The sequence below is a fragment of the Nelumbo lutea genome, chromosome 1 (assembly GCF_056320005.1).
Source record: "Nelumbo lutea isolate HS-2025 chromosome 1, American lotus-T2T, whole genome shotgun sequence".
Taxonomy (NCBI): domain Eukaryota; kingdom Viridiplantae; phylum Streptophyta; class Magnoliopsida; order Proteales; family Nelumbonaceae; genus Nelumbo; species Nelumbo lutea.
Genome location: NC_142684.1, coordinates 181,489,975 through 181,552,471, shown reverse-complemented (window position 1 = coordinate 181,552,471; position 62,497 = coordinate 181,489,975). Strand labels below are relative to the sequence as shown.

The 62,497-nt window shown below is 39.1% G+C and overlaps 2 protein-coding genes across 4 annotated transcripts in view; both read left to right on the top strand.

The window, feature by feature from the left end:
* Window positions 1-22,721: 22,721 nt before the first annotated feature.
* ATG6 (AUTOPHAGY 6) lies at window positions 22,722-51,623 on the top strand. 2 transcript variants are annotated; one of them, XM_088961217.1, is made up of 10 exons: window positions 22,722-23,110; window positions 24,004-24,365; window positions 24,558-24,728; window positions 25,238-25,362; window positions 25,498-25,546; window positions 35,706-35,864; window positions 36,401-36,486; window positions 37,486-37,557; window positions 46,888-47,037; window positions 51,231-51,623. In XM_088961217.1, exons 1-10 carry the CDS (start codon window positions 22,960-22,962, stop codon window positions 51,478-51,480), a joined length of 1,575 nt encoding a protein of 524 aa, XP_088817343.1. In that variant the 5' UTR covers window positions 22,722-22,959; the 3' UTR covers window positions 51,481-51,623. The 2 variants fall into 2 exon arrangements, with proteins under 2 accessions (XP_088817343.1, XP_088817344.1); XM_088961218.1 differs by having other exon boundaries at window positions 22,733-23,110; window positions 37,486-37,548.
* Window positions 51,624-59,934: 8,311 nt separating this feature from the next.
* Window positions 59,935-62,497, top strand: part of LOC148879628 (Ubiquitin-like superfamily protein) — a 4,836-nt gene continuing 2,273 nt past the window's right edge. The window contains exons 1-2 of one of the 2 annotated variants that reach the window (XM_088961216.1): window positions 59,935-60,772; window positions 60,891-61,455. In XM_088961216.1, the coding sequence (XP_088817342.1) occupies window positions 60,150-60,772; window positions 60,891-61,455 (1,188 nt within the window). In that variant the 5' untranslated portion in view covers window positions 59,935-60,149. Of the gene's footprint in view, window positions 60,773-60,869; window positions 61,456-62,497 lie in introns of both variants that reach the window. The other variant, XM_088961215.1, reaches the window with a different exon arrangement.

Below are 62,497 nucleotides of genomic sequence, written 5' to 3'. Positions count from 1 at the left end.
GTAGGAGTAATATCTGAGAATGTATGGGAGCTTAAGAGTATTAGTGTGCATACCTTTCTTGGTGGATTTAGACATCTTATATAGGATCTTGGACTTAGATAACTGTCTTGAGCTCTTTGTTGAGTTGTTTCCTTATTTATAGGCGCATTAAGGTGTTAGTTGCTAGATTTGTGCGATAGTTATTGGTCGTTTGTGAGTCCTGTGGCATACAGTTGGCGAGCTGTTCCTGTAGTCGTAGTAACGGTGTTCGAGTGGGCATGGCACGCAGGACAGTTTCGGGTGAGCTCGCTCTAGCTCGGTCGCGTACCTGATGTTGACTGTCACGTATCACTTTGGCGAGCTGCTCTTCTCTACTGGACGCTACGCTATCACTAGCGTCCACGTGTCGATAATTGTGTGGGGTGACCAAAATGCCCCTCACTCTTGAGTCACTACTTAGTAGACTAAGAGAGTAGAAGCTCTTTGTGTCGACTTGCTTGTACCATTGATTCAGCTTGGCCTGCTCTCGTAGCCAGTTCGGCTTGTCCCCCTGGTTAAAATGCTCTGAGCTAATTTCATTAAGCTAGTTCACTAACTTGGCATTGAGGTGCCATCCGAAAGTCATATGTCATTGTATGATTTGGAGGACCAAATTGCCCCTCATCAATTGTCCCCCACTTTCAAGTCAGAGTTAGCACGATGAATAGAATAACTCTGAGAAAGGGTAATTGGTCAAGCTGGTTTGCTTTATTAGTTCGGCACAGGCATTATAGATATGGTTTTAGAACTACTCGCCTACTATCACGCAGTGAGCTACTTGTTGTTCTAGGAGCCGAGTTGCGCTTCATTCTCTTGGCGATACGCTTTGTCAAAAGCTGGACCTATCCAGCTCAGCTCTGTGAAATATCTTTTGTAGAGTTGCTTGCTTACTATCACGTAGCGAGTTTTTGTAGTAATATCTTCTGTAGAGTTCCTCGCCTACTATCACATAGCGAGCTATTTATCATAATATATTGTATACAGCTGCTCGTCTACTATCACGTAGTGAGCTGTTTGTAGTAATATCTTCTGTACAACTGCTCACCTACTATCACGTAGCGAGTTGTTTGTCGTAATATCTTATGTAGAGCTGCTTGCCTACTATCACGTAGCGAATTGTTTATCATAATATCTTCTGTAGAGCAGCTCACCTTCTATCACGAAGCAAGTTGTTGGAATTGGAACTGGAGCGCACACTACAGATTTGTAACGCAAGGTCCATATAGCGTCAACCCAGCTCCGCTTCCGCCCTGGTGGGACGAGCTGTCTACGTGAAGTATCCAAGTTGCGCTGGATGAGGCTTATGCTTATGGCTCTATCTATCTGGGCGATGACGAGCTGAAGGTATACTCGTCAAGGAAATCTGCCAGGACTTGCGCTTTTATAGTTGCGTGCGATTCGAATCGAATATCATATTCACTGAGCTTGATTGCTCATTTGGTGAGTCTTCCCGAGGTGGTGACCTGCTTTTTCTTTACAGCGAACTATTGTGCTTGCTCCAAGGTGACCTTCTTCTCTTTGTGACAAGTTGTTGCGTCTGCTCCGAGGCGATCTACTTTTTCTTCATGATGAGTTGTTGTGCCTACTCTAAGGCGACCTGCTTCTCTTTGTGACGAGCTGTTGTGCCTGCTTCGAAGTGACTTGCTTTTTCTTTGTGATAAGTCGTTGTGCCTGTTATGAGGTGACCTACTTCTCTTTGTGATGAGTTGTTGTGCCTGCTCTGAGGCGATCTGCTTTTTCTTCATGACGAACTATTGTGCTTGCTCCGAGGCGACCTGCTTCTCTTTATGACGAGTTGTTGCGCTTGCTCCGAGGTGACCTGCTTTTTTCTTTGTGATGAGTTGTTGTGCCTGCTCCGAGGCGACCAGCTTCTCTTTGTAACGAGTTATTGTTGTGCCTGCTCCGAGCCGACCTGCTTCTCTTTGTGACGAGCTATTCCGCCTGCTTTGAGGTGACATGCTTTTCCTTTGATATTTACTTCTCTTCTTTACCTCTTAATGCTTCCCAAGTCGAAGCGGGTTGGCTTCTTCTCTCTTTTTTTTAGCACATTGAGTATGCCTTCTACTCCTTTTTCTTGGTTTCCGCAGACGAGCTGGCGAACTCAGTTCTGATAGGAGCTGTAGCTCGGCTCTCCACCGGTAGTTGGTTGTTATCGAGGGCCATGGTGTCAATGGGAGGCTGGTTGTTCAGGTTGTTTTGCTACTGATTGTTCTATTGCTAATTGTTCTCCCATATCTACATCTAATTGCCACAAAGGGGGGGGGTACTCAAGGTTCATCACGGATGTTCTTGCTCCCTAGTGATTGATTATTCATTCTTGATGTTAATGTTGCTAAAAAATGTCATTAAGCTAATAAAAATGTGAAAACTCAGCTTTCTAAAAGGTGAGAACTTAGCATATGATTCCTTTTAGTACATTAGTGTAGATAACTGGATTGGAATCGACATGAGCTTCTGCTTGGCTTTCTGTGGGTACTTGCTCGTTCTGGATTGCTGCATCTTCCCTGTCCATGATCTAAATCTGGTTGCGCTCTTGTGGGTGAGGTGGGTCATTGCGACTCAAGTTATTATTGTATAAAAGGAATTGTTGGTTGTTAGGAGGTTTCCAATGATTGTTGCAACGTTGGTTGTCTCGCGGTACTTGCTGACTGTCTCGTGGAGTTGGTTGATCTACTACCACGGGGCGTTGTTGATGGTACTACTGCTGCTGCTAACACTATTATTGTTGTTGTGGGAGTTGTTGTTGCTGAACTTGTTTGCTACTGCTGTGGAATTGTTGTTGTTGCTGCTGCTGTTGCTGTTGCTGATACTACTATTGTTGTTGACGTTGTTGTTGTTGGAATGGTTGTTGTTGATAAAGATAAATATGTTTTTCCATGACCGCATCTGCTCGGTCATGTTGTGCACACATCGTCATTTAATCCACAATTGGAGGTGGGGGTGGCATGTTCACATTTTCTTACACATTGGCTAGCGATAGATTTGGCCTATTGTGATTGCCAGCACTTGGGTAAAATGAGTGTTGACATTGTTGGCAGAAGGGTTGTCGGAAGATGCCATTGAAAGGTTTCCTTGAGTAAAATGAGAGAGATAAAGAGATGAATGAAAGGAAACACTAGCTTTTTGCTGCATTTTCCATAGACGGTGCCAATTGATGAAGCACAAAATATGCCCACCAATAGATGATGCACAATCTAGACGCTCCCTTGTGTGTTATGACTCGGACTTCGACTAGCAGCAATCTGGCTGGACTGAGCTGGGTATCCGAGCTAAAGCGAGCTTTAAAAAGAGAAGAAGGTGAGAGTGCCTGGGGAGGGCACTCCGATGCTTAAGTTAGCGATTGTGTAGGGGTAATCTTTGAGAATGTAAGGAGCTTAAGAGTATTAATGTGCATACCTTTCTGGGTGGATCTAGATGTCTTATATAGGCTCTTGGACTCAGATGACTGTCTTCAGCTATTTCTGGCGAGCTGTTCTTGTAGTCGCGGTAACGGTGTTCGAGTGGGCGCGGCATATGTCACATTGGCGAGCTGCTTTGCTATGCTGGACTCTACGTTATAACCAACGTCCACATGTCGACAATTGTGTAGGGCGACCAAAATGCCCCACTTCACTTATCAATATACATTTTTTATATATTCTTTTGGTTACATGTACTTTTTAAAAAAATTATTCTTTAATTATCATATCATTTACTAATCCTTTTGACCCAAACCACTAACCCACAACCCAAAAAGAAAAAGTAGTTTTTTTTTTAGGTTGACATTAACTTTTCTATTACATTTTCATCATTGACAAAATTATTTCTTATGTATAACACTTATTTTTATTCAATATAATGAATGCATAGTATTAAAGATGTACATACAATTTTTTTAATAAAAGTATAACATTATATATGTGTCCAAATTGTTGTCTATTTTTATTTTTGCGATTCTTTGTATTTTTATTTTTAAAAAATTATTATTTGACTACGACATCATTTAATTAAAAGGTTGATTTTAAATTTGGTATTCCATTTTCATCATTAATAAGAAATATTTCTTACATTTTGTACTTGCTTTTGTCTAGTATAATATTATTGTTTAGTATGTCGAATATTTGATGTTAAAATTGTTCTTGTTTTTAATTTTTGGATATTATTATTTAATTGTGGCAACATGGATTAGTCCATTTGACCCAAAATGGTTTAACTACTTACCACTACCTAGATGAAAACACTATTTTTCCATGTAGATTTTTATGTTGTTGGAATTATTAATTTATTATGTATGGATTTAATTAATATAATTTTATAATGACAAGAAACAAAAATGCTTTAAATATATGATTCAATGAAGGTGAATGCAAGTTAATATCTTAAATGTTGGATTTAATTAGAAGGAATTGAATGCATTGAATATTTTAAAACTATTTTTTTCTACTCATTTAATATCAATAATCAATTATCCTATTTGCCCTCATTTTTTATCAATAAATTAAATATGAAGTGATAAATTTTGTCCTCACAAAATTTCATAAATATTCTTGAGGCTATTCGTGCTTTTTAAAAGGTATAGAATTTTCCCTTTAAGTAATAGTATATATCAATTATATATAAATGGAGTGCGATTTGGAAGCTCCTAGCTAGAAGATTATCTAGAGGCTGGTTGTGTAGTGAGCTGGTTCAAACTACAAGAAAACATATGAGAGAACTCGGAGTGGCTAACTTGGCAAAGTCGCTTCGATGCTTAAGTTAGTATTGTAGTCTTGGTTGCGAGTTCAAAGCTTGAGTATAAGAGAGTTAGTGAGCAAGTTATCGCACGTACCTTGTGCTTTGGGAGTTAATGTCCTTATATAGTCGAACTGTCGTGAGCCCCAAGGAGCCTCTCTGGGATCTTCGGATCGAGTGGTAGGAGTCTGTTCCGTTTCAGAAGGTGGCCAAAGACTTATCGCGTCCATCCGATTCGGGCAGGATGGGGATAAGTCCTATAGTTATGCGGTATGATCCCAAAAGGCCAGGACGACTGACGATCTTCTAGAATCCACTGTGTCACCTCGGTGCATGTGGTTGCCGAGGTCCCCTGGCTCTGTTTCTATCCGAAGTGGTTGAAGTACCCAAGGTGGCCCAATCTGCTGAGGTGGCGAGGAGTGTTGAGTCATTGCCTAGCTGGAAGGTCGTGTCCACGTGTCCTCTATTCATTAGGTTGGGCCAAATCACCCCTCATCAATTGCCCCCCACTACCCGTGCCAGGGGTTTTGACCCGATGTGGGAGTTCATGATGAGGCTAGGTGGAATTGGCCTGAGTTCTATTGGTTGGAAGAGCAGTTCTTTGGTCAGACCACATCGACTCACTCGGCTCAACCGAGATAACCTAAATCGCGTACTAGGGACGCATAGACATCACACGATTTATGAGCTCTGTAGAAGCCAAAGCGCGAGTTCAATCGGTTTCGATTGGCTGGGCTGTGTTTCCCACTTCACCCCTTTATCATCGAGCTTGTCAAATTTGTTGACATCGCCATAGATCAGCTCCATCCCAACTCGATCTACAACATTGTAGGTACCATCTCCCTCTTCTATGACTATAATAGGCCCTTAACCGTCAAAATATTTACTTCAATCTGTTCCATCAAAAATAATTTTGCTTGTGTCCTCCCAGAGCACAGGCGTAGCTACTATATGTCTCCCCAACTTGGTTACAAAATCTTACACGACTTCCCCAATAAAGTTCTAGCCTGGGAGAAGCGCTACTTCGTGGTCCATAATACTATGGGGTGGCCATTTTTAACTCACTAGAGGCTTGCCTTTCAGGACCTTGGCAACAAGTTAGACAAGGAGACAAAGGAGGAAGTCCACTCTTGGGCGAAGCTCAGATTGAAGCTAGAAGATTTCTTGTCCGATGAAAAGGTCATGAAAGATAGGTTGAGTCCTCCTGGTAGGTCGCCACCTTGGTGCACACGCATGATTTTAATTCGAATTCGCTCTTAATTCCCTTGGCTAATCCCACAGTTATTTCCTGCAAAAGCTATGGAGGAAATTCCCGCTAGCCAGCTCTTTGGGAGCATGAAGAAGGGAAAGAAGAGGAGGGCATCCAGGAAGGCCCGCTCCCAAGAGACTGCTGCCCGACCCACCGAGGATGCTGCTGTCACCGAAGACCCTTTGATGATCGACCTAGTCAAAGAAGATTGTGTTAAGAATTCCTCGCCTCGCCAATTCGAGGATATCTCGATGTCCAAGCTCCAAGTTGCTCATGGAGTCAGCTCACCGGGAGGGGGCTCCGAAGTGCCACCAAGAATCATGGACCTGAAATGCAACCTCTATTAGAGCAGGGAAGCGATCCATGCGGTAGAGGTCGCTAAGCTTTTTTAACTCTCGATCGATGAGCTTGGGCATAAGGCCACTAGTCACTACATGGTGGTACATGTCTGAACCTCGAACAATGCTTTTCATTTTCAATACTTGGTCCTTATTTCCTCTTTTTACCAGGTGAACTCCATGATCCACGCTTTAGTTCGGAAGTCTAACGTGCATTTGAAGAGAGCCCAGCAAGCCGAAGATTCCTCTAAGAGCACTCAACACAAGCTGAATAAGGCCATTAGTCAAATCCACAAGCTGGAAAATAACGTGCGAGCTCAGAAGGATCTGATCGAGCTGCTGGAGGGGGAGAAAAAGGATATGGAAAAAAGAGGAGGATCTTCAAGCTCTTCTGCAGGAACGCAATCAATGCAATCAAGGAGGTAGTGAGCAAAGCCATCAAAGCCTATAAGAGTTCGCAGGAATTCCGCAAGCTATCGATAAAGGCCGCCACAACGGCTTACCAAAAGGGATTCAAGCTTTGTAGATGGTTGATGCGGCATGAATTTCCTTGAGGTCGACCTCAAGACTATAACCACTATCGGGGTTACTAAGGAAATGGCCGACGAGGCGACAAAGGATCCGAACTCCGAAGAGGGGAGCGATGATGACTACTTGACAGCAGAAGATACCATTGATGCCATGGAGACCGATCTTTCCGGGAATGTTACTAGTGAGGGCGAGGAGCCCCAAAAGGATTGACTTCACATGCCTCTTTTCTTGGACCCCTCGTAAATATTTGATGCCCCGAGCCTTTGAGCTCGGTTAACTAGTTGAAACTTTGTTTTCCTTCCCTTTTTTTTATGAAATGAACTGAACCTCCTTTTGTAGAGAAGTAATGGAACATATTTTGCTTCCCGTCCTGTGTACAACCTTGCAAAATTTTTCTAAGTAAAGATTACCTTGAAGTATCGAGCTGGTGAGCTAGGCATAGGTAGGAATAATCCGATGTCGATGTAAGCCGAAGTGAGCAGGCACAGTAGGGTACGTGCTCGACCTGCCTGCACACGGGCTACTTCTCACCTACTATTGCCAAAGAGGAGAATGGGTCTTATATTGCCCATGCCGAAGCAATTGGGTCTTATGTGGTGCCGAGATCTTCTGTCAGCTCGCCACTTCAACCCTTAGGCCCTGGGAGTGACTTATGATCCACTCTCCCTATCCTTGACTTTGCCCAAGCTGAAGAAGCGACTGGGTCTTATATGGTCTTTCTGTACTTAGTCAATTTTGTGCACTTCTGATGTGCGAACTCATATATAATATCTCTTGAAGTTGTCGATATTCCAAGCTCAGGGTACTTGCTTCCCTTCCATTGTCTCGAGCTCATACTCACCTTCTCTGAACACTCGTGCCACCCTATACGAACCCTCCCAGTTTGGTTTGAGTTTACCCACGCCGAACTCAGGCATCATCACCTTATGAAGCACTAGGCTGCTGACTTGAAACTATCGTCTCTTGACACGAGCATTATAATACCGGGCCACCTGCTATTGGTATGCCACAGTTTGAATATAAGCCAGGTCTCGTACTTCTTCAAAAGGGTCCAAGTCAGTCCGGAGCTCGCCAGCATTGGCCTCCTCATCATACACATCAAGCCGCAAGGTCGGTACTTCAATCTCGGCGAGGATCACGACCTACGTTCCATACGTCAAGTTGAATGGTGTTTCACCTGTTGTGGTCTTGATAGTCGTCCTATAGGCCCAAGGATGTTGGGCAACTCGTTCACCCACAACCCCTTACCTCGCGCTAAGTGAGCTTTTAGTCCACGGATGATAACACTATTCGTTACTTCGGCCTATCCATTCGCTTGAGGGTGCGTAACCGAAGTAAAACTCTGTTGGATCCCCATTTTAGCGCACTAGTTTTGGAACATAATGTCTTTGAACTTCTTCCCATTATCCGAAATCAACACCTTGGGTAGTCCGAAGTGACACACTATGTTTTTCCAATGGAAATTCTATACATACCAAGTTGTAATAATTACCAGCGGCTCAGCCTCCATCCATCCACTTCATAAAGTAGTCTACCACCACTACCAAGAATCTTATTTTCCCAGTTGTAGGCGGGAACGGTTCGAGGATGTATATCCCCACTGCGCAAAGGGCCACGGGCTGGTCAGGTACTTCAGATCGGCAATAGGTTGATGGCGGATGTTGGTGTGCCTCTAACAGTTGTCACATCTTTTGATGAGCTCAAGTGTGTCTCCCTACATAGTGCGCCAGTAGTATCATGGCCTTAGCACCTTTTGGGCTAGCGCCCTGCCACCCTAGTGTCCTCCACAAAGTTCGTGGATGTCGTGGAGTACACGGTCTGCTTCTGAAGGTCGCAAGCAACGTAGGTAGGGGAGCATGAAGGACCTCCTGTACAACCGCCCTTGGATAAGAACGTACCGGGCTAACTGACGCTCTACCCTCTGAGCTACATTGCGTTCTGCTGGTAGGGTCCCGTGGAGCAGATAATCAACGAGCGGGTCAATCCAGCTCAATTCCGCTGGCAACATGGGAGCGACCTCTTCTGCCCCCCCCTCGAGAATGCTGAGCTGAGGTAGGTCTTCTATGTATACCGTCCGCATTATGTTGTCACTGGTACTGACCAATCGTGATAGAGCATCAGCCTCAGCATTCTCGAACCTCGGCATTTGCTGGATGAACCAAGAGCAGAAGGTCGACAAGAGTTCTCTCACTTTGCCTAGATAGGCCACCATAGTCGAGTTACGAGCTTCATAGTCATTGTTGACCTGATTCACCACTAGCTGGGAGTCACTGCACACTATGAGGTGCTTCACATAAATTTCCTTTGCCAGACTTAGCCCGACAATCAATGCCTCATACTCCACCTCGAATCTAATCTAGAGAGCATACTCTAGCTTCACCTCACTCGGCCCATATAATATTAGTCCAACGCCGCTTCTTCACTGATTAGACGAGCCGTCGATGTGGAGGATCCAGGGTTCCACGTTCCAAGTCAGTCCTGCTCCGACCAGCACCAGTGCCGCACTGGTTGACATCTCTTACGTGTTAGCGGGTTCAGTCAGTTCAGGGATCAACACGCTGAACATACATTCTACCATGAAATCCGCCAAGACTTGGACTTTGATCGTTGGGCATGGCTCGAACCGGATGTCATCCTCACTCAGCTCGATGGCCCACTTCGACAACCTACTAGATACCTCGGGCTTAAGTAGAACATGCTTCAAAGGCTTGGTGGTTAGAACAATGATCATGTGGGCTTGGAAGTATGGGCGTAATTTTTGAGATGCAACTACTAACGCGTAGGCCAATTTTTCAATGTTGGGGTATCTGGTTTCCACAACCTGCAAGACTTTGCTTACATAGTAGATAGGTCGTTGGACCCGGTCTACTTCTTTGATTAGTATCGAGCTGACCACCTCGTTACTCATCGAGAAATACAACTTCAACTCATCGCCTTCCTCAGGTCGAGTTAAAACCAGTGTGGTACTTATGTATTTTTTCAGCTCGTCAAACGCGAGATAGCATTCTTTGGTCCATACAAAGTCTTCGTTCCTTTTAATTACTCTTAAAAGGGTAGGCACCGACCTGTCGATTTAGACATAAGCCGGTTTAGGGTAGCTACCCAGCCAGTTAGCCATTGGACTTCTTTTATCTTTTGGGGCGGTCTCATATCTAATGTGGCCTTGATTTTGTCAAGGTTGGCCTCGATGCCATGTTAGTTCACTATATAGACGAGGAACTTGCCTGATGTGACCCCAAAGACATACTTTTTCGGGTTGAGCTTCATTTGTATTTTCTTAGAATTTGAAAAATGCAATTTAAATGGTCAATTAAAGATCTAAAAAATTGGGTCTTCACGACCATGTCATCAACATAACACTCTACTTTATTTCCAATAAGTGGTTTGAAAACCCTGTTTACAAGTCGCTAGAAAGTTGCTCCTACATTTTTCAATCCAAAGGGTGCAGAATGGGTGGGCGAATTTCAATAAATTCTTATCTTTCTTCCAACTGGGAATCATATTCCCTGAATTCAGAATACAGTATTCAAGGATCTGACTTGAATCAAAACCGAACCAGATTTGAACCAAAAGAGAAGGGAAGGGGATATACCTGATCCGGAGAAACATTATCTCCCAATGTCGGTGTTCATGTCCAAAGAAACTCTCAAGAACCGCTCCCACTAAATATGATACAGTGATAATGAAACAGAACCAACAGTGTTCGTCCCACGAACCAGGTCCTTCTAAAGAACTCGATGGAAGCAATGAGCACCACACATGATCAGCCTTTCAGCAAAGATTGATATCAAGAACATTTCTTGATCTTTTCCTCACAGAGAAAACGAACTGATAGTAGATGGCGGCGGCTGCTGGAGAAGAGGGCTAGAGCAGAAGGTGGCAATTTGCTTTCTTCTCTCTAGGGTTTTCTCTGAGATCCTATCTCAAAATGCAGTGTGTTCTACGAATACCCTTAAGGTTTGAATTCTTGTAATCTGAAATTAGGGTTTTCTCCTCTTTTCTTAGTGATTAAGAATTAGGAGTTATCATAATCCAAATCTGTATTTGGATAAGGAGTTTTCTTAATCATATCTGTAGATTAGATTAGCCCATTCCTGATCTTATCAGAAGGTTACCAAATTCAAATCCTAATTTGAATTTGGTCTTCATGAGTGGATAGGGTTAAGACTCAATCGTTTTTGGCTTGACCTTACCTCAGATCCACCCCTTTAGGTGACTGATCAAACCAACCTAGTTCGAAATAGGCTTTAGGCCCAATATGCATCAAGTGCTCAATAGTTTTCCAAACTGTTGCCCAGTTGGGCTTCTTTGTATAGCGTGAGACCCAAACATTAATCTACACAACAACCACATGGGTTTGGCCCAGCCTCTATTACAAGGCCTATCTGAATTCACTAGAAAGCCCAGTGATACCCTTGAACCCATCACATGGACTCTATGGGCCCAACACTTACACTAAGTGGCCCTTGGGCCAATCCATCTTATAAAAACCTAGGACTGTAGGCAGATGCAAGATTAGCCCATCAGGTATAACCCTAAATGGCCTTACACTTAACCTCTCAACCCAGAATGATCCAAAACACTACCCGACAAGAGAAGACCTCTCCCTCGACTGCAAGGCACAGTGCTGCACTCTCCTCTGGGATGGACCCCAGGGATTAAAACCTTTTTGCAAACGAGTTGAAACCGTACACATATATTATATCGTTATAAATATATTTTGCAAAACAAAATTCCAATGGTTGAAATCAACTACCGGTAGTTTTTGGTTTCATTAGTGAGAGTGCATCCCCGATCATTATCTTTGTCCGAAAAAGGGCTGATCCTATCACTATGATCACCCACTCAGATGGGTTCATGAACCATCCCAACATACCCAGGTTTTGACCCCCTCTAAAGATCTCACTGATTGGCATATCAAAAACAATTCAATCCACTACCTAGTGCAGTATCATAATCGAGTCTAGGGGTCAGGTGTAACTTTTCAGTTTTGCCCACTCATCACCAAGGTCCAGGGTAATACTGGAAATCTGGTCTAATTCAAGGCTTCAAATTGAAATCTCACTACATGTACCTCGGGTATCACCCTGGTGGCTGAGACAAGCCTCCCCAACCAACTTGGCGGCACATCAGTGTCAGCCTTATCGGGATAGCTCTCCCCAGATCGACCCACTGGTTGTGTGAACATTTTAAACTAACACAAGTCTCATTAAGTGTCCAGTTTAAGGGTCTTACACAAAAACATACCACACAACATGAATCAAACATGCACTTTATTCATTTACACTAAATGTCTAAAGTTCATTAAAACTGATTGGAGCTAAGGGCATACAAATTCTCTAACATGTCGAACAAAGGTAATGATCGGGGATGCACTCTCTCTGATGGAAACCAAGACTACCGGCAACCGATTTCAACCGTTAAAATTTGTTTTGCAAAATATATTTATATACGGATATATATATATATATATATATATATATATATATATATATATATATGGTTTCAAAATGTTTGCAAAATGTTTTAATTTCCAGGATCCATGTGAGTAGAGAGTGCAACACTGTTCCTTGCAGTCGAGGGAAGGGTCTTTTCTTGTCGGGCAATGTTTGATCATTATGGGCTGAGAAGTTAAGTGTAAGACCATTGACACAGTCCCTAGGTTTTTATAAGGTGACTTAGCCCAGGGACCACTTAGTGTATGTGTTGGGCTCATTAGGATCCCATGTGATGGGTTTCAGGGGGTTCATTGTCTTTTCAGTGAATTCAGCCAGGCCTTGTAACAGAGGCTGGGCTGAACCCATGTGGCTGAGTGTAAGGGTTTGGTTCTTCGGAATACACTGCTGATTCTGCTCCATCCGGCACTGTGTCATCTTCGGTGGGAGCAGTCTTTGGATCCTTCTTTGGGCGTAAACACCTCCATTGGAAGATATTATTTCTTCGTATCTGGTACATCCCTCTCCTACTATTTTGGTTCAGATTTGGTTCAGTTCTTGGTTCAAGATTGATCATTGAAAAATGCTGTTTTTGTAAAACAGGGAATGTGATTCCCAGATGGGATAGAGAGAAATTTTTGAAAATTTGCCTTACCTTCCTGCAGGGTTCAGCCATCCATGGATCTCTCATCCCTTCATCTACCAGGCACTCAATTCTAGGGAGCAGAAAGTAGTCCTTCGGGCAGGCTCTATTGAGGTCAGTGTAGTTGACGCACATGCGCCACTTTCCATTGGCCTTCTTCACCAGCACAGGGTTGGCCACCCAGCTCAGGTATTGGACCTCCTTAACATAGTCTGTTGCGAGGAGCTTCCTGACCTCCTCGTCAACTATCCTCCACCGCTCTTGGGGAAGTTCCAATTTCTTTGTCTAACTGGCTTGACTAAGGAGTCCACATTAAGTCTATGAGTAATTATGCTAGGGTCAATATCGGGCATTCCTGTCGTAGACCAAGCAGAAACATATAAATTTTCAAGTAGAAAACTTACTAGCTAGATCAGAGAGGTTCGCTTAGTAGTACGCCGATATGGAGGGTCTTCGTCAGCTCGTCTTTAGAGACTTGGACATGGATGATTTCCTCCATCGAGGTAGCTCTTTCGTCTGTATGCTCAGGTGGAGGCTCTAGTTCGACATCGTCTGCCAACTTCACCTTGCCCTTTAGTGTGGCCACGTAGCATTGACGTGATTCCAGTTGGTCACCTCGTACAACCCCGCTTCACGATTTATAAGGAACTTCATCGCCATATAGTAGGTGAACACGAGTGCACAAAGGGTGTGCAGAAAGGGTAGACCCAAAATTGTGTTGTAGGGGGACAGAGTCATGACCACAAGGAAGGTTTGCTCAAAGCGTACTAGGTTGGGCCATGTTCCCACTGCAATTGGCACTGTTATTTGTCCAAGGGACCAGACTTACTTTGCCACTGAATCTTACCAGAGGTGAGTGTAATTGTAACTTCTCAAAAGCTTCCAAAAAAAGGATATCAGCAGAACTCCTCGAGTCCACCAATATCCGCTTTACCTCAAAGTCGTTGATTACTAGCTTGACGACGAGGGCATCACCATGCGGGTACTATATCCCAAGAGCGTCATCCTCAGTGAAATAGATGGGATCTTTGATTGGAGGCCTCTTCGATGTTTTTTATGCTTCATGCTCGAGCTCTCAAGCTGATGTTTTGCTTGCTACTGTTGTACTCCCCGCGACAATAGACCGGCCAGTGGTCATGTTAATCACCCCGCGGATCGGCATGTCTTCAGGCAGATGCTGCTGCTGTTGTCGGGGTGGCGAGACATTTCTTTTGCACGACTCTGGAGCTTCTCTTTTTTGGTTGGTTTGACGGTCTACTGATTCTCTACCTTCGTGCAAGATGTACTTCTTCAGGTACCTGCAACAGATGAGCTCTTCAATCTCGTTGTGGAGGTTCTGACAGTTTTCAGTGCTATGCCTGGTGTCACAATGAAAATGACAATAGAAATTCAGGTTCCTGGACGTCGGATCTCCCCGCAGCCTGGGTGGCCACTTGACAAAGGAAGAGTCTTTGATCGCCATTAGGATTTCTCCTCGCTTTGCATTGAGGGGGTGTATGACGTTCTTTCAATAAGTTGGGGTCCTGGATCATCGACCTGACCTAGAACCCCGATATGGTGACCTACTTTTCTGACGGGGAGACTTGCTTCTCCTCGGTGACTTACTTTTCTCTGCATGAACTTGCTGCTACTCGCTCCTTCATCTTCTCTCTTCCTTTTCTCTCCCTATCGGATCTCTACCTTTGAGCCAAGAGCTTCTTATGTGCTTATGAACCGCTTGGCATAGTCGAGGAACTCCTCGATCGTCCTTAGGCGATGTACTCCGAGGTACCATGCGAACTCCTTGTGCTGTACTCCTTTTCGCGCTACAGTGAGGCGCATAGCCATGTCAAGGTCTGGTATCTACAAACATTCTTCATTGAAACGCTTAATGTAGCTTCGAATTGGTTCGTTCTCCTCTAAACCACGTTCAAAAGGCTTTCTTGTGATTTTAGACACTTCTTACTAGTGACAAAGTGGGTAGTGAACATGTTAGTGAACTGAGCCTAACATTTGATATAGCTTGGTGCTATGTTTCTATACCACTACCTGGCTAATCCTCTAAAGGTGGTGGAGAAAGCTACGCACATGCATGCCTTGTTTGCTCCAGCAAGGTGTATTTGTGACTGGAATGCGTCGACATGTTCATTGGGGTCGAACTTCCCATTGAACATCTCTAATGTAGGTGTCTTAAAGTCCTTTGGCCGTGGGACTGCTAGTATCTCGGCTAACAAGGGGGAGGGCCTCCTCAACAATGCAGGAGCCGACTGTGTAGCTACGAGCTCACTTCCTCCCTCACCTTGTTTGGTTCTAGTGGCTGACTGCTTCTCGATGGTGGACTGTTCCTGGCGGAAGACCGGCGCGTCTTGCGATGTCTTCGCTACTTCGACTCTGGTTCATTCCTGCTCCCAAACACTGTCGTTAGGTAGAAGTGGCTTCCTACCTCTTCGACGTCTTCTCGGTCGTGAACTTGATGCTGATGGTTACGAGGGGCAGAGGGGTCTTGTCTCGAGCCCGCGCCTCTTGCCCCGAGCTGGCGGTTGTTGACTTGCGATCCATGATTCTCAAGCAGTGAATGTTGTTGCTAATTAGTCCTCGTATGTTGACTAACCTTGGGCCTATCTTTGTGGTTCTTTCTCTGAGAAGGTAGGGGTGTACGCGAATACTAGCAGGTCCGTTGTTGGTTTTGATTATGGTATTGGTTCTGATGTTGATTTTGATGTTGGTTCGACTGCGGTGGTGGAAACTGTTGCTGGTATTGTTGGTAGAAGTAGTACTGTTAGAACTGTTGAAACTGATGCATTTGTTGCATCTGTAGTTGCATAGTCTGAACACTATGAGCTAGTTCGTCAAACTACTGGTGCACGACCTAGGAGGGAGCACTGAGGGTTCTGGCATGGAGAAAGTAGCGCTTACCTGGGGCAGGGGAACGTTCAACAGCTGGGTTCAGGACTAGGTTTACTGTGTTGACATAGTTGGGATCCCCGAAACAGTGAGGGGGATAGTGAATTGGCTGATACAAACTGTGGGTAACTCCTAACTGGCTGAAGTTTGTTCCTGTCCCCCAAAGGTGGTCATGTTGACGCTCTTCGTGGTGTTGTTTGTAGAGGCCATTAAATGGGTGAAAGAGTAGGGAATAGAGGTTTGGCTTTTCGATTGTAGTTCCCATAGACGGTGCCAATTGATGGAGCGTGATCTGGAAGCTCCTAGCTAGAAGGTTATTTGGAGGCTGGTCACGTAGCGAGCTAGTTCGAATTGCAAGAAAACAGATCACAAAACTCGGGGTGGCAAACCCAACGAGGTTGCTCCGATGCTTAAGTTAGTACTGTAATCTTGGTTGTGAGCTCAAAGCTTGAGTATAGGATAGCTAGTGAGCAAGTAATCGTGTGTACCTTGTGCTATGGGAGTCAATGTCCTTATATAGTTGAACTACCATGAGCCCAAAAGAGCTTCTTCGAGATCTTCGAACCGGGTGGTAGGAGTCCGTTCCGTTTCGGAAGGTTGCCAACGTGCTAGCTAATAAGGCTTATCACGTCCATCCGATTCAGGCGGGATGAGGATAAGTCCTACAGCTACGTGGCATGATCCCAAAAGGCTCGGGAACAGCTGGCGAACTTCTAGAATCCACTATGTGTCACCTCGGTTGCCAAGGTCCCCTGGCTCTGGTTCTATCCGAAGTGACTGAAGTACCCGAGGTGGCCCAGTCTGCCAAGGTGGTGAGGAGTGTTGAGTCATTGCCTGACTGGAAGGTCGCGTCCATGTGTCCTCTATTCATAGGTAAGGCCAAATCACCCCTCATCATATACATTTTTATTTATTTGTATTATAATTGTTTTTCGTCATAAGTTGGTTTTGCAATTTTTCCTTTTAAGTAATTAATAATTAGCATAGGAAATGCTATTGCTTGTAATGTTTTCCATTTCCCATATTTTCAAATTTTGAAACCCTGGCCTTTGTTTCACTTATCTCCCGTAATTCTCATAAAATTAACTCTCTTATATCTTAATTTTCTTGATTAAAATCTACCATTACTCATTTAATATACAAAATCATTCTTAATTCCACCCCTTCAATAGTAAATGTTGTAATATCTCCCCTCCTACTATGTATAATATTGAGAGAGAGAGAGAGAGGCCCCCATGCAAATAAAGATTAAGAGACCTTTCATATGCATATGGTGGAGGACTTAATTAATTAATGAGACAGATATAGATATATAGATAAGCTCACGAAAATTATTTGAGCCTTGTGATGCATTTCCCATGTGGAGAAGCTTTTGTTCTTCCTCTTCCTCACTCTCATCTATATTGATAAAATTAATGAAAAAGAATGGTCTTTTCAAGATGGTTTTAGTTTTAAGAAAATATGTAGCTAAAAAGAAAGAAAGTCTCCAGTTCTTTAGAAATTGCCATAAAAAAGTAGAAATCTCCAAGCTACATGATAAGATAAATAATGCCTAAGGTCTTCTAACGCCAATGCTATCAATACACTTTAGGCTTGGAGACCACTCTACATTATACCACAAAACTTGAGTTGTTTTATTTATAAGAATACTTTTTTTCTTGTTTTTTTTTTCCCAAACCTATGGTTTCCTCCACAACTAGCCCTACATTGGTATGTATCTATTAGGCCAATATTAGGAGAAGTGGGAATGAGATATCTTAAAATAATCTATGTTCCAGATAGGCTAAGTGCTTGGTTTTGGTGCCCCATAATTTGTTCCCTATCCTATTTAAAATATTAACTGATTATGCAATGAGTTGTTCCATGAATCCATGGAGAATGAAATATGACAACAACTATGTCTTTTATATATTTGGATGAAGTGAAGTTTTATTAGAACTTTTGATAAATTCTCGAAAACCACATGCCAGAAGTCATCTCATCATCCGATTTTGTGGGCTTTTTTCTAGCTAGGTCCCATTAAATATACAACACTTAGCCAATTACATCTTACAGCGGTATCAAGTCACACAATTGTAGCTTATTTAAATGACACAAAAATCAAGTAATTATATAAAAAAAATTGACCAATTCCATGAAAGAATGTGATCATTTTCTCTGAAAATGTGGGAGATGTGGATTTATTAAACTTATTTATATTCTTTTTTAGTTTCTTGAAGTAAATATAGACTATGATTTGTATCCCTTAAGTAAAAGATGTTTCACAGTTGTGGTCCTATGGTCAGCTTTATATGTGATCTTCTATATTATTCATATATGAGTGTTTTTTTTTTTCCTATTGTCTTCATAGATGCCCTACTAAGTTGGCTTGGCAAGTGTATGGCGATGGACATGTCTTTGCTAGTATAAAGTAAATATAGAAAATTTTATTTATAAATTGTAGAACCATTGCTTTTTCAAAGTATTAATTGATTTATTCTGATATATCGATCCTTAAACTTTTCAGCCTCCAAATTTAATTGTTGGAGTTCCCTTGAAATATTAGTTGGGTTATCAAAACCGTCCTTAATTTCTGCATCTTTAGCCAGTTGCAATTTGAGCCTTGTTCTATTTTATCTAGAGTAGAATAGTCTTTTCTACCATAACCTCTCCATAAAGTAACGCCAAAAGTAGGGCTGTTCACGGGTTGGGCTGGGTCGGTTTACTGATATTTTTCCAATTGACCTGATCTGGTCGGGTTACCTGAAATTGAAACCAAAACCGACCCTGTGTTAAGCAACACCAACCTGATCGGTTTGAGTTGATTTGGTTCGGTTTCGACTCTACATAGTAGTGACTCAGTTGCTGTTCATTTCTAGCTCTGCATTCCCAAAAGAAACTAGCATTTCCTTAATGTTTTGTGGCCCATCTATGGATCCAGATTTTGTGGAGGGAGTAGAGTTTGAGAGTACTATTTGCTAGAGTAAGATTTCAATCTACAGGAAACTATATAATGGGTGGATGAAACTATCAAAGCCGGTTGGATTCAACAAAAGCTAAGAAGATGCTCTCTTCTACTATAGATAAGTAGTGGTGAAATACTGAAATTTAAGGCAAACATTTATTCATGTACTTTTTTTTTATTCACTGATGGAGTGATGGGTCTTGGGTCATCTTTAATGTTTACAACATATCTCCTGATGAACTCAGAAGTGAATAACTAAGTAGGTTGTAACTACTAACTAGTAACTAACTACTAAGTTGGTTCGGGTCGGGTCGGTTTATGGTTTTTTATAACCCGAAACCGACCGGTGCTGAAGAAAACCCGATCGACTCGATAGGGTCGGACCGGGTTGGTCGGTTTGGGTCTTCTTATGAACAGCCCTAGCCAAAAGTTATAGTTGGTTGTTTCTAAGTCAAAGCAAAAAGTTAGTCTTTAATTGTGGGTCAACTAATGTGAAAAATTTTATCAAATTATAATTACATGAATGCTCTTAAAATACCTCAAGATTTAGGGTTAAAATTATCCAATGAAAATTCCAGAAGACAAACCCCCCATTCGCACTTTTATAGATATATAATATTTTTTGTTTTTTGTGTGCAAAAATAATTCTGATTTGTCACACTTACTTTTTGTTTAATATAGTAAATATATGATATTATACATGTGCCTAAATGTTTTTCTTTGTTGCAAAATTTATGTATTTTTATATTTTGTTAATTTTTATTATTTACTTATGACATTAAAGGTTAACACATTAAACCCAGAAGTTGAACTATTTATTATTAATTTTTATATTTCATTTTTTGTTGGTTATAAATTATGTATTTTATTTTCATTATCAATAAAAATAATTATTGTTTATTACATTTATCTTTTAATTTAATTAATAAAAATATCATAAATGTGCCTATTTTTTCAACATTTTTGTAATTTTCTATATTTATTACTATCTTAAATTTTTATTACCTAACTATGATTTCATAGGTTGATCAATTTGATTTAGATGGTTGAATTGCCTACCCACCACTTGGGTAAAGAATAGTTTTGTTTTTTAATTAGTTTAAAACATATCGGTTTATATTGCTAAAAATATCAACATATATCTAATTAGTAGCATTTATTAATGAAAAATAACTTAAATATAGGATTTAATAAGAGAAAATGATATTTAATGCCTTAAATATAGGCTTAATGAGAGGGGATTAAATGAAATAGAAAGTAATAATTAATATTACACTTTCAACCCTTACAATTAGAATGGACTAATTTAGGTTTCAAACCCGGTCCGGTGTAAAATTTCACACGCGGTCCATTTTTTCGACTATTTGTTTCCAATGTAAACTTTACATAAAAAAATGATGTAAACCACTTTTTTTTTTTTTCTAACCGACTTTTTCATCTTGAATCGGTGTAAATGATACATTGATTTTATGATGTATATTAAAATCGATTATCAGATTAGATATCACCAGCGTTCCATTGAAATTTTAAACAGATGGACTGACTTTTACACTGAGGATTTTTCCACCGCAATAAATGAAGCCTTAAGTTTAATAGGAAGGGAGAAGATAAGATGAGTGGAGAGTCATCACGATCTCCCACTCTCTCTTTTCTTTTTTTCCACTACATTTGAATTTAGTACTTTGAGTAAGATAAGATGAGTGGAGAGTCATCACAATCTTTCTCTCTTCGTACTGCACATTAGTGGGAAATTGATATAGGGTAGAGTCGGTTGAGGCTCACCATAGAGTGGAGAGCACATGGTTATGTGGATTTGAGCACGGTTGAGGCTCACCATAGAGTGGAGAGCACATGGTTATGTGGATTTGAGCACATGCCTCATATGTGGAGGGGTGGCAACTACCAAGTGACCATTTGGGCAATTGACGTGGTATATGTTTCATGGTTAAAAAAAAAGAGTTCACATCTGCACCCCACAAAGGGGCGCTCAACAATGCCCCACAGCACATCCCCACATTGAATTGGGAACATGGTGTGATTGTGTCCCTTAATTATATACATATTTTTGAAAATGAAAATAAATGCTTCAAAAATAATATATAATATAGTATGTAAGAAATACATATAATTAACTATACATTTTGCCACATTCATGACATCATAGGATTATAACTCCTGATATATAGATATAGATATACAGGATCACTTAGCCATTAACCCTATTTTGAACCATGTGGTTTTATTCATAGAGCTATATTTAATAGTATTAGTTTAACCAAAAACTAAAAACAAAACTTTTGTACTATCCTAAAAAAATGATGATTTCGATTATTAAACAAGCCGAGCTCGAGCCTACTAAAACTCGACTCGTGAGGCTCATGAGCCGGCTTGACTATATATATATGTGTATGTATGTGATATTTAATATATATAATATATATAATAAAATTATAGAAAATAGTATATATATAATACAAATATTATAATTATTAATTATTATAATTCTTAATTTTTTAAATATAGAAAAATTATATATAATTTTTATTTTTATAAAATATTTTTTTCTAAATATTTTTATAATAAAATATAAAATGAGCTGAATCGAGCTTGAGCTTATGAACTTTTGACTCGAATAGAGCTCGATCTCAAGGTTCTAGCTTGAGCCGAGCTCGAGCCTGGTACTATTTGGCTCGGCTCGGCTCGAATCCACCCCTAATAGTGGATAGAACACAAACACAAGTGCAAAGAGAACATTGGTTCCTTCGATGATTATACATTGCAACTTCACATCACCAAATTTCATGATAAATCCAATTTTAAGAAAATCTTCAAATTTGAGACATGATGGGTTCCCCACGGAGCATGCCCATAAGGTTGCAACCCATCCTCTTGGTGCTTGGATATGCTACATTGCTACCCACAATTTGTTCCCACATCCCAACCCACATGACATTACAACTGCATTATGTGTGAAGAGTGTTGATAGCATATATGGAGTTAGGGCTGTTCACGGGTCGGTCTGCTAGTGTTTTTTCAACCGACCCGATCTGGTCGGATTACCTATAGATTAAACTAAAACTGACCCTCTATTAAGTAAAACCGATATGATCGGTTTGAGTCGGTTTGGGTTTCAACCAACTCCAAGTTTACACAATGCACATGAAGTCAAAGTGCTAATATTATATATAATATTTTAGAATATATTTTATGGAAATATATATTTAAAACCAAAACATATACAAATATATCAGAATATATGCTTTATAATTTTTGGAAATATATATCTGATATATTTCAGAATATATATTTTTTCAGATATATATTTATTATTTAAAACTAAAATATCTACATTTAATAGATATATTTTCAGAATATATATATTTTTAGATAACTCAGTTGTGTGAAAGCCAAAACCTAACCGAATTATCAATTTGTTCACATTTGCAACCCAAAACCGACCGATAAGGAAGAAAACCCGACCGACTAGGGTTGGTCGTTTGATCGGTTTGGATTTATTCGTAAACAGAACTATCCGGAGTGATCCTCTTGTGAATCTGGAGTTGTTTCCGATGCATGGGCCATGTAGAAGCCCATCTAAACTCTTCGAATCAAGAAAGCTAAACTGAATTTGAACCAGCTACCAACATACCGTCCCAACACATCCCGACCAGCCAAATCATTTTCCATGGATGACAAGGAAATATCCCCCATGTGCCACTGCAGTTGCGAGCTTTTTGTTGGTAGCGGATGCAGATCCCTACCATGCTAGCCTTCTTAGTTTTTTATTGCCACGAGTTCGCATTGATGCTCCACAGAGCGCACCCTACAGCACATCCCAGCCGTATATTGAGAACATCGGGGTGTCTGAACTGTATTGACTATTGCCACAACTGTGGTAAGGCATCAATTCATCATATCCATGTGGGGCCCGGATCCGGCCAAATATCATATCCAGGTATGATTGTTGATTGAGAATTATTGCTACTGTCTTTTCCCTCCATCCAAGAAAGATGGTAGAAGATCCGATCCGATGGGATTCGGGCATACTGGTCATCCACCGTTACCGAGAGGAATTTCGGTCTCGACGATGTAACTGTAACGTGTAAATAACCACTTTGATTTTGTTTCTTAGTGAAGGAATAAAATCTCTCTCGCTCTCGTTTGTGCACAGATAATTGAAACCCTAGAAACCTGGAAAAAGGACGAGCATGAAGGACGATCTCCCTGGCAAAGGAGGGGGCTTCCCTGTAGATCCAAATCTACCGAGATGGGTCTGCCAGAACTGTCGCCACGCTCTCTGCATTGTAGGCGTCGACTCTTATGCAGACAAGTTCTTCAACGATCCATCTTCTCGATCTGGTTAGGGGTTTCTTAGTTTTTTAAATCCAGCTTAAGCTCCATTTTATTTTAATTTGTTCGCTATCATCTTAATTGGTAAATTAATCGTTGCCTTCTCTTAATTCTCATTCCAGTTTGCTTTAGGCTTTCGTATATGCAAAATTTTAGTTTTTCCTATTTGGTACCCAATAGAATTTCCATGTTCCAGTCGAATTCTAAGCTAAATTACGTCGAACATAAAAACCTAAGTATATTTATGCTTATGCAATCGGAAATTATGAGGAGCATCTCTTTAATTTTTTGGAAGTTTTTGGTGTTTCCGTGGAGCTTCAGTTGTATCCTTATCTTAATTGTTCTAGTAAATGTTTATTTGAATTCAATTTAGACCTATTATTTTGAATTACTTATTTTTGGGTAGTTACTTGTATCAAAATTTAATTGATTTGTTTGTTACTAGTTGAATAACCTGGTTGCCTTTTATTGTCTTATTTATCTTGCCGAAATTCCCTTTAAACCGTCGAAATCAGCTTACAAGTATAATCGTCACTGACTTTTGAACTCTCTCGGGATGTATAGAATTCATATTCGATTTCATCTCTTTCTTTATACTTTTTATAAAGCTGCCACGGGGGGGAGGGTGCTGGGGCAGAAATCAGTTTCACTTCACCCCATATTCATTGAGCAGCTTTGCATTCTATATCATTTTTAACTTCGCTTCTCAGATTATATTCCCTTTTTTTGTTCACTTTATATGGTGGCCTCCTGATTGCCCATGTGCATTGGTAGAAATATAGAATCATATGAAATGCAATTCTTGGAGAAGATGGACATGTCTACTCTTTGGTAAACCCTTGGACATGAGAGAAAATTTCGGTATCTTATATTTATCTCACTGCATCTGGGAACATATGCAGGCATGCAGGGTTCTTCAGTCCATGGAGCGGGCAGTGTGTTAGGTTCAACCAAGATGGACCATTCATTTGTTGTGCTGCCAAAGCAAAGGAGCAATGCACCAGGGGTCCCTCCTCGTCCTCGTGGTGGACCTACACAGCCTGATGCCAGCCAGTGTGGGAAAGCAATGGAAGAATCATTTGTGGTTTTGCCACCCGCAGCTGCTTCCATGTACAAGTGTGAGTCTGCTTCTGATGGAGGTGGGGCCTATTTACCATCTCCAGGGGGAGGCCCTAATAACCCCTTGCAGCCAAACAATGCTGGGTTCCACTCGACTATAACTGTCCTGAAGCGTGCATTTGAAATTGCCACTACTCAAACACAGGTATAAAAGAACTAATGCAGAGTTGCTGTTTTTCTTTTGTTCTCATTATTTTCATCTTTCTAAATATTTAATGCATGTTTCTATTACCTAGAATACTGCATTGGAAGTATATTTGGTATGGTTTCTGTTGGTACTATAAACCTACCTTTTCTTAATTCTTTTGTTTCATTTTTTTTCTTTCTTTTATGCCAGGTTGAGCAGCCTTTGTGTCTGGAGTGCATGCGTGTGTTATCTGATAAACTTGACAAAGAGGTTGAAGATGTAAATAGGGATATTAAAGCATATGAAGCCTGCCTTCAACGCCTTGAGGGGGAGACACGTGATGTTCTAAGTGAGGCTGATTTTCTTCGAGAGAAATCAAAGGTGTTATTTGACTTCTATCCTTAATTTTTAAGGTGAAAATTAGCTAATATTACCACTAATAGCACTGAAGTCTAGATAATGATATTTTATATAAGGTGCTCCAAAAGAACTTCAGAATTGCAAGAATAAATAATAAAACTATAGATAAATTAAAATGTAGGGAAACAAATTCCTGAAATGAGTTGTAAGAGATAATATTTAGCACCAAATTCTGCAATTTATATTGATGTTATAAATTGGGAGAAAGATCTAAATATGTAGGCAAGGCTACAAATAGCGGCAAAATCACTTCAAAGATAAAGTCAGTGACTATCAAAAGAGGTTCTGTACAAATCATAAGAATGGTGTGGCAAAGCATATTCATTGATATATCTATTCTTAAACACGCTTGCCAATTAAAATGGTCTGAAATATTATGTTTTGCTTGTCAATTTTTTTTTGATCAATAATGTTTCGCTTGTCAATTGATGTCAATTGGTTTTTTCATTGACTTTTCAACACTGTTAAAGGTTGAAGAAGAAGAGCGACGACTTGAAGCAGCAATAGCAGAAACTGAGAAACAATGTTCAGAAGTAAATGCTGAACTGAAGGATTTGGAATTAAAATCCAAACGCTTTAAAGAACTGGAGGAACGGTAGGTCTGGATGTCTTTTACTGTAATTGACAATAGTTACATGTGGTATAATATTTCTAAGATTCTCTTTATGTATTTATTTTGAAAATTTTTTATTTTAAGCACTACTTTTTCTTTGCTTGAATTCATCTTCAGGTACTGGCATGAGTTCAATAATTTTCAGTTTCAGTTAACTTCGCATCAGGTATTTTTCAAATAGACACTTAGAGTTTGTTCTGCATACTTTTGATAATTCATTTAATTCATGCATTGGTTTTTATGGTAGATTATTTTATACACAACAGAATATGAGAGTATGAGAGTGTAGGATTGAGTGTGATGCAACCCTGCATTCTCAGAAACTAGCACATAATAGAAACTAGAAGAATTTATAACAGCAGAAAATCGAAGTTCTCAATAGTAGAGAATGGAAGTAGGAACTTTCAAACTTAATATTGCTGAACCAAAATTGACAACAATGTTTATGACTAAACCCTGTAAAACATCAATAGTAACTATCCAAAATCTCTTGGCTAGAGAATTGAGGGATCATTTTCATTGGACACATAACACCTTGCTAGAAGCTTTTGCTAAACAAGGTGTAGGTGACTGCTAGAGAACTTGATCCTAGCATTTACACTTAATGGTAATGGTAATTGAAAGGTGAGGTAGCTCAGGCTATCTGGTGTTCCCCCATTCCTCCCAGATTCAGTGCTTTCTGTTGGGAAGTGTATCACAACTGCATTAACACATGCAATAAACTCCAAAGGAAGAGACCTAACTGGTGTGTGTCCCCCAATTTGTGCTGCTTATGTAAGTTAAATGGTGAGACTGCACATCATCTCTCAATCTCCTGCCCCTTTGTTGGCTTTATTTGGAATTGGTTTGCTTCACTTTTTGGTTACAGATGGCTCCCTCCTGTCAGCTTGGAAGGATTGTTTAGCCCTTCTTATTGCAGTTGTACAGATAAAAGAGGCAGACTAATGTGGAGGTGTACAAGGGCAGCAGTGGTTTGGACTATCTGGGAGGAAAGAAATTCAAGAATATCTTGGGATAAGGAAGTCTTGATCGAGATCATAACCATAAGGGTGGCTCATTGGGTTAAAACATTGGATCTGTTTTCAGCCTTTCAGGTTGATGACTTTTTTTCAGATCTTGGGGAGCAATTGTTGCTTCCTCTTCTAGAAGACAGATAGCATCAGTGGACTGGTCACCTCCATCAAGTGGCTGGCTGAAGCTGAATTTTGATGGGAGCTGTGTGGGCAATCCTGGCCCCTCTGGAATTGGAGGAGTTATCAGAGATGAAGATGGAAATATACGTGCTCTATTCTCAGGTCCAATTGAGCAAGGTGATATGGCATCTGCAGAATTTTGGGCAGCTGTTTTTGGAGTTGAGCAAGCCAAAGAATTGGGTATCGAATGACTAATTATTGAAGGTGACTCAAAAATAGTGGTTGAATGGCTAAAGAAGGGTGAAGTATCTTGGCATCTAAGGAATGTTCTTAGTCATTTAAAATTGCACTCTAGGGGCATGTCTATTCAGGTTAATTGGGTTAGAAGATTTGCGAGCAGTTTGGCAGATGGTCTAGCTAAGCAAGGGGTTCAGAGACAGTATGTTTTGGGTCCAGCTGTAATATGTTTGGGGGGTCTAGAACTTGGTGTCTGTTGTATTTTCCACAATGTCTTGTTTTTCTTCTTTCTTTTAAAATTAATAAATTCCTCTTATGAGTTACTGATAAAAAAATGTAAAGTTACTAATAAAAAATCATCAAACTAATAGAGAAAGAATATAATAAAAGGGCTGCTAAGAAGGGGAGATAGACTTGGAGCAAGCTCCCACAATCACAATTTACCAAAACATAACTTATATATTTATGGACTCAATATATAGGTCAGACATTCCCCTCCGTAGACTCCAATTCCTCAAAGAAAAAGGATAATAATTGGAATAGGTTTAAGACAAATCCATGTATGATCCATAAGGGAACTTAAATATGGACTTCAGCTCTACAAAGAAACCTAAACACTCAATGTGGATCCTAAGGCAACTAATAAACTAAAACTAATCTCTGAAATATATTCAAAATAGAAAGACTTAATTCCTATTACCATTTGAGACCCTATCAAATAAAGTGACCATAACTCCCTCAGAATATCTTGTACAAGATCTTGGCCACATTGGGTAGATAACTGAAAAATCTATGTAATAACACCAAGACAAAGTACCCCCATGATTTAGAACTGCAGTAGTAGCTCTGAAGCTAAAAATCTCTCCTAAGAAGAGGAAGAGAAGAACAAATGAAGGATCCAGTAGATGATTTTACAGGTTGGCTCAATTTGGAGATGATAAATGCATAAAAGGTGAAAGTGTATGTGGGGAGGGATATAGAGGATAATGATGTTGAAAACCTGAAATGTGACATTGTATATGACAAAGAAGGGAGTGGGAGAACAGAAAGGAAGAGGGGACAAAGGTATTAGTTACAGAGATTTCCCCCCAAAAAGATATAAAAATGAGGACAATGAGGTGGAAGGGGTTTGGGAAGTGCCAGGAAAAGGAGGGTAGTCAAAGTTACAATAAGAAAAGCAGAGCTAGATATTGTTTTGTTAATAGGAATCAAAATGGTCAAGATCTGGTGTTAGATGGGTTGGGTGTATTTGACAATTTCAAAATGTTAGTTGGGTATTTTTCCCCTAAAAACAGTTTATTGGGTAGTAGATCCCTCTTGGGGAGCATCAATGAAAAATCATCTTTATAAAGGAATTTATTGGGTGTTTTGTATTTTCAGTCAACTTGAGGAATGTAGACTATGGGTTTGTATGTGATAAATGTCTACAGGTTGAACTTGTTCAAGGAAAGACTTGTGCTCCATTAGGGGTTTGTTGGAGAGACCTTGGTGTTTAAGAGATTTAAATATTCTTTGAATTTCCTATAAGACCAATAACTCAAACCAATCTAAGACAAGTAGTAGTATCTGGAAATTCAATAAATTTCTCAATGTTAGTGAATTGAAAGAGCTTCCAATGCTGCATGCTAGTTATGGTTGGTCAAATTTCCAAACAACCCCTATTTACTTTAAGCAAGATAAGTTCCTACTTTCTATTAGATAGGGAAGAACATTGGGTATGTTTCTATTTTCCTCCTCTTGATAAGATAGTATTCAGTAAGCTTGTCATATTGTCCAATTTTGATATCCCAAGGAAGATTAAGCAATGGTGCTTCTTGTTTTCTAGTTTGAGAAAATGTGTTTGGGATGCCTGTATTTTACAAGAAATGTGAGATCTTGGTGGGAGGAGGTGATTGCAAAACGGAAAGGATATAAATTTTGGAAGAAGTTGCAGTTGATAAAAGGAAAGTTGAAAGTGTAGAACAGTGAATCTTGGAGAAAGGGAAATTTTGATATTATCACAGATAGAGGTGATTGGCAAACTTAAAGCAATAAATGAAACAATAAAGGAATATAATAACTAGAGATGGCAATTGAAGCAATAACTAGATTTGATCTTCAAAGGAAATTAGTTGGAGGCAAAAGTAACTCAAAATGAGGAGATAGCAATGGTTTTGATGAATCAATTTAAACTATTATATAGCTTCTCTTCTTTTTCAACAGCCAAAGTTGAGGGATTAGATTGGTTCACCTCAGATAGGGAATGGACAAAGAATTTTGAAAAAAATTGACTAAGAGGAGTTTAAAGAATGGTTTTTACCATGGATGGATATATGCCTCAATGACCTAATAGGTTTTCTATGGACCTTTTCTGGTAGTGTTTGGATATTCTCAAGGAGCCATTCAACCTAAAGGCTTAAGCTGTTAGGTGTGGTCCCTGAATAGGTTTTAATCTATAACTTGCCCCCTCACAAGAAAACCCATTGGGCTTGAAACATGGACAAACAAAGGCCCATCCATACCTTTTTGCTGAAATTTAATTAATTATAACAGGGCTGACGAGGATTGAACACTAGACCACATGGTCAAACAGGCTTTGATACCATGCCAATGAGAACCACTTAAACTAAAAGCTTAAGCTGTTAGGTGAGGTACCTGAATAGGTTTTTATTCTCTAACAGATATCATAAAAGATGATGATGGAGGCTTTTGGATAATTTTACGATAGGGGAACATTGGCAACATGGAAGGAAAACTATTTATCCTTGTTGGGGCAAATGTTTGTGGAGATTTCCATTGGACTCGAATAAATTGTGGCACACTGTTAGTATCTCAAGCATCCATGGGATGAAGGTAAATGGATGAGAAAGTGTAGCTGCTAAATCTTCTCTAGCCTCCTTGGAAAGCTATCTCCACTCTTTCTAATACCTTCTTGCGAAATATAAGTTAAAATGTACTCTCTCTAGGGATACAACTAGATTTTGGAAGGATCTTTTGTGGGGTGATTCACCTTTAAAGGAGAGATTTCCTTTTCTTTACTCCCTCTCCTTACACAAACATAAATCAATGTCTCATTGTTTTTTGCTCTTTAAAAGAGAGTTTGCTTTGGGTTTAGGAGAGGCTCAAGAGAGTTGGAAACCATGGATGTTACGCTTGTTGAGATGCTATGTTGGATGGAGTATTTCTTAATGCCAACCTTGATTGCAGAATTTGGTCAGCAAGTTCAGATGGTATTTTCTCATTTATCTCTTTACTCAAATTTCTCTCCTTTGACTATTTACTTCTTTTTCCTTGGGAAAAGGGATTTGAAGTGACTACTACCACCTAAAGTTAGGGCATTCTACTTGGAGGTAATACATTAAAAAATTGATACTTATGAGACTCCAAGAGGGATTCTTAATATAGAAAGAAGTAAATCTGACTTCTAAATCTGATAAGAAACTTGAGTAAAGAAGTAAAAAGTGAGAAAGGAAGAAGAAAATAGCAGAATAGAAGAAGTGGATGGAGAAGAAGAAGAGGAAGAAGAAGAGGGTTCAATCATCTCCTCTCTCCCCTCACTAATCCTTTTATTAATCTTCACTAATGTGGTTAATTACAAATCAGCTTTTAAGTGGGGCGCCCAGCTAAGCATAAACTTAAAATAACTTAAAAGAAAACAGGCCCATTAGCCATACAAAATAAATAACCTACTACTGAAACATAAAATAGACATTAGGGCCCATTCGACCTAGTCTCTCTACACTCCCCCTCAAGCTAAGCATAGATGTCGATCATGCCTAGCTTGCTTATATAGTGTGCCAGCTTCCCTTTTAGTACACCTTTGGTGAAGACATTAGCCAACTGCTCTTCTGAAGAAATAAATGGCAAGCAAACCTCTCCTGAAGCAACTCTTTCTCGTATAAAATGTCTTTCAACCTCTATGTGCTTAGTTTTGTCATGTTGAACATGATTATGTGCAATATTGATAGCAGCTTGGTTGTCACAGAAGAACATCATTCGCTTTTCATAGTCAACACCCAACTCTTCCAGAAGTGATATCATCCATAGTAATTTCGACACTCCATGTGCCGTTGCCCTATATTATGCTTCAACTAAGGATTTGGCTATTACAGTCTGTTTCTTACTCCTCCATGAGACAATGTTCCCTGCCACTGAAGCACACTATCCTGAGTTGGATCTCCTATCATCAATACATCCAACCCAATCAATATCAGTGTGTGCTTCCAACTTCGTGTGTCCATGTTTGGCAAACAGAACACCTTTCCCTGGAGTGTTTCAAATAACACAAAACTCTTTCTGCAACAGCTAAATATGTCTTTGGGAGAATGCATAAACTGACTAATAACACTCATTGCATAGGAAATATCTGGCCGATTCATGCAGAGATATAACAACTTCCTAAGTAGTCTTTGAAACACTCCTTTATCTGGCAACAATTCACCATCAGTGGCAAAGAGCTTATGATTGGAATCTATAGGGGTGGAAGTTGGTTTAGCACCAAGTTTACCAGTCTCTGCAAGGAGGTCAAGAACATATTTGCACTGACAAATGAAGATACCATCCTTGGATCTAGCAACTTCAATTCCTAAGAAATAGCTGAGATCCCCCAAATCCTTGATTTCAACTTCATAGTTAAGAAAACTTTTGAGCTTAATCACTTCCTGGGTGTCATTACCCATGACCACAATGTCATCAACATAAACAATTAGAAAAGTCACCAAAGAATTACTTCTTTTCAGAAACAAAGTATGGGTAGATTGGGTTTGTGTGTAACCAAAGGATACAAGAGCAGCTCTGAATCTCTCAAACCAAGCCCGAGGAGACTATTTGAGACCATCAATAGATTTTTGCAGTTTAAACACCTTCCCTTGCATTTCCTTTCTATACACCCTTGGAGGCAGACATATAGACCTCTTCATGGAGGTCTCCATTCAAAAAGGCATTTTTAACATCAAACTAGTGAAAGGGCCAGTCAAAAGTAGCAACTAGAGACAACAAAATCGAATATAAGTCATCTTGGCCATAGGCCCACAGGAGCAAAGGTTTCAAGGTAGTCAAAACCATACATTTGAGTGTAGACTTTAGCACTCAATTGAGCCTTAAACCTCTCAATAGTGCCATCAGAATGGTACTTAATGGTGAACGCCCATTTACAACCCATTGGTTCCTTCCCTTCAAGCAAATCCACAATATCTCATGTATGGTTCTTATACAAAGCATCAAGTTCAATCATCATAGCATCCCTCCATTCAGGTTTGGACAAGGCTTCTAGTACAGACCTGGGAATCACATGGGTAGAAATATAGGCAAGAAAAGAGTAATTGGTAGGGGATAGAAGGCTATAGGACAGGTGTTTGGAGATACAATGTGCTGTTGTACACTTCTGCTTGCCTTTTCAAAGGGCAATAGGAAGGTCAAGGTCTAGGAAGGTAGGTGGGTCAGAGGAGGCTTGACCTGCTACCTCAGTAGTGATGGGAGGTGTAAGAGGCTCTGTGGAAGGAGTGGAAACAACTTGCCCATGCCTGAATCTTTGCCATTGGTACCACCTTTGGAGCACAGGATGTGAAGAAAATGTAGGAGGATGAGCTGGAGGAACGAGAGCAGGAACATGTGGTGGAGACACAGTGGAAGGGGAGGTATCAGAAGAAGATGACTCGAAAGGAACTGGAAGAGGAACAATTGGAGACATAGCGAATGGCTCCTCAGGATGCTCCCCCTTAGGAGAAATACCAAAGAAAGGAATGGACTCAACAAATGTGACATCCCTAAAGACAAAGCGGGTGCCACGAGTCGGATCAAAACAACAATATCCCTTTTGTGTGGAGGCATATCCTAGAAAGACACACTTATGTGCCTTAGGCTCAAATTTGTGTCTCTAATGATTATGAACATGTACATAGCAAGTGCATACAAAGGCTCGGAGAGGAAGAGAAAAGAGATCCCCATTTGGAAAGAGAAGGCTAAATGGGGTTTTGAAACTCAGAACCTGAGAAGGCATATGTTAATCAAGAAGGTTGCATTAAGGACAACATCCCCCAAAAATTTAATAGGAACATGAGATGCAAAAAGGAGGCATTGAGCAACCTCAACCACCTGTCACCTACTCTCTTCACTACTTACCATAGCATATGCCTGAGCAAGAGCGACTTCATCCTTCGCTAGAATATTCTGTCTAGTAATGAAATGTCGAACTCAGGGTTGAGTCTTGTAAGAAACTCAAATGCCCTGTTTCGTTCCACTAGTTTCCTAAAAGTCTCTGCATTATTAGTACTCTCCCAAACAATTGTCACCATAACATCAATTTCATGCCATAGTGATTTCAGCATGGAATAGTAAATCGCTAAACTCTTCTTCCTCTGTCTCAGATTTTTCACATCACTTTTCAGCTTATAGACTCTTGCCACATTCAACTTTTGTGAATATGTTTCCATAACACCGTCCCAAATTTCCTTGGCTGAAGACATCCAGAGATAATGTTGACTTATATGGGGCTGCATAGAGTTAACCAACCATCCAATAATAATGTAGTTCTCCTGCATCCATTTCTCATATGTAGGGCTTGTCTCTACGGGTTTCACCTTACTGCCTGTGAGATATCCCAGTTTACCTCTACTATAGACATGAATCCGCATAGATTGTGCCCAAGCTAGATAATTGGTGCCATTTAGCTTGATTGTGGTCACTCCAATAAAAAAGGAAGTTACCGGGCCAACCCCGGATACCAACATCTGCTTTGATTCACTTCCGAAATGCTCCATTGATCAAATGGAAATAAAAAAACCAGTTTTTTAGTCTATATAAACTTAACTGAGGTCAATACAGTACTTGGAGACTCGAAAACTAGGGTTTCACTGCACCCATCTGTCGGGGAGGAAGAGAGAAGAGGTAGCCGCTCCTACCAGAGCTTCCAAACCACCTACAAGTCTCAGCCACACACTTCTAGAGATCAGACTACACCTCCCAAGTCCTGGGCGCCACACCCAAATCTTCTCCTTGACCTGTGACTTGAAAGCTCTCTAGTCGGCTAGGGTTGTGGGCAGAAAATTACAGCTCCACTTCTTGGCAGTTTTCGGCCAGATTCTATCTCTCTAAACCCTCTACCAACTAGGCAAAAATATTCTCTGATCTATCAAGAACTTATCTTTCCATACACACTCCTAATCGAAGGGTGTATGGGAAAAGAGAAAAGAAAAAAAAGAGGGAAAACCTGCTCTGATACCAAGAAGTAAATCTGACTTCTAAATCTGATAAGAAACTTGATTAAAGAAGTAAAAAGTGAGAAAGGAAGAAGAAAACAACAGAATAGAAGAAGGGGATGGAGAAGAAGAAGAGGGTTCGATCATCTCCTCTCTCCCCTCACTAATCCTTTTATTAATCTTCACTAATGTGGTTAATTACAAATCAGTCCTTAAGTGGGGCATCCAGATAAGAATGAACTTAAAATAACTTATAAGAAGTTAACAGGCCCATAAGCATACAAAATAAATATCCTACTACGCCCATTCGGCCCAGTCTCTCTACATAGAATAAAAGTTGGTGCTTTTCAGGATACTTAGAGGTGTGCCTCAAAATGTGTAGAGGTACACTCATGCACTCAACATGTCTGAAGCTTACGTTTCATAAGTCAAAGTGTAGATGAGGGGGAGAGAGAAAAGGAAAAGGAAGCCTGTTAAATGTGGAGGTTGGGAGAGAAAGAAAAGAAAAAGAAAAAAGGAAAAGGAAAACCGACGCACATTGCCTGTTAAAGAAACCATCAAGCCTCAATTTTAGTTTTTAATTTTTAAGAGAGTTTTTTTTTTATTATTACATATTAGCCCCTAAGAATCTTACTGGTTATGAATTGACTATGGGATTATAAAAATTGCAGTCATCTCATTTTAAAGATATGAATTGCAAGCTAACGTTAATTATTTATTCATATTTAAATTAAAAGATGTAACTCAAAAAATTAAAAATAAATTTTTGGTAACCTAAGGCTGTGTTTGGCTTGAAGGAAAAGGTAAGGAAAGGAAGGGAAAGAAAGGGAAACCTGCACAAACCCTGTATAGGTTTCCCTACCTTTCTCTTCCTTTCCCTAACTTTTCCTTCAAACCAAACATAGCCTAAGAGGACGGCTGAGCATTGATCCACTTTTAAAGGATGTTCTCGTTCTTTTTTGGCTGTTGATTTTTTTTGGGAGATCTTATTAGTGTTAATATGTACAGAGGCTTTTGTACAATGAGCTATACTTGTATACTTTTTTTGATTATAGCAATTCAATTTTACATTACCTTTAAAAAAAAAAGTAATTATAAACTGATAAAATTAAGCATAGAAGTTACAATAAATAAAAAGCAAAATATATAAATCAAGGAGGTATTTTAGCATTTGTGATGGAGGTATACAATTAAGGATAACGATACTGTTTATTTAAAAAAAGGCCATTACCCTGGGGTCTTGGGAAAGGAGATTGGATGTGGTCCTAACCTTTAGTGTTGTTTTTTTTTTTGCACAAAGTTTACTGTAATTATTTTTGGCAAAGGTATTTACTAATAGCAATAAGAGTACTATAAGAGTGTGGGAAGAGGCATCACATCAAGCAGCCCCTGCCCCCACAACACTGATACAAAGTGGCTTGCTAATAGAAATCAGCATACTATGTATTACTAAAAATATCTATGCTGTGAGGCTTATGCCCTATGGGTTGAGGCTTATGCCTCACGCCTGAGGTAAGTGAAGTGCCTACCATGCCTTAGTGTCTGAAACACTTCTTCCTAAAAATGGCATTGTCCTGATTTCTATTAGCATTCTATAAAATCGATGCATTTTGTGGTTCCTAGTGCAGAAAAGAAACTAGATGACACTCATTTATTGTGATTTATGGGCCCATTTCTGTTTTCTGAAAATCAAGAATGCTTGTTTCTAAATGATATTTACTTAGTTTTTTTTCCTCAATGAAGCCAGGAATTTTAACATTGAAGATCTTTCATTTGACAGGAAGAGAGAGATGCAATTTTGGCTAAGATTGAAGTTTCACAAGCACATTTGGAATTGTTGAAACGCACCAATGTGCTTAATGATGCCTTTCCTATCTGGCATGATGGAGAATTTGGAACAATCAACAATTTTCGTCTTGGCCGTCTTCCCAAAATACCGGTATACTGCATCAAAACTAGGGATGTACATAATTGATATGAGGAGTGCTTGTGTAGTTGCTGTTTAATTGGATCCCCTTTCTGTTCTCTGTGCCACATGTGTTTTATAAATGCATGGAGGCAGTAACTTCTATTACCACTAAGGAGATATTCTGTATTAAAATTGAGGTCATGAAAAGATGGTTTGATCCAGCCCATCAATTTCTTTGGTTGGTAGGACCAAATATTGCAGATAGCCCAAAACAAATCTGTAAATGGATCTTTATTGCCTATACTCACACAAACAAGGAAGGAAGCTTGTCAGGTTTTTGACAAGAATAAATCTCTATTTGCTTGGTTCAATAGTGGTAGAGTTTTCTGCATATGTGCTGCATCACAAGGATGAAAATTATTACTGAAATATTCCCCATTTATTTCCACATGTAGTTGGGATCAGGATATATGCCGGTATTGTTCTTTTCTGTATAGTTTAGCATCATTTTATGTTCCATATGGGTCTTTTGACATATTTATTGACCATGTTGTTTCAAAATGTAGGTTGAGTGGGATGAGATAAATGCTGCTTGGGGTCAAGCATGCCTTCTTCTCCACACAATGGCTCAGTATTTCCGGCCAAAGTTCCAGTATCCTTTTAATGAACATACACCTCTCTGCATGCATGTTGTTTGTTTTGCTGCAACCAATAGTTATTTCTTTGTGGGCATACCTTCTTAGGGATGTCCTTGCCAGTTGACTAAAGAAACTGTTATACTATGCCTAATCTTATGTTGAACCACATCCTTGTCTAATGAGATAGAGATGATCTAATTTCTTCAACACTTTCATGTTAGAACCTTGTTATTAAGCTATTTATTATGAGCTAAGTTGTTTCAAGCATGCACTAAATAATTTGATAGTTGGATTGCAATGAGATGAAGTGAGGGTGGGCCTTGGCACAATGGTTGGGTTGCTCTATTGCGACTTGGGTGACCAGGGTTCAAATCTTGGAAACAGCCTCTCTGTATGTGCAGGGGTAAGACTACGTACATCTGTCCTCCCCAGTCCCTGCATTGGCGGGAGCCTCGTGCACTGGGCTCCCTTTTATTGCTGTGAGATAAAGTATTTTAGAAACCTTGGTACATATTGGCATTATCTAAACTGGTATCCCCTAGACTCAAAAAAGAAGGAAAAAGAAAAGAAACAAATAAACAAAAACACAAAAAGTTTTATGGTAGTATGGAATAACTAATTTATTTAAATCTAAAATTTCAATTGTTAGTTCCACAGAATTCAGAAAATTAGGCCATGTCATCTATATGATTAAAGAAGTTGTGTGGCACCTATCTTCTAAACAATTCATTTACTAATCAAGCATCATAATTTTGAGGCTTTGTCTTGATGTATTGGCAAAGCTTTTGAGCATAATGCTTGTCCTAACAAACTTAAGTTTGAGGAAGAGTTACTTGAGATGAACTTCATTATTCTATCTAGGAAAAATAACAATTTCAACTTAACATGTTGGGTTGTACTCTCTTGATTTGGATATGTGAAAACATTTCATTCCTTGAAAGAATTTGCTTCAAAATTTTGAACATGTTTATCAACATGAGACTGTTTGTTGATATCCTCAACTTTTTATCCAGATATCGAATAAAAATTCTTCCTATGGGAAGTTATCCTCGAATTATGGACAGCAACAACAATATGTATGAGCTGTATGTACTTATTGCCCTTTTTGATGGTTATTTCTTTACCATTTTTTAATGGTTAATTATGTTGCTTTTAATTTCAAAAGAATATCTAGCTGTTGGTGGATTGTGATGATCGTGAAGATCTTCTAGCAGCTCGGACGACGAAAAGACGTTGAGCTTTTGGGGTCTTTTCTTTAAAGACGTTTGGTAAGCGGCTTGGTCTACCGGGCTTTTAAAAACGTATTTAGAGGCTATCTACCATGCAGGAAGACTAGAAAGCTTCACTTGAAACTTCCCCAAAAATTGGAATTTTCGGTCTTTTCAGGTCTTTCCGTGTGTCTTCTCGTCTTTCCAGCTTTTGGTTACCAAACGGAAAAGACCGATTTTCGGTCTTTCGAGCTTGCCAAAGCCCAAAAGACCGCACAGAAAGACTTGCCAACGCCACATGACTTAACGGTTTTCAGGGTCTTCTCTGCTATGGTAACATTGTTTCCATTTGATTTCTTTATGTATTAACAATAACATTCTGGACATTTACGTTAGAGGAGTTGAGATGGGAGAGTTCGTGGAGATAGGCCGTTGGAGAAAAAAGTTTGAAGATTGAAGCTAAGGAGCTCCTATTCGAGGAACATAGATGAAAATGTCAGCTGAGCTTGAAAATCAGGGAAGCAAAGAAAGGGATGGTGCTGTTAGAAGGATTGGGGGTGATTGAAGGGTTCAAGGAGTTTGTGGGAGGTGCAAGTAACAAGGCAAACAAAATAGCAGGAAAGAGTTTCTCTCAGAAACTGGAAGAATATTTGTAGTGGAATGTAAGAGAAATTCTAAAGGCTTTTTCATATTTTTGACAGAATTTTTTGGCAGGGTAGGAAGCAGATGGTCTGTTTCCCAAAGGGAAGGAAAAGTCAGGGCTGGAAGGAAGTTCATGGGGTATTATGTGAACTGCTGCAATGGTTGGGTGCTAAAAGAGAAGGAAACTTGACAGAAAAAATGAAGATAAACAGTTCTACTAGCCAGGAGAGCTATAATAAGCAAGAGGCTCTTATAGTGACAGCTGGAGCAGGTAAACACAGAACTGGATCAAATCTAGAGAGAGAAATTGCTGAAGCCATTGCTCTGATGTGCGGAGGATCTTAGGAGGTGTTTTTTGGCGAGACCTCTACTCAGCTTCCTTTTTACTAAATGGAGTAAAACCTGAGGAGATACCTTGGAAGATAGAGGTGTGAGTTTATGAACAGTTTTGCTCAGTTTGGCTGGCTTCATCCATTGAAGCTGTGCTTTGGAAAGAGGCTCATAGGGAGGGAGATGAGAAGGTTGAAGAAGAAGAATTGCGTGGCAATAAAGGATTGGATGGTGAGAAGGGGGAAGAGAGTTACAACGTGCTCAACAAGTCTGTAGCTGGGTACCTGACAGATCCTATGCACTAGCAGTAATAAATGGCGTTAAAGCTTCTTCGTTAAACACACCTTGACTGAGAAAAGGTGAGAAGGGGGCAGAGAGTAGGGAAGCTGAAACATTGGGTCCTTTTAAAATAAATAGGGCCCAATCTCTACCCTATCTGGGCCGGATACTCTTTTCTGGGTCTTCTCAAAATAGTGGGCCCCAGGTTCTAAAAATCAGGCCAAATAATAAAAGAAGGGACAAAAAACTGGGCCGACCTTTGTGGGCCTATCTAAGGTGGGATAGGGGGAACAGCATGTCAAAACAAGATATGGGCTGAACATTACCAGCCCATCGAAGGGACCCAAAACATCTTTAAAAGGTCATGTGACCAGAGGGGTGACGTCGATAGATGGTAAACACTATCTATCTTCTTCGTTGAGCACAGTAGCACGAAAACCACGAAGAGCGAATCTCACTCATTCTGGAAACACTTTACACTGGGTTGTGTCAGAAAGATCAAACAGAATGTCATCGGAAAAACGTAATCCGAGGAGTGTCAGGCGAGGTGATTTAGAGAAGTGGAAGCAGTATGATTGCTCTGAGGAAGATCTCAGTGATTTTGTTTCAGACGATACCGTAAGCTTAGGGAGCATTGATCTGAGTAGTTCGAGGAACGTTTTTGATGATGATAGCTTGGGTACGGAGGTGCTCTTTCAAGAGAACAAGGAAGAAGATGATTCACAAAGAGTTTAGGAAGACATTGTGAATTTTTTGGATCGCTTGACAGAGGTTGCGGTTCAGGTGCTGCCTACACCCGCAAGGGAAGTCAGTCCAATAGCTCAGGAAAAAACAGGATATGAGGTCGGTAGGGAAAAGTTCTAACACTCTGACCTGTAATGTAATACCAAAAGGGCAGCAAGGGAAGAATAGTTCAATTGTTACAGGGTATTGATTTCTACTATAAACTCTTTAAGGCAAGCTCAATTATAGGGAACAGATTTAGGCCTATCTCCTTATGCGCATCCCCCTCCCCTGAATGATGTCCCATCGGTCCCCAACAACACAGGTATGAATGTCCATTTGATTTTGGTTACTAATGTGCCTTCTGTGCTTGAAACAGATACTTCAGCATCCCGAGCGGAAGTTCCAGTTGGAGGGAAAAAGAGTGAATGACAACTCTGAGAGTGAACTGAGAGAGGGAGAAGTGGCACCTAGAGAGAGACAGTAGGAGGAAATGGAGAGAATATGGGAGAGGATCTGCACATTGTTGGAGGAGTACAAAGAGAAGGAGGAGGAATTAGATTAAAGGGAGAGAGTAGTAATTTCTCAAGAGAAGGACCGCTATAGAAGTTCCGAGTTGGGGGGAGAGGTGGCTGAAGCTAATGCATCATCTAGGAAGACCGAGGATAATAATAAAAGGAAAAAGAGATCAGAAGTGGAGAGATTGATTTCAGATATTGAGGGTGACATTGAATTTAGTGGGAGAGGGGGAATAAGAAAGACTCTGCTGTAAGGTGGAGTCTTTTGGGAAGGGTTTTTTGAAAGAAGTGTTTAATGAAAATCATCAACTGGAATGTGAGAGGACTGGGAAGTGAAAGAAAGAGAAGGACAATTAAAGACTTACTAAGAAGAGAGAAACTGAACATAGTGTTGATACAGGAAACCAAGTTGACAGAATTGGATAAAAGGTGGGTTAGAAGTATATGGAGATCAAGAGGAGTTTGTTGGACCTCAGCTCCTTCTTGGGGTGCCTCTGGAGGTCTAGTAACATTATGGAGGGAGGATGTTGTAGAATCAATGGAGGAGCTAATAGGGAGATACTCTATGTCGTTAAAGATCAGGAATGTGGGGGATGGATTTACTTGGGTTCTAACCAATGTATATGGGCCAAACACATAGAGAGAGGAATGAGATGTGGCAAGAATTGTATGAGATACGAGGCCTATGGGAGGGTCCTTGGTGTCTTGGGGGGGATTTCAATGTAATTAGGTTTTGTAATGAATCTAACAACCCCCAAAGGACAGTTACATCCAGCATGAGGAAGTTTAATGATTTCATTAATAATTGTGGTCTAAAGGATTTACCTCTCTTACAAGCCAATTTTACTTGGTCTAATTTCCAAGAAAACCCCCTTTGTTCAAAATTAGATGGGTTCCTATTTAATGAAGAGTGGGAGAATAATTGGAGGAACCTGATGACTAGAGCCTTAACCAGAGTCACTTCTGATCACTACCCTATCTAGTTAAGTCCTGAAACAATAGCCTCTAGTCCACGACCATTTAGATTTGAGAATATGTGGTTAACTCACCCGGATTTTGTGCACCTGATTGGGGAATGGTGAAGATTTAAGAGGGGTGAAGTGGAAGGGATTGGGATTCCACAAAAAGCTGAAAAGGTTGAGATCCAAAATCAAGGAGTGGAATAGGGAACACTTTGGAAGGATAGAGGAGCAAAAAATTAATTTAGTGTTTAGGATCGAGGAATTAGATTCCAAAAAGCCCAAAGGATGATGAGTGAGCAAGAAAGGGTTTTGAGAAGAAGCTTAAAGAAGGATTTGGAAGAGGTTCTTTTGAGAGAGGAAATCTCTTGGAGGCAAAAGTCAAGACACGAATGGATTAAGGAAGGGGATAGGAATACAAAATTTTTCCATGTGTTGGCTAATGGGAGGAGAAGGAAAAATTTTGTGGCTAAGTTAGAGGTGAATGGGGAGGAAGTAACAAATCAAGATGAGATAGCAAGGTTGTTTGTGGATCATTTCAAGTCAATCTATAGGAAACCGGTGAACATTTGGATTGGATTAGGATATCTAAAGAACAAGTAAACTAGTTAGAAAGGGATTTTAGTGAAGAAGAGATCAGACAGACGGTATTTTCAATGGATAGATCCAAAGCACCTGGTCCAGATGGCTTCACAATGGCTTTTTATCAGGAGTGTTGGGATGCGATTAAAGAAGACCTTGTTGGTGTGTTTCAAGAATTTGCAGATAAAAAAAAGGTAAGTCCTGGAATTAATGCTACCTTCTTAGCCCTAATCCCAAAGAAGATAGATGCAAATGACCCTAAGGAATATAAGCCGATTAGTCTGGTGACAAGCATCTATAAAGTCCTAGCTAAAGTGTTGTCTATGAGAATTCGAGTAGTGCTACCATCCATCATTAGTCAAGCACAAGGTGCTTTTGTGTAGGGAAGGCAAATAATAGATCAGATCTTAATAGCAAATGAGTGTGTGGAGGACACGGGAAAGTCGGGGATTCAAGGTTTTGCATGTAAGCTAGATTTAGAGAAGGCTTATGATCTTGTGGATTGGATTTTTTTACTAGAGGCTCTTGGGTGTTGTGGCTTTGGAGATAGATGGTGTAACTAGGTAAAGGGCTGTATTAGCTCCTGCCATTACTCAGTCTTGGTTAATGGGGTGGTCAAAGACTTTTTCCCAGCTTGTAGAGGCCTTAGACAAGGTGACCCACTCTCCCTGTTTCTCTTCACCTTAGTTGTAGATGTTTTCAATAGGTTAATCTCTAAGGCAGATAGGGAAGAGGAAGTGAATGGTTGGAGAATAGGAAGGAACAATGTCCGGGTAACCCATCTACAGTTTGCTGACGATATCTTAATATTTTGTGAAGGGGGTGAAAGGCAAAAAATGAGGAATAGAGCATTGCTACAACACTTTGAGAAAGTCTCCAATTTGAAGATAATACTGAATAATAGTTGTGTGGTAGGTGTCAATATGAATGAGGGGATTCTTTAGTATGTGGCAGATTGTTTAGGTTGTCCCATTTCTTCTTGGCCCTTGCAGTACCTAGGTCTCCCCCTAGGGGCAAACCCAAAAGAGAGTAGTTTTTGGACCCTAGTTTTGAAAAAGTTTGAGAAAAGATTAGCTTCTTGGAAAAGAATCTAAATCTCTATAGGGGGTAGAGTGACTTTTGGATTCCTAATAGGGAGGCTAAGAAGTTGGAGAGATTAATGAGAACATTTCTTTGGGAACCAGGGGAGGAAAAGAAAGATCTTATAATCAAATGGGAAATAGTTTGTAGGAGTAAAGAGGAAGGTGGACTGGGACTAGGAAGGTTGACTCTCAAGAATAAAGCTTTCTTAGGAAAATGGTTGTGGAGGTGGCCTAAAAAGGGAGAGGTTGTGGCATGAAGTGATAGCTAGTATACATGGCAGACTGGAAAATGGATGGGATGCGGGTGTATCACGTTAAGCAATGTTGGCATCTCCTTGGAAAACAATCCAGAGTACCCTCCCTCAATTTCTCAACCTTGTCAGGTATGATGTCAATTCTGGTAATTTTGTTTTATTTTGGGAAGACACTTGGGTGGGTACCGTTGCCCTTAAAGACCAATTCCCGTCTCTTTATTCTATTTCCCTCTACAAGGAAAAAGCTATCTCTCATTTTCTCCCATCTCCTACTCCCTCGTCCTTAAGTTGAGACTTTGGTTTTCAGAGAGGTTTGAGGGATGATGAACTTAACAGTGTTTCAGATCTGTTCTCTTCTTGGCAGTGTCTTTCTGGACCCTCTTAGTGTGGATGTGAGATTATGGTCCCCTCATCCTGAAGGTTACTTCTCTTGTGCTTCCTTTTTAAGTTCCTTTGCTCTTCTCTGAGACAGGGAGTTTTCCAACCAAGGAGATTTGGTCTAGACCTGTTCCACCTAAAATTGTTATTTTTTGCTGGGAGGTGTTTTATAGAAAGGTTAATACCTTGGTTTGCTTGTAGAAGAAAAGGCCTTTCATGTGTTTGTCCCCTAACTGGTGTGTACTTTGCAGGTCTAGTGGTGAGGATTGCTCCCACTTGTATCTTTTTCCTTTTCTAGTGCTATTTGGAGTTGGATTTTTTCTTTGTTTGGGTGCATGTGGAATCTGTCCACAGACTTAAGTCAGCTGTTCGATCCTTCCTTTTTTGTGTGGCCTACAAAAAAAGGAAAAATGATGTGGAGATGTATTAGAGCAGCCGCCTTATGGACAATCTAGGAAGAAAGGAATGCAAGGGTGTTCAAGGCTTGAAGGCGCGCCTCTAGGTGTACGCCTCCCATGCCTTTTAAAACATTTTCAAGGAAAAGGAAAGAAGCATTCAGGCTGTTGAGGATTGTATCTTTTTTTTTTTGATGAATAACTGATTACTTCATTGAATTTAAAAGAAAGTGTACAAGAGAAAGTGGGAAAGAGACAAGCCCTCTTATCTCTCCCCTTAGACTTTAATTATAATTAAAAATTACATTTGTGCCCAAAATGTTTGAATTCTCCCAAACCCTTGCTTGGCTAGTGCATCAGCCATTGAATTAGCTGTTCTTTTCACCCACTGTATTCTCAGTTCCATGTCCTTTGTGATCCATCTGAATTTTTTCTTCTCATTATTGTATTTCCACATCCTACTTTCCTCATCTAGTAGCCAAGCCACTACCAGTTTGAAATCTCCTTCAATGATTAGCTTTCTAACATTCATGGTTCTAGCCCTTTGCACCCCTTCCATAACTGCCCTTACATCCGCTCTGAGTGAGTCTCCTTCACCTGTTGGGCCTGAGAATAATGCACACTTTACCCTCCTCATCCCTGAATACACCTTCAATTCCTGACCTTCCTGGATTTCCAATGCTACTTCCGTCAAAGTTAAGCTTTATGAATCCTCTTTCAGGAGGGGCCCAGATAGGAATAACAGGCTGCTTATTGACATTTGGGTTTGCCACCTCCTTCCAGTTCCTAATGATGTCATCAATGGATATATGTGAGAAGCTTTCTAAGGATTTCAGCCATTGAGCCACTCTAATCAGAATTGATTCAATCAGTGCCTCTTTTATTCTTTCCTTTTCTCTAAAAATTCTTGCATTTCTTTCTTCCCACACTACCCAGATTATTGCCACCCTAGCAATCTTCACATTATGTTACCTATCTTCCTCGGCCATGGACAGGAAGTTGGGTCAAAAAGACTTTTGATGTCAGCCGGAGGTGTCCACCTGCATTCAAAGAACACACCAGTGTGGGGAAAGGCACCATTTTTTCCTCTTCCTTTGTAGCCAGTCAAAAGTATTTATTCTTTCTTGAATAACTTCCCAACAAAAAGCCACAATCCTAGGTGGGATAGGCTTGCACCATCCCTCCTTAACAGGAAAAGATTGAAGGGGACTAAGGGGAGGTTGGGTTAAAACTTTGAAGAAAGAGTTACAGGAGAACAGACCTGAAGAGGAAGGTGTCCAAATTATTTCATCAGACTTATCAGGACCAAAGAAAATTCCTTCAAGGTTTTGGATTAAAGAGAGCACACTATCAATTTCTGAATCCCTTAATCCCCTTCTAAAGCCAAGGTTCCAGTCAAAACCATTGGTTGAGTTTGAAGGGACTAAGAAAGTAGAAATTGGCTCATTCTTGAAACATGATAAAGAATACAAAGAGGGGTGCAAGTCCTTCAAAGGGGAGTTCCCATACCAGATTTGATCCCAGAATTTGATTAGGTTGCCAGAATTGAGTTCATACCTTACCAAGAGGCAAGAAACAAGGTAGAATCGCTTGTATGGCCTTCCAAGGTGAAGCTCTGGTAGCTCGTTGCAGTGAACCAGCATCCCATCCATTGTTCAATAGCCCGTGTATGCTCACCACCACCCTTGCCCAGAGTTTCTCTTTTGTTGAGGATTGTATCTTGACTGGGGCCATTCACTGGTTGAGAACAATGGACTTCTTCCATACTTTTTCCTTTGATGATATTTGGAGACACTGGATATCGGTGGCTAACAGCCATACAAGGAAGGACAGGGAATCTGCAGTGTGGATCCCTCCGCCTGAAGGATGGGTAAAGCTGAACTTTGATGGCAGCTGCCAAGGAAACCCAGGTCCATCGGGGATAGGAGGGTGCTGAGAGATATGGAGAGCAACATCTTAGCCTTGTTTTCAGGCCCCGTGGGAATAGGAGACTCTAATAGAGCTGATTTTAGCGGTGGTACAAGGTATTCAGATTGCAGAACAACTAGGAGTTCAGCGATTGGTAGTTGAAGGAGACTCTAAGAATATTGTGGGATGGTTGACGGACCCAGCTTCAGCTATGTGGTGACACAGAGATTTATTGAGGAAAGTCAACTGGCTCACAAGAAACATGACTGTTGCCTCTCTTTGGGTGGGAAGATCAGCAAATACCTTAGCAGATGGGTTAGCTAAGCAGGGGGCTTCAAGGGAAAATTTATTTTGGGCTGCTCTGTAATTTTACTTCGGGCTATTTCTGTTTAATTTGATGTAATACTTTATTAGAAGAGGGAACAGCTCGTACCTCTTTTTGGGTTTCCTGTATTGCCTTCTTATTTCTGGATTAATAAATTATTTTCATTGATTAAAAAAAAACAACATTCTGTTAATAGAGTAATAAGAAGGGTTACCTCCACAGGAAGGCTATATAAAATTAAATTTTGATGGCAGAAGAATGGGTAGCCTGGGGCAATCAGGGTAGGGAGTGTTTAGGAATGAGGAGAGTCATGTAATTGCAAAGATTTTAGGTCCGATTGGAGTAAGGGACACATTGAGAGCAGAAATTATGGCTGTCACAGAAGGTGTGAAGAGAGCAAAAGAATTGAATATACAGAAATTGATAATAGAAGGGGATTCAAAGGTGGTAATCGGTTGGCTGATGAATTATGAAGAATCTCTTTGGATGCACAGGAATGAATCAAAAAGATTAGATGGATGATGAGCAGTATGATGCAATGGGTTCAGAGAGCTGCTAACTACATGGCTGATACTTTATCTAAACAAGGGGTTGCGAGGGATAATATGTTTTGAGCAAAGTTGTAATTATAGAAATGGGGAGAGGTTTGGGTCTCTCAAAAATAAGATTGAAATTGATAATGTAAATTTGTATACACTGTTTCTAATATTAATGAAATTCTTGTCACCATTGATTAAAAAAAAAACAAAACAACAGTATTCTATCTATTTGATTTATGTATGTGTTTTTCTTCTTTTCTAATTTTTTTTTTCTGTTGTTACTTATTTTACAGGTTTGGTCCAGTTAACTTATTTTGGAGCACTCGCTATGACAAAGCAATGACTCTGTTCTTGACATGCCTCAAAGACTTTGCTGAGTTTGCAAATTCCAAGGACCAAGAAAACAATATACCACCAGAAAAGTGTTTCAAGCTCCCTTACAAGTAAGTCTTGTTCTATATTGAGAATCCTTTGGGGCAATGGAAGAAAAGTTTGTGTTGGTCTGATTTCATTCCTCTTAGATTTTTTTTTTTATTATTTTTGGTTTGGTAACATCAGAATTTTATTGCATTAAAAAATATATAGTTTTGCAGAGTTTAGTGCCTTCCATCCCATCAAGCCTCAGCTAATCTCTTTAATGTTCTTACCTAGGTATAGTACCCCAAAACAATTGTTGTCTAGTAGCTCCAGATTTAGCCAGCCATCAGCAAGGTAGTTTGCTGATCTTGGAACCCATCTGAATTGGACTCCAACCTCCAATAATAGGTTCCTAGTCTCCCTCAACATATATCTGTATTTCGACAAACCTGATCTGTTTTTAGCCTAAGAAACAAATTTTCTAATCTCTTTCAATTTGTAACTTGCTGAAGTTGAGCGCTATATCCATCCTCAATTTATGCAGCAAAGCCCATATTTCTACTTTATTACAATTGCCTACACTCGTAGGTCCTGAAAATAATGCCTGAATATGGCCCTCCCAATTTCTAAATATTTCTCCAATTTGGTTCCCTAGACTGCACCCATAAAAGTTCAGATTGATGCAATTGATGGTCCCGTGGATGCCAAATTTGATTTTGCTTGGTCCTTATAGAAGGGGAAACTTCTACAACTTGGCAGTTTCTGCATGCCATCTATTGTGAACTGATGCAAGCCATCTGAAGTCTTAAACCTATGGTGGACCTTCACGAAAACATTCTCCAACACTTTCTCTTTGCTTCTTCATTTTTCTTTGAAAATCCTTGAATTCCTTTCCTTCTAATTGCACCTAAAGGATAGCTGCTCTAACACATTTCCACATAATCTTTTCCCCAATGTTTAGAGAACCTGACCAGGCATAGAACCAGAAAAGGGAGAGGTTCATGGATCAGAGGTTCAACCGCAGTCAAACCATAGTTCGAACTGTGATGATCTGGCATACACACACACACACACACACATATATATATATATATATTATAAGTTATATAAGTATTACATTTAATATATTTCACAAATATTATTACACTTGCATGTGGTAGATAGATGGTTTGTTTTTTAAGTTTTTAAAATAAATGATCAGGGTTCAACTCTCTTAACTAACACTTTCTTTAAAATACGTGTGTATCAAAGCAATAAATACATTAAAAGGGCACAAATAAATCCAAACAAAGAAATGGATTAATGGTTAACAAGACAATGCACATAAATAAGATAAGAGGTTTTGGGTTCAAGTCTTGTCATCAACATTTTGAAGTTTCTCTTCATGTAATGACTCGTACGGTTTCATAAAACCAGGATTGATTCACCAGTTTTCCGGTAAAACCGGATGGTCAGTCGGTTTTGGCCAGTTTTTCGTGAATTATGGTTTTCAATGTATGACCAAACCGGCCAGAGGGCAGGGTCACAGTTTAACTGATCCGACCAGCTGGTCCGGTTCAGTTTTCTAAACGATGCCTTTTTATAGGAAACATGAAGAAAGCGGGTGGGAGGAGCATCTTTAGATCCGTAGGGGGGCTCGCCCGTACCCAAATGGAGAGGAGAATAACTCACAAATGATGTTAGCAAATTGACAGAAGTATTCTCACCACTTGCCTCGTAGAGAAAACAAACAAGAGTTTATAGGAAGAGCAAGTCCTTTTTTTTTGTGTTTATGAAAATCATTTTGTTAATAGGAGGGGGATGATGGTATAGGGTTGAGAGAGGTATTTGCTGTACATCCCCTTTGTACAACCTCTTGTTGTACAGGTTCATTCTTTTTTATTATTAATGTAATATTTACTTCTTCCAAAAGAAAAAGAGGGGATAATTGCCATGATGGCCTTCTTTTCTAAAGATTCTCAAAGGTGTTGATTTTGTCATGATAGAATTTGCAGATAAAAGCTCTTATCCTATTAGGAGTAGGACCTTTTCACGACTTAGATGGGAATGTGGAGATGGATTACATGAAAGAGCTTCAAAGGACGCACAAGAGAAGACACCGCTGGAGTTTGAGGTCTAAAGCCTCTCCTCCTGGCCTGAGGGATCTAGGAAGACTTCTTTCAGGTGTTCCGAGAGAGAGAGAGAGAGAGAGAGAGAGAAACCGTGGATATTGCCTCATGGTCCCTCAAGCATCTATGAAGACCCAAGTCCTATTCTAACCTTTTTCTTAGAAGTTTGTCTCTGGCTAAACATTTTCCTTGCACGGTGGTACACGAATGGCACTTTAATGGGGACAGTAGGCTCCTAAATCTGTTTATGATAGAAAGGGGAATTACCACATGCCCTTGGATGGTTAAAAATGACTTCACTGTGGACACTTTAGATTTGTGTCATTTAAACCCTTAATCTACTGGACCAGCTCGGAGATGATAACCATGAGCTTTTTAAAATAATGTCACCATGCTATCAATCTCTCAGTCATTTAATTTCTATGGCGACTGGACATTGGTATTGGTTCCATTGATCTGCACTTTATGCATATCTACCATCAAGGCCTCCCTGTTTTCTGCTATAAGAAATCAAGATGGGAAAGTTTCTATTTACAGCCTGTCATCTCACCAGTTTGCCCAAATGAATCCTCACATACATACCTTGAGATTTCAACCCCCACCCCCACCAAAAAAAAGGGGGGGGGGTTAGCCATGGGATTATCTCCTTTAGTTGTGATAGTTATATTGCAAATGTGTTTTTTTTTGTGTGTGTGTGTGTTGAGGATGTTCTTGAATCATAGGTCTTTTTTGACTTTTTGTATAGAATTCTGCAAACTGTAATGTGCATGTCATTATTCTTTGATATTATTGTACAATTAAAAAGTATATTCATTGGCATTGAACAATATAAAGTAAATAGATGTTGCCATTAGTCACAGAAACATCTATCTAGCTTATGTTTAGGACAAATCTTTTATTTTTATTTTTGATGGATTTCTTTAGGACAAGTCTTTTTCTTTTCCAGAAAGGATGGAAGTTTTTACTGGTGCAGATGGAAAAGGATTGTCTTTAGGGAAAAAGTAATCCAAGCTCATAAACATCCTCCAAGCTTTATTCCAGCTATATGGGGTTGGCTACATGAATCCTTCACCATTTCGTTTTGTTTAAAGCCATAACCGTTGTTAAATTATTGGTGCTTAAATCATCTTTTACTACTACCCTAGTCCTTTTTGGTCTACCCCTAGCCCTTTTAGCCGCCCCTTTAGCTTGCAACAAATCACTTCTTCTTACAGGTGCTGTTGATGGTTTTCTATGCACATGACCAAAGCCATTTAAGTCTACTTTCTGTCATTTTATCTCCTATTGGAGCTACTCTTAGGATTTTTTTTTTGATTGACTTCATTTCTAACACTACCCTTTCTAGTTTTTCCACTCATCCATCTTGGCATATGCATTTCTGCCACACATTTTTTTTAACATTTTATTGACTGCCCAACACTCTGCTCCATACAACATGGCTATGAATTTTCCTTTTAATCCAAATGGTATTTATCTTTTACATAAAACTTAAAATGCATCCCCTCCATTTTTCCCATCATACTCTCATTTTATCGGGCAACATCCTCAACCTCTCCTTGGTTATGAATTGTTGAACCAAGGTACCAAAAAAAGTCACATTGAGTTATCTCTTGGTCTTTAAGCCCTTGTAGAGTCTCCAACTCTAACTGGTCCTGAGAATGAGGAAAGAATGTTGTTATCCTTCTCTTTCAAAACCCCTCATATATTCTGTTTTAGTTCTACATATTTTAAAACCTCTTGCTTCTAAGGTATTTGTCCATAGTTTAATTTTACATTTAATCCTTAATTAGCTTCATCAATGAAAACAATGTTATCAGCACCAACATGCACCAAAGGGCCTTCTCCTGAATGTTTAGCCAATTCATCTAAGACTAAGTGCAAGTAAATAAGGGTCAAGTGCCATGCCTTGGTGAAGACTCATCATAACTATAAAGTCTGATGCCTCCCGTACAGGTGTTCTAACATTAGTTGTTGCACCTTCATATATAAGTAAACCAAACTACCATATAAGGGCAGCCCAGTGCACGAGGCTTCTGCCAATGTGGGATCTGGGGAGGAATAGATGTATGCAGCCTTAACACTACACACACAGAGGCTGTTTCCAAGATATGAAGGGTGTCGAACTTTCTTGAAATATTTCAGATTCTAATTATCCATGGCTATTATTGCAGGATTGAGAACGACAGAGTGGAGAACTACACAATCACACAAAGCTTCAACAAGCAGGAGAATTGGACTAAGGCTCTCAAGTATACCCTCTGCAATCTGAAATGGGCTTTGTATTGGTTTGTTGGGAATACAAATTTTCAGCCTCTTTCTGCCATTGTCTCTTCCCATGCTGAAGTTCCGGCAATGGGTTCTTTGTACAGTAAGCATGCTACAGACTCCAAGTCTGAATCTCGAAACTTGTCCAACCCATGATACAATGACATGCTGCCCTTGTCCATACCAACATGTACATAGACATAAGCATGCAAATCCTTTTGTTTAGTTTGTAATTATGTATGAAAATATTTGCAAGTTTCTCTATTGTATCACCTTGGTGATCAATTGCAACAACAAAATCTCTACGAAAATTTCAAGGGATAGAGCATAGCATAAACCCTCTTTTTCATGCTTTCAGTTAAACTACTAGCACCCTTGTTGCCTGTTCGATCCATTGACTTGGTTTAACGGATCACCTGCCAACAAAAGACGTTCCAACCCTCCACCAACATGATCTTTATACCGCACATCTCATAAATGGTAGGCCTCAGTCTCATAGTGAGATGTGCGATGTTAGATGAAGTCGGTAGAGGGTTGGAACTTGAAACGTGTTTTGTTGGCAGAAGATCCCAACTCTTACCACAAACCTATGGAATAGATATAGAAGTTTTGTAGTTCTAATACCATCCTAATGCCATGACACTTTGACGTGTCATATGGATGACCCATTTTGTCAATCTGTAAAATCCAGTTAATGGCATCGTTTAAGTAGATATTTGGCATTGGTGGTCGGTGCTGGGAACATCGCACCACTTTCTAAGAAAAACGGTGTTGGGCATGTGGAATACTAGTTTTGTTTGGTACCGGTGCTGGCAGCAATGTTTTCAACATGGTTTATATTATCTAACATCCAAGATGATGCCACATTGATGTCTCATCATTGCACCGCTGGTAGTAATACACCGTTTTCTCAAAAAACATTGAATTTGGTGTTGTTCAAAATCACATTTTTCCGATTTTCAAAAGATGATTTGGAGCAACATATATATATATATTTATGAAAAAACAGTACCAAACAAGAAGGCGTTATTTGAAACATTGGTTTCTTTGATGTGGTGTCTATATGGTGCCGTTTTCTCATGAAACAGAAAACGACATTGATACCGAACACTCACCAAGAAAATCATCTTATACTTCGGGCTCGTCCATGATACCTGAAAGACACCACACCACAAATTGTGAAAGTGGGAATGAATTCTGAAAATTCACCCAGGGTTTGATTGGTAAAAGCTTTTCCCTTATCGTCTTTCCGACAGAATCTATCTATCTATCTCTCTCTCTCTCTCTCTCTCTCTCTCTTCTCTCTTTTTATATATATATATATATATATTAAAACTGGTCCTGCCATGTCAGTATAGCTCTCCTTTGAGAGAAGCTATTTATCTATTTTCTCATTTTTTTTTGAAATTTTCAATTTTTAATTCCATGTCATTATTGAAACAACCAATGAGATTCACTTTCCCAATAACTTAAATATTCTCTTCTCCTACAATTTCTCCTAAACCACCTCTCCCACTATCCCTCGCTTTCTCCAAAATTATCTCTATTTTCTCCTTTTGTGATAATTTCTATTTATTGAATTATCTCTAATTCAATAAATAATTAATATTTTAAAATTTAAATATTTTACATATTATTTAAGTATTTAAATAACTAAATATTTTAAATAACAAAATATTTAACATAACTAGATTTTAAATAGTTAAAACAAAGAAATTATGTAATAAACTAAAAAAAATTTCTAAAAGAGAGGAAAATAATTATAGCATAATATTGAAATTAATAATAATTTAATATTTTTACATACTATTGTAAATAATTAACTTCACTTATATCAAGTAATAATTCGAGAAAATAATTTTTAAAAAAGTAATATTTATTAATAATAATTTTAAACTCTTAATCTATATTTATTATATAATTATATCTACTAAAATTAATATTTATTGTCTTTTGTGATAAATGTATTTTCAATGATTATGTTTAAATTTATTTTGTTTTGTTATTTAATAGAAATCTTTCAATAATTATTGGAGATTAAATTTTTTAAGTTCAATTGATTGTACTTATTGTATTTTTGTTATAAGTTATTGATTAATATTAAATAGAGAATAAACTATTATTTGAGATTATACTATTTATTGACTAAGTTAATATATTTTTAGTACTTATTGTATTTTTGTAATTTCTATAATTATTGTATATTTCATTATCAATATATTTTCAATAATTGTGTATGTTTTCTATAAAATTTCAATAATTATTGGAGATTAAACTATTGTTATTTATTAGAGATAAGACTATTAATTTAGTTGAAATTATGAGTGTTCATGAGTTGCGGTTTGGTCGTAGGCTATTTGGGCAATCAAATTGATCTGGTCAAGTTAGGGAGTTGGTCAGCTGAAGCCGACTAACCTTTTGTGAAAATTGACCCACTCAAGTTGTATCAGTTTGGATTGATTTTTTGGTTTGGTTAGTTTGTTCAAAAGATTTAAACATAAAAATTTAATTTAATTTCAAAAATTACAGTACAATTATTAAATAATAAATTTAAAAATTAGATTTATGATATGAAACATTTTAGACTAAGATATATGGGAAAATTTCCACTTTTCCATATTAAAAATTATATTTAAAATGTAAGTATTAATATATATATATATATATCCATGGTTAGGTCGTTCAATTTTGGTCGGTTTACAAATGGCCAAAGTGAAACTAATCAAACTTGGTCGAATTGGGAAATTTTTGAACCAAATCCAACCTAAAATACTAGAAAATCGACCAATTCGGGTCGAGTTAATCGGGTTGGTCGGTTTCATTGGTTTGATTAATAAACCTAATTGAAATTAATTATTGTTATTTTTGTGTTATAAAACTTATATAAAAAGTAGTATATAAAATGTGAATAATTATTAATTATTTTAAAAGTTGAAAATATAAAACAATTGTATACTCTTATGTGTTTCTATTAGGGTCATTTATTAGAACACTCTTTTAGGGATGACAAATTTCCCCATCCTTGACGGGACTCGACTTCCCCGACCAGATGGGGTTGGGGATGAGGATTGTTTTGGCAGAGCGGAAGCAGGGACGGGGATTAATAGGAATCCCTTGTTGAGGTCGGGGTCGGGTCGGGGATGGGGATTGAGGTCCCCGCCCCACCCCGACCTCAACCCCAATTTTATATATATATAATGTTATTTATATTAAATATACTATTATATTATTTATATTATATGTATATATATAATCAAAATATATTTAAAATATTATTTATAGTTTAAAATTTGTATTTCTTTTAAATAAATTTATTTTAAAAAAATACTATTATCTGAAAACATTTTGAGGTTTCGGGTCCCTACGGGGAACCCATTCCCCGTCGGGGATTGGGGGTGGGGGTTATTTCAAAATCAGGGTGAGGGACATGGATCCCCACCCTATTGCCATTCATGCACACCTTATAGTTTTACATATTTACTTAAACCTACCTTATAGTTTTCATTTTACTAAAACATCCCATATATTTTACAACTTATTTACTTAATCAACATTTCATTAAGGAGTGCTTGTTTTGCCATTAGGCCCATGATTTTTTATTCCAAAAATACCCTTAACACTTTTTTTGTATAAAAAACAAAATTTACCAAATATAGCCAATAGAGTGGTTGTCCGTGTCTTATTAAGGGAAAATGGTATTTTTAATTTTATATTTATTTTCTTTTGGTTTAAATTATTAAAATGAACATTAGGGTCAACACTGTCATTTTCCACTATCATTTAATGGAAAATTGATTAAATCCATTGTAAATTATAAATTAGTGTTTTAGTAAAATGCTAAGTATAGGGTAGATTTTAATAAATCCATGAAACTATAAGTGATATTTTAGTATATGACTTTCTATTATTTAGCTTTCTCTTAATAAATCCTGTGATCTAGTAGATTTATGACAATGGTGAATAGGTCCTTTCAATACAGAATTCAGTCATTGATATTTCTTTTAGGCAAGTTCTATGACGCCAAAAGGTTGTTGATAAATGTTAATATTTTTAAGGTTATTTACTAAGACACCCCTAATATTTTCATATATTTACTACCTTATATTTGCGTATTATTAAAGACACCCCCTCTACTATGCAACATCTGTTAAGCTAAATGCTGATTTGAAATAACAGGAAAACAGAAGTAAATAGACAAAAATAGAAAAATAACATAAGATAATAAATTAAGATAGAAAATAAAGGAATATAACAATATAGTATAGGCATTAAAATATTTTTTTTTATTATTGTCTATTTTACTTTTATTTTATTCTTTAACTATGGGTGACATGAGACATTTTTACAGTTATTTTTGAAATACAAGAACATTCCAAAATAGATATAAATATGATTTCAATATGCAACCGATAGTTCTTGTCAAAAAAGGAAAAAAAAATGCAACCAACAGTAGTTCTTAGTATTTAGATGAAACAATAAGTTCTATCAAAAGCCAAAAAAAAAAATAATAAATAAAATAAAGGGAAATTTATGGTTTCGCTCCCCCCATCATTTTTTATTGATTTTCTGAATGTAGTGTCTCAAACCCATTTGTGCTATAATATCCACTTTATTGTGATATATTCCCCCACTTGTCAATGTTTCCAATTATATAAATTGATAAAAAATTATGGGATGGAAGAATTTATAAATGTACAACCTAAATAAAACTTCACACTTAAAAGTCTCGAATTTGACAAGGCTTGTATTTGAATGGCCCACAAAATTTTCGCTTGGGTAAATTATTGAAACCTCCTTTGAAAGTTTGGTAATTGCAAATTGACCTTTGTTAGAATGGGGTTTGGGACCTTTGTTAGAGTCCTTTAAGGCCTCATTCATTTTGTAGTAAAAATTGGGGGAGGAGTAAGTAGGTAGGTCCCATGGAAATGCAATAATCCTATGTTCCGCTGCTGCTACAATACAATGGAGTCCATGATAATTTTTTCTAGAAAATATTGGCTATTTGAGTAACTAATACACTCCTAAAATATTGCCTTGTTTATTTTGTCTTATTTTGGTAATTGTTGGCCAAGCTGAAACGCTGTCTCCATAATTACTTTGGTAATGTTTCCATAGGAATCACTTGCCTAGGGAAAAATACCTTCCTTTGGATAACGCAAAACAAACAAGGCCTAAAAAGAAGCATGGCAATGTCCAAAATACCCATATAGTTATTTTTTACTAAAATGTTTATTTTTCAATTTTCTTTTCATATGAATCACTAGTCCAAATCCTTTCAATCTCTGTTTTTGTTGTTTATATCAATTTATCCTTCATATCAATTGCTTAAGGATAATTTTGACATTTTTGTGCCTCTAATATTATTAGAGGGTTCCAACAAAAGTGGTTTAGATGCAACGGTGTTAGAAAGTTCCACATGATTAATATGATTAATATGTATTTTGGGCCTAGTACCATTTTGGTCCCTGAACTTTCAAAATGTGCCATTCCAATATTTGTCGTTAACTAGTTTGTCAACCAGCCATTAAGTGGCATTTGAAAATACACAAATACTCTTCGAGTGTCATCCAATTCTCTTTATCAACCATCCAAATGTCGATAAAAAATGATCAGCCCCAAATCCTTGTCTCTTCTATTCAAGAAAGTTGGAACTATTCATTTTTTATCAATGTTTGGATGGTTGATATAGAGAATTAGATGACAAAGGGCATTTGTATCTTTTCAAAAACCACTTAATGACTGGTTGATGGACTAGTTAATGCAGGTATTGGATTGACATGTTTTGAAAGTTCGAGTATTGAATTGTCCTATTTTAAAGTTTAGGGACTAAAGTGGCACTAGGCCCAAAATTCTTGATTGGTACCCTATACTTTGGGTCGAGTCACAATTTGGTCCCTGAACATTAAAATGCAACAATCTGGTATCCAAACTTTGGAAACGTGATAATCCAATACCTACCATTAATGGACCACCAACTAGCACCATCACGTGACACCATATGCGGATTAAATAATTAAAAATGCCAAAATTAACCTTATTGATAATTTTCAGACCATTTACCCTTTATCTTTAAATAAATAAAAGAAGGGAAAAATGCTCTTTCATCTTTAGTCCTGGGTTGGAAAACCAGTGAAGGAGGATCTCCAATCTCCATTGTTGAGAGTGCGGACAACTCTTTCATCTCTACTTGGATGGATATTTTAGTCCTAGGTTGGAAGATCGAAAAAGGAGGCTCTTTCATCTTTGATCTCCAATCTCCATTTGTAGCTGCTTTGTGATAATGTTAAGGTAAGTTCTTGCTGTCACTCCTTGTCCTCCTTCATTGCTAACTGATGGAGGACATTCATATCCTTGGAGCAACTCCTGTTCCTTCAGCTTTGGTTTTCAACCTTGGGATCAAGAAGACCTTTGTATTCTAGTTGCACAAACTAGGGTTTAGTTAGTTATCTAACCTACATACCTAAATTGCAACTTTAGGGTTTTTAGTAGAAAACTATTTACCACTACTTGATCATAGGTCATTCTCATCCTCCTATATTCTTGTTGTGCTCGCTTTGATTGGAACATGGCTTGGACCTGTATAGACCTGTTCATGGGCAGGGTAGCCTGATGGCCCAGCTCGGCCCCGAAAGGGCTTGGTCATGCTTTTTAGCCTACGGACTTGACCTTGGGCCTAAAATCCCAGCTCGATTACTTTTCGGGCTGGGCTCGGGAATTGTCAAAAAAGCATGGCCTGAGCTCAACTTGATCCGGTTTTTTAGATAATATAAAATATATAATTTTTTTTTTATAATTTCTAAACCCTAAGTCCCTAACTGACTAATCCTTTCCCTCTTTTCATCAATGCTTCTCAGTTTTCACTCTTGGAGTCTTAGTCTTTCTATAGCTCAATGAACCAATCGGCACCATCAACGAACTAGCAATTTCCAGCAAGCTGACGTCGAGCATAAGCTAGCAGTGGCGTGGAAACCTTTTTTTTTTTTACTTCACCTTCTTCGGCAAACTCAGGCACCAATACCACCAATGAACTAGCAATCTCTAGCAAGTCAATTTCGAGCATAAGCTAGCAGTGACATGCTTCAGCTATCTCATCGTTTTTATCATTATCTGGTGGTGACGAACTAGGCTTGTAGTGGTAGCTGGCGATAGCGAGTGACCGGGCCCTCTCTCTCTCTCTCTCGTTATCTTCCTCTCTCTCTCTCTCTATTCTGATATAAGGAAGTTGAACAGATATCTCTTTGTTCCTCTCTCTCTTGGGCCTCGGGCTTTTTATGAGGACTAGGCTCGGGCCTGTAATAATTCTGTTAATGAAGAGTGAAAGCCCGACCCGTCTTGGCCCATGAACAGGTCTAGACCCGTACAATAGATCTCCCAACATGCTCTTCAGCTTGCTTCTTGCCAACTTGGAATATGTCGTACTCTGCATCATTTTCTTGTTTTGATCTGCTGATAGTTCTTGAATTGGTTTGACTTGAAGCCCATATAAGCCCTTTCTCTTCAAATGTTGGCGAAGAATTGCCTTTTATTCCAATTGACCAAAGAATTTTGTGATGCTGCCTCATAGAAAATGGATAGAAACAAAATAGCAAAAAAAAAAAAAAACCTTGTTTGTCTTCTCTGACGCAGTTCATCTTCTCCGATGATGATGGGCTTAAAAACACTTCTAATGGTAGCAAATACACTCTGTTCCGATGATATTTTCCTAATAAAATGGTGAATATCTTTGTATGATGCTCTCTGGTGATGTTTTCCCATTGATCTTTGCTTTCCCGGCGGTGTATTCCACTTATCAGCATGGGTGGAGAGAAACTGGTCTCTTTGGAATGTTAGAATAGTGAAGAATGGCTCCCACTCATAGAGGTTATTGTAGTGAAGGTTATTTTGGTAATTTCGAAAATGAATAAAACTTGATTATCAAAAATATAATGGGTATTTACGTCTTTCTATGCACTGATGGATGGTTCGTTAATAGCAGATATCATATTACCAAAAAATAAAGTTTTAGGTACTAGATTGTTGCATTTTAAAATTAGAGACAATTTTTCCTTGGGAGAATGGTGGTTTAGCCCAGGGTCAGAATTTTTAGGCCCAAAGTACATTTGGGGTAGATGACAGTTTGGAATTGATGTCAATTTACGGGCGAGCATTGGTGTATAGAATAGAGGTATTTGACATTTTTAATATTTATAGTTATGCATGAATCTGCAATGGGCCTGCCCATACTACTCCGTTTGTCTTTTTCTTTTTACTTAAAAGTTAAAATAACTTTGGCTAATCAACTCACCAATTTCGATGAACATTATCTGATTGATCACCTGTTTTCCGGTATCATATTAATCATGTTTGCCCGGGTCTTTGTATTACGGTGGTACGATCCAACAAGACCGGATCTGCTCCCCAGGGCGCCTCACAAACTGATCGCACATGCACATCCTATCATGTATTGGGAGATGGAATCTGCTATATATGTGAGGCGCCAAATGTGAATAGCAGATGCGATAGATGTTTTCAATGTACGGTGGATGTGCCTGTGAGGCGTCCATTTGTGAGGAGCAGATCCCGTTCGCGATCCAACCCCCTACGTATCCCCCTGCATTCCCCATCCATCTAACGCGTAGCGAGCGCCTCGTAGATATATAATCTGTCGGGTACCTCGACCTTTTGGAGGCTTGGACGGGTTAGGTTCTTAGATCTGGTCTATTCCCCCCCTCGCATAACACTCATACTTGGTTATCTATTCCTTTCTTTCTTTTCACTGTTACCATCGTTGATATTTGATAGTCGATACGATTCACAGGGATTAGGGAAAGAGAGCTCCTTCATCAATGGCGGTCTTTCACCTATTCGTCAGGCTTCTTGATGGCAGATCTTGCTATCTAGAATTTCCTTCCCCAACCATCTCAGGCGATATCATTAAGACGCATCTCCACAAGGTTACCAACATCCCTCCACAACACCAACGATTATGCTCCGGCGTTCGAAACATCAGCGAAGATACCTTACTTACAGCCTCTCTCGATGGAAATTTCCCTACTATTCATCTCCTTCTTCGTCTTCTCGGTGGCAAAGGAGGGTTCGGTTCCCTCCTTCGAGGCGCTGCCACTAAAGCCGGCCAGAAGAAGACCAACAACTTCGATGCCTGCAGGGATATGAGTGGCCGGAGGCTTCGTCACGTTAATGCCGAGAAGAAGTTAGAGGAGTGGAAAGCCGAGGTTGAGGAGCGCAAACTCGAGAAGATCGCCGAGGATTTCCTCAAGAAGAAGGCAAAGGCAGTGAAGAAATCGGGTTCGGGGGATTCGGAGAAGTATATCGAGAAATACAGGGAAGATTCGGCCAAATGTATGGAAGAGATCGAAGCATCTGTAAGGGAATCCTTCCGTCTTTACGAAAATTCAAAGCGAAAGGACTTGCTCGCAACGGAGTCGGCATCGAAGCGGTTGAAGATATGGTAAAATTTCAATTTTGTTTGGGTTAATTTAATTTTTTTCCTTAGCTTCTCCCTTTCCTGTCATTTCTAGGGTTTTAATTTACTCCTAATTTGATAGTGAACTGCTTGATTTTATTAGGACGGGAAAGAGAAATGTGGATGAAAGCGATAGCGATGACGAAGAGGACGAGGATGAGATTGAAAGCGAGGAAGAAGAGAAATCTGTTATTCTGGATGATGGGTGTCATGAAAGGCAAAATAAAGATGGTGAGGGAAGTTCAGGATCGGTTTCTGATGGGCAGTCCTCTGGCGGGACCTCTCCACGGAGCAATTTGGATGAAGAAAATGATGTTGCAGAGAAAGAAGGGTTTGACTTGGGCGAAAGTTCGGCAGGTGTTGTTCATTCCAAACCAAATGGTTTTATTCAACCTGAATTGGGTGTGCGTGAAGATAAGGCCGTTAAGAGCATTGATGCCCTTGCTGAAGACGGCGGTTCTCTTGAACCTACACTTGTTAGTCGGGAAGAAATGCTTAATACCAACACCTCTCATTCAGGAGTTACTGAAGATTCTGAAAAAGCACCCAACGTCACCGACTCAAATGACTTTGTTGAGCCAAAACATGAAGTTCATGAAACAGGGGAAACCACTGAGTTGGAGAAGCCACTGAATTTTGACAACTATCAGTCAGCAGCAGAGATGGAGGTATGCTCACGGAAATGCCCCTGCTGTTTATTTGTTTTTCTTGCCCATTCTATTATATTATTGCTTATTTCCATTTTTGATCATTCTAGACTTTCTTTAAACCATAAAGCACATTTTTAGTAATCAAATGTTTCCACCTTTAAAATCATTATCTTTCTGTATGCATTAACGTTAATGAGATATAGTTTTGTTTTTAAAGGAGACACCTATTTTGTTTTCTTGTCTCAAAACCAAGAGGAACTTGCATTGCCAAAGTCCCTGTAATACCTGTTTACAACTCTAAGCAGTGCGGGAAATGAGAGCTTTATAACATGGCAGTTTGGGATCATATCGGCCCCAGCAAATTTGCCGAGTCCAACTTTTCCAATATTTGACACGACATGTGAACACGGCATGAAGTTAGTGGGTTGGGTTTACCTTAATTGTGTTAGTCTATCTGTTTAACACGGGTTTGGGTTTACCTTAATTGTGTTTGTGTCTACATGTTTAACACGATTAATAAACATGTCAATTTTGGGTTGACCCACTTAACTTGAAAATGACCTGTATATGACCTAGAGTTTCAAGTATTAGATCATGTATGCATATTTGGATGAATACTATTTTTTGATCAATAAAATAATTCATTTTATTAAAGGACAACAATATCACAACATTCCGGGAAAAGGTAAAGAGGCTTAACTCTCCCGAGAAAGGAAAAAGAAAATATGATTACAATATAGCCCAAAACATCTGTTCTCTTCCGACCCCTTGTTTTGCCAATGTATAAAAGCATTTGCAGTCCTCTTCACCCATTGAATCTGAACCTCCAACCCCCTAGTTAGCCATTTAGCCTCCCTTCTCTCGTTTGCATATTTCGACAGTCCATTGTCCTTCTGTAGCCAGCTTAAACTCAGCTTTGAGTCTCCTTCAACAATTAGTCTATGAATATTTAGCTCCTTTATCTTTCTTAAACCTTCCATTAAGGAACATATCTCAGCTCTGAGAGAGTCACCATTCCCAATGGGGCCTGAAAACAATGCAATCACCTTTCCATTCTCAT

Excerpts from the sequence above, each read along its gene's own strand:
- ATG6 (XM_088961217.1), top strand. The coding sequence starts at position 22,960 with ATGAAGGACGATCTCCCTGGCAAAGGAGGGGGCTTCCCTGTAGATCCA. Across the intron at positions 25,363-25,497 it reads TTTAAAGAACTGGAGGAACG|GTACTGGCATGAGTTCAATA; the intron begins GTAGGTCTGGAT and ends ATTCATCTTCAG. Across the intron at positions 35,865-36,400 it reads GCCGTCTTCCCAAAATACCG|GTTGAGTGGGATGAGATAAA; the intron begins GTATACTGCATC and ends TTCAAAATGTAG.